This window comes from Chenopodium quinoa, unplaced genomic scaffold (genome assembly GCF_001683475.1).
Source record: "Chenopodium quinoa cultivar QQ74 unplaced genomic scaffold, ASM168347v1, whole genome shotgun sequence".
NCBI lineage: Eukaryota > Viridiplantae > Streptophyta > Magnoliopsida > Caryophyllales > Amaranthaceae > Chenopodium > Chenopodium quinoa.
In genome coordinates, this window is record NW_018743014.1 from 62,631 (window position 1) to 134,719 (window position 72,089).

At 40.0% G+C, this 72,089-nt stretch overlaps 4 protein-coding genes across 4 annotated transcripts; 2 read left to right on the plus strand and 2 right to left on the minus strand.

The window, feature by feature from the left end:
• Positions 1-7,507: 7,507 nt before the first annotated feature.
• Positions 7,508-18,764, minus strand: LOC110729826 (vacuolar-processing enzyme-like). The gene is made up of 8 exons (XM_021909599.1): positions 18,716-18,764; positions 18,479-18,640; positions 10,834-10,940; positions 10,578-10,637; positions 9,035-9,199; positions 8,795-8,951; positions 8,160-8,250; positions 7,508-7,826 (listed from the first exon to the last, which is right to left on the minus strand). Exons 2-8 carry the CDS (start codon positions 18,555-18,557, stop codon positions 7,667-7,669), a joined length of 819 nt encoding a protein of 272 aa, XP_021765291.1. The 5' UTR covers positions 18,558-18,640; positions 18,716-18,764; the 3' UTR covers positions 7,508-7,666.
• Positions 18,765-25,739: 6,975 nt separating this feature from the next.
• Positions 25,740-28,933, minus strand: LOC110729827 (probable nucleoredoxin 1). The gene is made up of 2 exons (XM_021909600.1): positions 28,696-28,933; positions 25,740-27,943 (listed from the first exon to the last, which is right to left on the minus strand). The coding sequence occupies exon 2, from the start codon at positions 27,829-27,831 to the stop codon at positions 25,843-25,845; it is 1,989 nt and encodes a 662-aa protein (XP_021765292.1). The 5' UTR covers positions 27,832-27,943; positions 28,696-28,933; the 3' UTR covers positions 25,740-25,842.
• A 23,646-nt stretch (positions 28,934-52,579) lies between these two features.
• On the plus strand, positions 52,580-53,632 carry LOC110729913. Its single transcript, XM_021909706.1, has 4 exons — positions 52,580-52,663; positions 52,853-52,945; positions 53,093-53,200; positions 53,282-53,632. The coding sequence occupies exons 1-4, from the start codon at positions 52,580-52,582 to the stop codon at positions 53,630-53,632; spliced, it is 636 nt and encodes a 211-aa protein (XP_021765398.1).
• A 4,352-nt stretch (positions 53,633-57,984) lies between these two features.
• On the plus strand, positions 57,985-59,513 carry LOC110729805 (protein trichome birefringence-like 43). Its single transcript, XM_021909580.1, has 3 exons — positions 57,985-58,709; positions 58,854-59,012; positions 59,127-59,513. The coding sequence occupies exons 2-3, from the start codon at positions 58,894-58,896 to the stop codon at positions 59,437-59,439; spliced, it is 432 nt and encodes a 143-aa protein (XP_021765272.1). The 5' UTR covers positions 57,985-58,709; positions 58,854-58,893; the 3' UTR covers positions 59,440-59,513.
• Positions 59,514-72,089: the final 12,576 nt, after the last annotated feature.

The window sequence follows — 72,089 nt, forward strand, 5'->3', positions numbered from 1 at the left end:
AGAAAATGGGCAAGCAATAGGTCATATAGGCCATAGTTGGCTCAATTTGGCTCCAAAATGCGTCCCAAACCTTAGGGACTTGTTGTTTTTTTGGAATTTCAAGGCATGTACCCCTTAGACTACCTGTAATAGAGATTTTTAGAGAAAGAAATAGTTTATTTGGTCAAAAACATAGAAAATGGGCAAGCAATAGGTCATATAGGCCATAGTTGGCTCAATTTGGCTCCAAAATGCGTCCCAAACCTTAGGGACTTGTTGTTTTTTGGCATTTCAAGGCATTTACCCCTTATAATACCTAAAATATGCATGTTTAGAGAAATAAATAGTTCATTTGGTCAAAAACATAGAAAATGGGCAAGGAATAGGTCATATAGGCCATAGTTGGCTCAATTTGGCTCCAAAATGCGTCCCAAACCTTAGGGACTTGTATTTTTTTGGCATTTAAAGGCATGTACCCCTTATAATACCTAAAATATGCATGTTTAGAGAAAGAAATAGTTCATTTGGTTAAAAACATAGAAAATGGGCAAGGAATAGGTCATATAGGCCATACTTGGCTCAATTTGGCTCCAAAATGCGTCCCAAACCTTAGGGACTTGTAATTTTTTGGCATTTCAAGGCATTTACCCCTTATAATACCTAAAATATGCATGTTTAGAGAAAGAAATAGTTCATTTGGTCAAAAACATAGAAAATGGGCAAGCAATAGGTCATATAGGCCATAGTTGGCTCAATTTGGCTCCAAAATGCGTCCCAAACCTTAGGGACTTGTTGTTTTTTGGCATTTCAAGGCATTTACCCCTTATAATACCTGTAATAGAGATGTTTAGAGAAAGAAATAGTTTATTTGGTCAAAAACATAGAAAATGGGCAAGCAATAGGTCATATAGGCCATAGTTGGCTCAATTTGGCTCCAAAATGCGTCCCAAACCTTAGGGACTTGTTTTTTTTTTGGCATTTCAAGGCATGTACCCCTTATAATACCTAAAATATGCATGTTTAGAGAAAGAAATAGTTCATTTGGTCAAAAACATAGAAAATGGGCAAGCAATAGGTCATATAGGCCATAGTTGGCTCAATTTGGCTCCAAAATGCGTCCCAAACCTTAGGGACTTGTATTTTTTTGGCATTTCAAGGCATGTACCCCTTAGAATACCTGTAATAGAGATGTTTAGAGAAAGAAATAGTTCATTTGGTCAAAAACATAGAAAATGGGCAAGCAATAGGTCATATAGGCCATAGTTGGCTCAATTTGGCTCCAAAATGCGTCCCAAACCTTAGGGACTTGTTGTTTTTTGGAATTTCAAGGAATTTACCCCTTATAATACCTAAAATATGCATTTTTAGAAAAAAGAAATAGTTCATTTGGTCAAAAACATAGAAAATGGGCAAGCAATAGGTCATATAGGCCATAGTTGGCTCAATTTGGCTCCAAAATGCGTCCCAAACCTTAGGGACTTGTATTTTTTTGGCATTTCAAGGCATGTACCCCTTAGACTACCTGTAATAGAGATGTTTAGATAAATAAATAGTTTATTTGGTCAAAAACATAGAAAATGGGCAAGCAATAGGTCATATAGGCCATAGTTGGCTCAATTTGGCTCCAAAATGCGTCCCAAACCTTAGGGACTTGTTGTTTTTTTTGGCATTTCAAGGCATGTACCCCTTATAATACCTAAAATATGCATGTTTAGAGAAAGAAATAGTTTATTTGGTCAAAAACATAGAAAATGGGCAAGCAATAGGTCATATAGGCCATAGTTGGCTCAATTTGGCTCCAAAATGCGTCCCAAACCTTAGGAACTTGTATTTTTTTGGAATTTCAAGGCATGTACCCCTTAGACTACCTTTAATAGAGATGTGTAGAGAAAGAAATAGTTTATTTGGTCAAAAACATAGAAAATGGGCAAGCAATAGGTCATATAGGCCATAGTTGGCTCAATTTGGCTCCAAAATGCGTCCCAAACCTTAGGGACTTGTTGTTTTTTGGAATTTCAAGGCATGTACCCCTTATAATACCTAAAATATTCATGTTTAGAGAAAGAAATAGTTCATTTGCTCAAAAACATAGAAAATGGGCAAGGAATAGGTCAAAAATCCCATAGTTGGCTCAATTTGGCTCCAAAATGCATCCCAAACCTTAGGGACTTGTATTTTTTTGTGATTTCAAGTCATTAACCCCTTAAAATACCTAAAATATGCATGTTTAGAGAAATAAAGGTCATATACTTCATAGTTGGCTCAATTTGGTTTAGCTTATTTGTATAACTTACTACCTCGTTTGTTCCCTTTTATATGTTTATCTTGTAGGAGGCCTACCAAAAGAGGGTTGAGGCGGCTAGCACTCAAAGGAATTAGAAGAGTCCGAATGAGCTGTACTGGGAGACAGTGGGCGGTCGGAACAAAAAAGGACGTGTGAAGGGACTAGGCGAAAGTGCTGACATGTACTATGGCAGCCAGATAGGTCGCCGACTTTCCACCTCTTCCTTGCAGTACACGCCCTCCTTTGTTTCTCAGATGCAGGATCAGATGGAATCCAGGGTCCAGGCTATTCAGGAACAAATGGAAGCCGACATGGAAGCCCGAGTTCAAGCCCAAGTTCAATCCCAAGTTCAAGCCCAAGTACAAGCTCAAGTCCAAGCCCAACTACAAGCCCAAATGGAAGAAATGGAGAAGAGGCTGGAAGAAAGGATGAGGGGTCGTTACGACCCATGTTCCAACGTGCGACCTCCATTTCGAGATCCCAGGGACGACGACCCGGGATTTGGTGGAGCTGGCCAAGGCTCTCGCGCTGTTGTGTAGCATCGATGAACTTATTGTTTGTTAGTTGTAATCAAAATATTAACTTAGTGTTTATTGTAAATATTGAAATTAGTATCTATATATATATATATATATATATATCTATGTATATATATATATATGTATATATATATATATATGTATATATATATATATATGTATATATATGTATATATACATAAATATATATATATATATATATATATACATATATATATATACATATATATATATATATATACATATACATATATATATATATGTATATACATATATATATATATATATATACATATATACATACATATATATATATATATATATATATATATATATATATATATATATATATATATATATATATATATATATATATATACATACATATATATATATATATATATATATATATATATATATATATATATATTTTTGCACAAATTATTTAATGAGTAATATAATGTACGAAGCAGGAAGTTCAGGTTTCTCCCGGAGGAAAATATATAGCCAAATACAGAAATTTATCTCATACCAAAAAAAAAAATTCCGACGGAAAACTAATCCCTCGGAAAATTTGATCTTCCGACGGAAAATAAATCCCTCGGAAAAGGTGAAGTTCTTCCGACGGATTTATTCCCTCGTAACTTTCCCCTTTTCCGACGGAACTTTCCCTCGGAAACGAGGAGCATTCCGACGGAAAATTCCGTCGGAACAGGGGAAAATTCCGAGGGAAAACAATCCGTCGGATGCTTGCGACGAACTTCCAACTCTGGTCAAACTAAGTTTCCGAGAAACTGAATTCCGTCGGAAATTCCCTCGGTAATGAGTTTTCCGACGGAAAATCCCTCGGTATTACCCAAATTTCCTATAAAGGGGTCTCCGACAGCAGCTTCCGACGGAATTCCGTCGGAAAATGGGTTTTCCGACGGAATTTTAATGTTTTCCGACGGAATATATCCCTCGTAAATGAGCTGTTTCTTGTTGTGACAGGCCCCAGGCGGTCAATGACCGGATGGGGGTATTTTGAAACCTGTTTGGAAAAATGCATAAATTGCTCAAGCACGCCCCAGGCGGTCAGTGACCGGATGGGGGAATTTGAAACCTGTTTGGAAAAATGCATAAATTACCCAAACAGGTCCCAAGCGGTAAATGACCGGATGGGGGTATATTGAATGTAACTTGAAAAAAAAACTTTGAAGATACTTCAGACGGGGGACTCCGGCTGAGGTGACGCAGATGTAAAATTTTCAAGAGATGTGAAGAATATACACACAGTCGGCATGATGCCGGCTGTGTATAGATTCTAAAAATTCTAAAGTACCACAGACGGCAAAATGTCGGCTGTAATACTTGAAATTGTAAAGAAACCCTTCTCTTAGATACCACAAGCGGCAAAATGCCGGATGTGGTCCTCAAAATATAAAGAAACAAAGCTGAAGAAAAAGGGGCAGATGGTACCTTGGTGAAATACACTCAACCGGTAGCCGGATGTCTAGTTTCGAAAAGCCGGATGCAAGAAAATCTTGAGGAAAATAGCAGCCGGTATTAGAGCTCTCTCTCAGAATTTTTTTGAAATTATGTAAAGTATGGAAGAGAAAGAGTATGCCTCTTATTTATAGGAGAGGGGCAGAAGGTGAATTAACACCTTCTGCCCTAAAAATTGAAAATTGAAAAAAAGGAGGGAAGAAGACGAACCGTCTCCTCCCATGCGTCTGACGCCTGTCACAGGTGACACGTGGATACGCCACATCACACCTGTGAGGGGCAGATGTTTAGGGTAAAAACTACCCTAGACACGTGGCCCAGTAGACGCTTGCCACATGTCAACCTATCAACGGTTAATAACAGGCCCAATCAGCCTGTGACACGTGTCAACCCCTATTGGGCAAACAGAGGCCCAATCCCTCTGTGACACGTGTCCTTTGTACCCTAATTGAGGTACAGTTCTCCCCCACTATAAATAGTGGGAGAAGACCTCATTTATGGGGATCCATCAATTTTCGAACAACCAACCAAACACAAACCAATTGCAAATGCTCTCAATTCGAGAAGCATTTATTGTTCTTTACTCCTCTTCGAAAGAATTCTAACTTAATCTTCACAGGCGGAACTCCCACCCCCCAGCCGGAGTCTCCGTTATTTGTGCAGGTACAGGCGTAGGAAGGAGCTTGCTAGGAAATTGTAACTTTCCCGCAGGGCACATAAAAAACCCCGAAACATCTTGTATATCTTTAAAGCCAATTTTCGAGCACTTTTTGTCACTGTTTGGGGTTTTGCTGTTTCACGAAAGATTGATCATCTCAAAACATCCTTGAGGTTAGGCTCAAGAATCACCCAACTCAGAGTTATATTGAATAAGTTATGGCCTCTGCAAGTTCTCTGCCTGTTCTTTCCAACGTGAATTTAATTCTCTTTAATCTAATTCCTTTATTTTCTTCATGGTTAGTTGTCTAAAACATAAATACTTATTTCAAAGTTATAATTTTACATTAAGGTATAATTTTTAAAGAGTTTTGTAGTCCCTGCACATGTAGATTAAGGTTTATGTCTAGAGATGTTGTGATAACCTTGTGGTTATATTAATTGCAAGGTGTTTTCATGATCAAACTTTGAAAGTGCAAAGTGTTGATTTGAGATTCGGAATCAAAATACGTTTAGGTGGCTAAATACTTTATTAAAGTGCATGTTTATGTGAAATTATGTTGGAATTGATCAACATGTTGAAGCTACAGTAGGACTTTCCATATTCTTAAGGGTTTTAGACTAAATTGAATATAATTTCTAAATATGTATGTATATTGTCGTATATAATAATAATAATAATAATAATAAGGAAATTTTGACTTTTGGTACCACAAAAAGACCTGTTATTCAATTTTGCTACCTCTAACAATTTTTTTTTTAATTTTACTACCACTAAAAATCACATAATTTAAATTTCACTACCACTTAACGGAATCCGTTAGGATTCCGTTAAGTTTATTCAAAAATTAAAAAAAAATTAAAAATTAAAATGTTTATAAAAAAAAAAACCCCAGCCACCCTCAACTGCCCCCTCTCCCGTCAGCCACCCTCCCCCCTCCCCCCTGCCGGCGGCCGGCGCTTGGGCGAACGCCGGCGACCCCACCCCAAACCCTTTCCCCCACCAACGGACGACGATGATGATGATTGTATGATTGTAGGGGTGGTCGATTCGAACAAGGGGAAAATCGAAAATTTTTGACCTCTAATTCGACAAGTTGTGTCGAAATTGATTGAGGGCTTTGTTTTCTTTAGATTTCAATTGCAAAATCATGTAAATAATTGTTATTTTCGTTTTGAAATCAAAGAGTTTGATTCAAAAGTTCTTATAAACCCTAACTTTTTCCCCAAATTGATTTTGAATGAAAATCATCAAATTAATCCAATAAGATTGAAAATTGATACCAAAATCTTGTTTTGGGATTGAATTCGAACATCAAACGCTAGAAACTCCTGATTTTAATTCGAAATTGTTCGAATTTTGGGAAGTTTTGTTCTCATGTTCGTCGAGGCACCGTAGGAGGCTGCGTGCAAGGGTTGCGCGCCATTCAAAGGCCGTCGGTGGTTGCGTCGGCTCGCGTTTTTCCGGGGATCGTTGAGGCCGCGCGTTGGCTGGAATCAGGCTGCAGCGTGGTGGTGGCTGGAAGCTGTTCATGGCTGCTGCCTGCTGCTGTGAACCTGACTGTTGCACTTGACTGGGGAAGGAGGAGAGAGAGAGAGGCAGGGTTGAAGTGGGCCCCACAAACGGCTAATCTAACAATTTCCGTCAACTGTTATCAGTTTTAAAAAAAACCTGATTTTTAGTGGTAGTAAAATAAAATAAAAATTGTTAGAGGTAGCAAAATTGAATAGCAGGTCTTTTTGTGGTACCAAAAGTCAAAATACCCTAAGAATTAAGAGGGTTACTTTACTTAATTTTTACTGTAAAAACATTTAATCAATTCACTAAGAAAAAAGAGAGTTACTTTAATCAATTAGAAAGAACTGACAATAAAATCTGCTTTACAACCACTAGGAAGAAAGAGAACTACTCTAATAATCAGAATACTTAATAAAACTAGTGTATTTCTATTGTTAAGGACAACTTTATCAAGTGTAATAAGCAAGCGGCATCAAAGTTGTATTCATACAAATTTATGACCCACTTTACATTAATCTAGTAACAATGAAAAAGAAATGAGATGTTAAAAAAAGGCAAGTGTAATTAGCAAGGAGAGTTAAAAAGCCTAAAACTAATAATATTAAGGGAGAACCCATATCAAAGTATAATCATTCTTCTAGTCACTAGGCGAAAAAGGCAAATAGGCACCGGTTCAAACCCCCCATTTCGCACCGGTTTTGAACCGGTCCAGATTTGGGGGTGCTAAAACCCCACAGATTTCGCACCGGTTCAAAACCGGTGGGAAAAATGACTTTTCGCACCAGTTCTATGGGTAAACCGGTACCAAAACCTAAACTTTTCGCACCGGTTTTTACTTAGAACCGGTGCCAAAAGTCCCCAAAATTATTTTAAAAAAACAATTAGCACCGGTTTTTTCCAAAACCGGTGCCAAAAATGCCCAAAAAACAAAAAAAAAAAAATTTTTTTTGCATGTTTTTCACTTAAATTGTACCAAATACTTATATATAATCATAATATACATAACACATATATTTTCTTCAATATCTTGTAATATTACACTTTAAAAAACTGAAGAAAAAAAAAACAGAATCAAGGTCTGGAGAAGCAGAGTCCTCGATTTAACAGCCAGGTCAACTTTCCTTTAGTAAGCTGCTGTTTTCTGTTGGCTGTGTTGCTTGCTTTGTGTCTAGTTGCTGGTTTCTGTTTGCATGGTGTGTTTAGCTATTGCTGGCTACTGCTTTCTGTTTCTGGCTGGCTGTTAGCTGTTGTCTGGTGGTGCTGTGTCTGCCTGGTGCTGGCTATTGCTGTTGTTTTACCTGTCAAAGCTGCTACACACACACACACTCCCTTCCATACAAGATGCATGCATGCTTTTTGGTTTCTGAAAGAAGGAAGAGGGAAGGGTTGTAAAGTAATTCTTAAACAATATTCAGTACATCACAAAAGTCACAGAACTGAAACCCCATCCAGAATAACTTGTTTATAGAAGAGATGCTAGTATAAGGTATACAATTGCTACTTATAAGTATCCACTGTTTTGGCAAAAAACACATTTCTTTTTTTTTTTGACAAGAAAAAAAAATAAAAAAGGAAAAAAGAAAACAAAAAAAAAAAAATTCATTATACATTGATTTCCTTGATAAATTTGACGATAATCGTAAACCACTTCCCGCAATGATAAAAAATTGTATGTGGTGGACAGGGGGGGGATAACCTCACCAAGCTCTTATAGGTTCCAGAAGCATGCTTTTTCTTCAATGTATATATCAACTCATCAGCATAGAGAAATGGAGTTGTAGGCATACCTGAACAAGCACAACGTGTTGAAATCCATTTTTTCACAAGAAACAATATGATAAAAATTGATTGAGCACATTGGTGAGGATCCAACAATATGGAGTAGTAATGAAATTGAACATGACAAGTAACAGTCCTAGGGGTATGTTCATCTTCAAACGGTTGCACTTGTAAAACCATAAATCTTCATAAAATTAAATAATCATTGTGTGCTCACATTGATCTAGTACTAAACAAGGCATGGCATAAGAACATCAGGAGTCAATTCCACGTGTATTTAAGAACCTGCCAATGTACTACCTACTATATGAAGAAGGATTTTGTAAGGATAAGTCAAATAGACAACATGAAAGCACCTAAAAGCCAAGAGAGACTAGCCGCACAATAATTTCCATAATATGCTGTTACTCCCGGTAAATACTCAACACTCAAAAAGCTATAGTAGTACAATATAAGATATTGTAAGAGATTTATAATATAAACATTCAAAACAAACAGATTCCATAAACAACGAAAGTATTGCAAGAGAACTATGAGGATCAAAATACTAATCGAGCACACCAGCACCACCATGGTCCGAATAATAGATAAAAATATGATCATTAAGGCCACTATCCACCACCTTTCCACTGCCACCAGTAATAGCTTCTTTGTTACCAAGTAACGCTGCCAAAAAATTATTGACAGTCACATGTTCCCCAGTATAATCCTGCCATACCACATCAAGCAGACGAGATTAAATTCTTCATAACATTCATTAAGTGACAATGGAAAGGGTGAACTAGAGAAAACCTTTGGGACTCCAGCGTAGACATCACTTCCATGGGGATTATTGATGATGACCCCGGGTCTCGGATTCTCCTCATGATAAGCGATGTCATCATACATGAAAACAATAATATTTTCATCTTTTAAACCACCTTTCTTCAAAATTTGGTAAGCATGACAAACGTCAGCCTGGACAACAGATTTAGCAACAATAAGCTGATTGTTAGGATAGGATCCACTAACTAACTCCAGAAAATTGTAAAATCAATCACAAGCACAGTGGTACATTACAATCACACAAGCAAGTTTAGGAATAAACTCACTCTTTAATAAGCATAGAGTTAGACATTGAAAAAGAACAAATTACACTTCAAGATAGATGAGAAGTCAGTTTTATTTTAATAAAATCTTTTCTTTTATGTCTATAAATGTTTGTCAAGTACTTAATCATAATTTGAAATAGTGTTTAAAATGGCCCTTATCTAAATGGCATTTAGTTCAAAGTATAAGAAAAAAAAATGATTTGTTGTTCCTTATTCTGGGAGTTGGCCAGAAGGATATTAGAAGTTGGAATTTAATAAACGTAGACCTCCATATCACCACTTCTATACTCCCTGTCTATTGTTCTAGCTAGTTTGATTAATACTCTTAATATTTTTGTCAAACTTAGAATAATAGGGTAAAAGTCAAACTACTCACGAACCAAAGTCGTCTGAAATGTTTTGTGGTTCTCGCGAATCTATTATCAATTTAAATTTCTAATCTACGAACAAGTTACAAGTTATCTTCAAAATATTATAGATCGAAATTGAATAATTAGATACGAGTTAATTTTATCAGATCTAGACGATGGAGGGCACACGACAAGGAAGGACAACATAACTTGGAAAATTTTATAAAATGAGTAGCTAGGCAAGGACCACCACTCAACAATCTTAACCTACCAAAGCATAATGATAGCTGTTACATAAGACAACAGTTCATATCAAACGGCCCAAAATGATATCTTAACCTACGAACTAAATGCCATTTACATAAGCACTAGTATGAAAAGGGCAGGATTATTTTATAAAAATATGAAAAAGAAAAAAAGCTGCTGAATTTGGATCATACAAGATATTGAACATAACCAGAATAATGTAGCTATGTCAGCATAGTCCATGTCATGAGCTAATAAAATTTGGGCTGGGAATTCTCTATTTTGAAGACAATGTCTTGATTGACACAAGGTTATTTAACAAAACAAGATAAATGTAGGTCATGTAGCTAGATCTGCATAGCCAAAATGATGAACAGCCAAGATTACAGTTATGCATCATCATCTAGCTTCACTTACTACCCAATGAGTATATAGCATTTATAATTCTACAGGAAGGTTTGGTAATTTTGGAACACCTATGATGAACAGCCAAGTCAAAACAATAAAAACTAATGAAAATCAGGAAATCAACATGGAACATGGTCATTAAGTCTTATTAAATTTACACGCAGAATAACAGCAGGAGGCCATTAGGAAGACAAATATATGTATTGAAAAGACATCAGAAAGAGCCACAGGTTCCTGTACCTTTATCTCATTAACAGCATGTTTCCTTGATGAAGGTGAGAACCTATTCACATATATAACCTGTAAACAAAAGTAAGCAGTCATGTTTATAATATAAGTGCAAAAGTCATATATAATTGAGCAAACATCAGTCACTAATTCATTGGCCTTCAGCGCAAGAGAGATTTCAGTTTACCCATAGGATGACATATAACTATACCAAGAACTTACAAGATACAAAAAATCAGGAAGAAAATTAAGTAAGTAAAGTCAATACCTGCATAGCTCTGATAATAGTCCCGACTACTCCAATGGTACCTAAAACAAGATAGCTCTGCAATCTCTCTCGCTGCAGGCCGTCCTTTGCGTCTAATCCAATGGTACCTGAAACAAGATAGAAAGATTTCAGATAAACACTCAACTTGAAATGCTGACAACATAATAAATAATTCGCTTGTAACAAAAGCAGGAAACATACACGCTGGGAATTAACATCACATAACTACTCCAATTACACAGAAAACAACAAAATTTTGCCATGAATATCCTCTAGTAAGCACACAATAGGAAAACAAAGGAAAACGCATAGGCAGGTTGTAGGCACGTGAAAAAAAAACAGGTCACTTTTTCAACTATGTATGGTCGACAAATCGACTCAACAAATAAATAGCATGAATAAAATCATAGCAAAAGTAAATACCAGTAAGCTGTCATGAGCCAACCCACACCACCACTACTCTATACTTACAGCAGAAGGAAGAAGACAAACACAGCAGCAACAAGGGCAGGGGAGCACTCCCCACCCATAACAGCAACCTGACACAGCAGCAACAGGGGCAAGGGAGCACTCTCCACCCACAACAGCAGCCAGGGGCGGACTTGGCCTTGTGCCTGGTGGGTCAAATGACTCACCAGGGCCCAAAATAATTTCTAAGTCTTTTTTTTTTTTTTTTTTTTTTTTTTTTTTTTTAAAAAAAAAAAAAAATTTATTAGTTTGTTAATTTTAGTCTTGTCAATTTTAAGCTTGTTAAATGTTAGTTAGTATTGTAATCTTGTCAATTTTCTATTTGGATGATCTTTGTAAATAATTTTTTTGGGGAATTTTGGTAAAATTTTTTTTTTTTTACATATTTGGTTATCGATTGTGAGTTTGTGACTCACCGGTCAGAAATTCCTGGGTCCGCCACTGACAGCAGCCTGCAACTCCACAGAGCTGTAACCGTTGGTGTCCTATTAGTCTCCTTTAAATTAATTCATGCTTTTGGGAAAAAGACGAATGGTAGTACATGTAGTAATTAAACCTAGTTAGTATAGTCCTATACATATGAGAAGTTTAGGAGAGAGAAAGGCATTCAGAAAATTGTAGCCTGGGACTTGGAGACTTGTGGCCTAAAGTCACTAATTTTGTATTTCCTACTATCAATCAATCCGTCCTTCTCTCTAATTATCCCTTGAACTGTGTCAATTCCTACTCAATCCACGTAGTCCGTTGCAATTGGTATCAGAGCAGCCATGGCCCCGGCAACCGGAACACACACCCAACGAATTGAGGCGTTAGAAGAGCACATTGCAGAAATAGTCTCAAAGGTGGATGGGGGCGAGAACTCCATCCAACAAATTGTTGCCAGGACAATTGCGGAAAGCATGGAGAACCTCCAACGGTCACTCACCGAACAGTTCAGCAAAAATCAGGAAGAGGAGGCGAGGAAGAATCAGGAAGCCATAGAAGATGCCAGCCAGAGAATGGAAGGAAGGCTGAGTCGCTTCAGAGAAGACCAGAATGGGAAAATCTCACTCTTAATGAGCGGCCAGGAGAAGTTCTTTGAAGAGATGAGAGGAATGATGAATAGGGTGAGGGACCTGGGGAAGAACCCTATTGGCGAGGGGGAAGAACAGTTTTCCGACGCCGGTAGAATCAGAAACGAGCGAACAGGGTTTGGTATTGGGAGGTTCAGAATGGAGGACGAGGGTGACAGCCGAGAACAGCAAGAGGGAAGGGGAAATTGGAAGTACCGTAAATTGGAAATGTCGTTGTTTCAAGGAACCGATCCTGATGGATGGATCCTAAGGGGCGAACAATACTTCCATTTTTACCGGCTGTCAGAGCACGAGAAGATACAAGCTGCGGTGGTTTCCATGGAGGGCGACGCTCTCTAGTGGTACCAATGGGAGAGTCGCCGGCGACCGGTTCGTAACTGGGAGGAGTTGAAGGAGCGTGTGTTACGCCAATTCCGTCCGGCAAACTCTGGAACCCTTCATGAGCAGTGGCTGGCCGTCACCCACACCACCACAGTCGCGGATTATCGGCGGGCCTTTATTGAGAAGGCGGCTCCATTGATGGATGTGCCGGAGAGCTTGATGAAGGGGCATTTTGTCAATGGGTTGAAGGAGGACATTCGGGCTGAAATACGAATGCTCAACCCGTTAACTTTGGAACAGGCTATGGATCTGGCTACTCGGGTTGAAGAAAGAAACCGGGTTAGTGGGCAAAAGAAAACGGGAGCCGGTTTCACTAAGCCTGGGCCCTTCTCTTATTTTAACCAAACTCCAGCATCTACCTTATTTAGTGGCGGAAGTGGGCCGACCCACTCACACTCTCAACAACCCACATCTTTTAAGGGGCCTGCTCAAAGTTCTAGTGGATCAGCGAAATTCCAGCCAACTTCTTCTTCACAAAACAGAACAAGCGTAAGCTCCACCAGATTTACAGGGGAGGTGCGACGCCTAACGGAGAAGGAGCTGCAAGATAAGAAAGCCAAGGGGCTGTGCTTCTGGTGTGATGAGAGGTGGGGAATCGGACACAAGTGTAAATCCAGGGAACTAAGCGTGCTTCTTGTAGAAGAAGAAGAGCAGGAGGGTGATGGGGAATTAGCGGCGATGGAGGCTCCGGAAGAGGAAGAGGAGTGGCCAGCGGTGATATCCATAAATTCTCTAGTGGGGATCACGAATCCGAAGACCATGAAGCTGGTGGGGAAAATCGGTGGGCTAGATGTGGTGGTCATGGTCGACCCCGGGGCCACACACAACTTTATATCACTTCACACAGTAGAAAAGCTTGGGATTACGGTGACCGAGGAGGGAACCTTTGGGGTGTCGTTGGGCAACGACGAGGCAGTGAAAGGTCGAGGTCAATGTTGTGGCGTAAGGTTGGGCCTGGGTGACGGGGTGGAAGTGACAGAAGATTTTTTACCTCTTCAATTGGGAAACGCCGATGTCATCCTTGGCATTCAGTGGTTAGAGAAGCTAGGCTCAATGTTAACCAACTGGAAAACTCAAGAGATGAGTTTTGAGCGGGACGGCGAGACCGTAACTATCAGGGGAGATCCCTCACTAGCAAGAACGGGGGTCACCTTGAAGTCCATGATTAGGACTCTCAGGAAGGAACAAAGGGGAGTGTTAGTGGAGCTATGCTAGTTAGAGGAAATTAGGAAGGACACTGAGAAGGAGGCGAATGGTACGGAAGTTCCAGAATTTCTACAGGAAGTGATGGAGGAGTATGCTGCGGTGTTTGAGACGACGGAAGGGTTGCCACCCAAGAGGGGGCACGAGCACAGTATCATCCTCAAGGAGGGTACCAATCCAGTAAGTGTCCGGCCCTATCGGTACCCCCAATTTCAAAAAGATGAGATTGAAAAACTCATAGGGAAATGTTGACGGCCGGGATTATCCGCCCATCTACTAGCCCCTTCTCGAGTCCAGTCCTTTTGGTCAAAAAGAAGGATGGCTCGTGGCGTTATTGTGTTGACTATAGAGCATTGAACAAAGATACCGTTCCCGACAAATACCCCATACCGGTGATTGATGAATTATTGGATGAGTTGTATGGAGCTCAAGTGTACTCCAAGCTAGACCTTAAAGCCGGTTATCATCAAATTCGAGTGAAGCCGGAAGATACCCACAAAACGGCGTTCCGTACTCATGAGGGTCACTACGAATTCCTTGTGGTGCCTTTTGGTCTCACAAATGCCCCGGCTACGTTCCAATCCTTGATGAACGAGGTATTTCGACCTTATTTACGCAAATTTGTACTTGTATTTTTTGATGACATTCTAGTGTATAGTGCTAGTAGGGAGGAGCATGTGAAACATTTGCAGGCTGTACTGGCCACTCTCAAGGACCACCAACTGTTTGCTAATCGAAAAAAATGTGAGTTTGGAAGGGAAAGGGTAGCTTATTTGGGCCATATTATTTCTAAAGAAGGGGTGGCTGTGGACCAGGAGAAAATCTCAGCCATGATAAATTGGCCCATACCCAGAACACTAAGGGATTTGAGGGGGTTCTGGGCCTGACAGGCTACTACAGAAAATTTATAGCCCAATACGCTCATATAGCTCATCCACTTACTGAGCAACTAAAGAAGGACAATTTTAAGTGGGGCTCAGAAGCTACCACAGCCTTTGAAGAGCTCAAGAAGGCCATGAGTAGTGCCCCCGTATTAGCCATGCCAGACTTTGCTAAAATGTTCGTGGTGGAGTCGGATGCATCGGGTTTTGGGCTAGGAGCGGTTCTGATGCAGGAGGGAAGGCCGATTGCTTTCTTTAGCAAGATGTTGGGGCCTGGTGGTCGGAGTAAATCAATCTATGAAAAAGAGTCGATGGCGGTGTGTTTATCGGTGAAAAAGTGGAAGCATTATCTGCTGGGCAGGAGGTGTGTAGTTAGGAGTGATCAGCAGAGCTTGAGGTTCATATCTCAACAGCGAGAGGTGGGGATGGAATATCAACGGTGGATACGGAAACTCATCGGTTTCGATTTCGAAATACAGTATAAACCTGGGGTAGCAAATTGAGTGGCTGACACCCTCTCACGAAGGGGCGAGGAAGGTACGGAGTTAGGGGCCATGCTCACCAAACATATGGTGGATTGGGGGGAGTTGGAGAAGGAGATTGAAGAAGATAAGTTGCTACTAAAGGTGAGGCAAGACCTGGACGGGGGAAGGGAAGTTTCTGGGTTCACCATCGATCATCAGAAACTCTTCTATAAGGGACGACTGGTGATTCCAAAAATTTCAAAGTTTAAGCCAGCACCATTTCGGGTTTACCATGACTCACCAGAAGCAGGGCACGTAGGGGAAATGAAGACATATCTAAGAATGGCTGCCGAGTGGTTTTGGCAGGGGATGAGGCGTGACGTGGCTAAGTATGTGAGGGAGTGTACGACGTGCCAGCGGAACAAACACTCTCAACAAAGTCCGGCGGGGCTATTGCAACCCCCTCCTGTTCCCAGAGCAGTATGGGAAGATATCACCCTGGACTTTATCGAAGGACTTCTAAAGTCAAGAGGAGTGGACGTGGTCTTGGTAGTGGTGGACCGCCTCACCAAGTACCCCATTTTATTGGGCTCAAACACCCATTTACAGCGGCAGTGGTGGCTGACCACTTCATCAGGGAGGTGGTGAGACTGCACGGGTTTCCGGGAAGTATTGTCTCAGATCGAGACCGGGTCTTCTTAAGTGTGTTTTGGCGCGAACTCTTCAAGTTGCAGGAGACAAAATTGAAAAGAAGCACCTCTTTTCACCCTCAAACCGACGGTTAGACAGAAGTGGTCAATAAAATTCTTGAGACCTACCTCCGTTGCTTTGCGGGGGAGCAACCAAGGGCATGGGCAAGGTGGCTCCCTTGGGCTGAATATTCATATAACACGGCAGTCCACTCATCTACTCAAATGACCCCTTTTTGGGCTATGTATGGCAGGGACCCACCACGGTTGTTGAGGGTGAGTGCTGGTCAGACACCAGTTGATAGCCTAGAGGAGATGCTCCGAGAGAGGGACATGATCTTAGACGAGTTACGCCTTAATCTATTAAAGGTACAGCAAGTGATGAAGCAGGGGGCTGACTCGAAGAGAAGAGAAGAGAATTTCAATGTGGGTGACTTTGTGTTCCTCAAACTCCAACCATATCGCCAAAGGTCACTCGCCAAACGTCCTTCCGAGAAGCTAGCAGCCAGATACTACGGGCCGTTTGAAGTAATTCAGAGAGTGGGGAAGGTGGCCTACAAGCTACAATTTCCTAGTCAATGCCGTATTCACCCTGTCTTCCATGTGTCACAATTGAAGCGAGCTATAGGGAGCCTGCCAAGTTCACCTTCCATTCCAGATCAGGTGACCCCGGAGTTAGAATTAAGGGTGGAACCCGAATCTGTGATAGCCATTCGACAGGCAAAGGAGGGAGGTGGGGCCTGAGAAGTCCTTATCAAATGGAAAGACCTGCCAGAAGTGGAGGCTACTTGGGAGGAGGAGGAGACGATTAAGTTACGGTTCCCTGACTTCCACCTTGAGGACAAGGTGTGTCTTTTGGGGGTGGGTAATGTCATGAGCCAACCCACACCACCACTACTCTACACTTACAGCAGAAGGAAGAAGACAAACAGAGCAGCAACAAGGGCAGGGGAGCACTCTCCACCCATAACAGCTACAACCTGACACAGCAGCAACAGGGGCAAGGGAGCACTCTCCACCCACAACAGCAGCCTGCAACTCCACAGAGCTGTAACCGTTGGTGTCTTATTAGTCTCCTTTAAATTAATGCTTGCTTTTGGGAAAAAGACGAATGGTAGTACATGTAGTAATTAAAGCTAGTTAGTATAGTCCTATATATACGAGAAGTTTAGGAGAGAGAAAGGCATTCAGAAAATTGTAGCCTGGGACTTGGAGACTTATGGCCTAAAGTCACTAATTTTGTATTTCCTACTATCAATCAATCCGTCCTTCTCTCTAATTATCCCTTGAACTGTGTCAATTCCTACTCAATCCACGTAGTCCGTTGCATAAGCCCAAGTTTGCAATGCGATTTTGTAGTGCTGATAACTTTCCGAAACATCTGAGCAGGAACGACATGCACCCATGAAACATCATATTAAATAAGGGGAAGTTAGACATGTTTCCCTTAAACTTCAAGGTCATTATCACCCAAAAATGCCCAAGGTCCTTCAACACAAGTAGTTACCTCATCTATGAGAAGTAATCCCCATCTCTATTTCTTATTTCTTCAATAATCTTCTCAGATTCTTCAGAACGTTTACCATCAAAAGCAATCATGTTGTATGTTGTCACAACTACTCCAACATCCCATGGAACCCCTCTTTACTAGCAATTCTCAACAGAGCATCAGATAATTGTGGTCAGTCAAGTCCAAATCTTCCCAATACTGAGCACAAGGTAATTATAGGCTGACCATTCCTACTAATTATACCCAAACAGAAGGTTACTCTGTGCTACACTTTTGAGATTTTGCTTCCAAGTTGAAAGAATTGCTCACTGTGTTATCACATTGAATAGAAAAGGCTTTGTCTTACTACCTTGAATGCTAATTTTCACCTTCCTCTCTAATCATTTGAATTGCATATAAGACCACTCGTTGCAAAGCTCTTAAGCTGAAGAAAGGAAATATCTTGTTCATAGGTGAAACTTGCACAACAACCTACCCTCTACAACTTTATGTGTATTCTACGAATCCCATAATGATTCTACGTATCATATGAAACAATGTAAATATGAACAACTTCATCAAGTTCAACAAAAAGCCAATCAACCAAAAAGACCAGTAAACAAACTAAGAATCCAGGAAAATAAACACCTCAAGAAATATAAAAAAAAAGTAGGATTACCCTTATCACAAGCATTCTCAAAATTCACAAAGACATCAAGCTTAATCAAACTTATGCTAAAGTTGATGATATTCATGAAATTACAAATTTCCTTCCGAAATTTGCCGGATTTCTTAACACTATAAGATGAAATCAAAGCAATACATTATAAACCAAAAATTTAAGGTCCAAAAATCATATTAATCAAACCATAATCAGATTAAGGAGAAAAAACAGGAAAACAGAAGATACCCATAAAAAAAAACATCAAAACAAAACAACCCACAAGATAATTTCATAAAAAAAAACACAAACAAAGCCAAAAATTTCATTACAAACCCGCAAAAAAGGAAGAGTATTCGCAATTGCGCAATAGCCGAACCCACCAAATCCACCAAAGACGCAATTGCGCCACCATGAAGAGTATTCGACAAAAGAAGATGAAGCCAACGATTTTAGGTCGCAATAAGGCCACCACAGCCACCACCGCCAAACAAAACCCTAAAAAACACCTCAAGTTAACAACAAACAAAACCCTAAGATCGAATGCAACTGAAAAAGAAGAAAGAGGAAAACCTTGATTGATGGAGCACAACTGAAGAGCTCCACAATGAAACCGGGGAAGGGTGCATAGGTCGTAATAAGGCGATCAAAAGAGAGAAGAAAGGAAAGGAGAGAGAGGCAGATGAGTACGCTTCAATGGAGGAGAGAGAATGAGAGAGGAGGAAAGATCGAGGGGTTTCAAGAGAAAGAAAGAAGGTTAAATTATAACCGGGTTTTTTTTTTTAAAAAAAAACAATAGTTTTCGCACCGGTTCGAACTGAACCGGTGCGATTTACTCACTTTTCGCACCGGTTTTGTAAGAACCAGTGCGAAAGCTGCGGTGCCTTATTCATTTTTTCTACTAGTGAGTGTTTTAAGAGCCACCATCAAATAAACAATACAAATCAAGATAAAGCATATTTGCAGAAACTGCTTGCCTCAAACCCTTCTCATATGAATTACGTATTCAGACCCAGACTTCTAAGCCTCTTTTAAAGCCCTCAATGCAACTATTAGTCACACACACACAGACAATGATACACATCTCAAAGATTGAATAACAGTAATTTCTAATAATTTATGTTAAATCTAAAGGCTTTGGGTGACTTCTTTAACTAAATAGTAAATAGGAGAGCACATTGGAGTAAAAATGCCTAACCCATCAATGTCTAATCCATATACCTACAACCTAATCGGCCAAGTTTCATATACTTAAATAGCAAATGCATGAGTGCGGACAAATATGTTCAACAATCCACCTTATGCAAGCTTTAAATAAAACAAAACTGTCTGATAAGACTACACCACACATGAAAACACAAATACATTCTTCTCAATTACAGGATTCCACACAGTCCATAAGGCATGCATCACCTAAGCTACTCATGGAGATCAATGTAAACATAAACAATAAACAAAACAACCTGTACAACCAGTTCCCACTCAAGAGCACTCTTCCCATACCGTTGCATTAGCTCTCATTTTTGTTAAAATAGCTAGGCTATTGCCACGGTTCTTTAGAGCTGTGGCAATAGCTCTACCTATAAGAACATTAGTTTTAAATCCGTGGCAATAGTCTACTATATTGCAACGGCAATTAAAATACCGTTGTATTAGCCTTTATTAAGCCGTTGCATTTGGTCAAAAATGTAGTAGTGAATTTAACATGCATACAAGTACATGAACTGACGAATGAAATATTACTAACTAATCCCATATGTCAACGCTCCGATGTTTGTCCTGTAGTGTTAGGACAGAAAGGTCAACAAGCACGGATGTCCTATCTTGTCTGTCCATGATATCTGTTCATTAACAACGTTATATACTAATTATCAACACAATTACTGGATTAGAAATTAAACACGAACAAAATTTCAAATTAAAAGCAACGACAAACGGTAAATTTCAAATGTCAAACTTCAAAGTAGAAATGTTCCAAATGTTACAAACGTTACAAATTCAGAAACAAAATCAAGCTAGTATTCTATTACAGGATTCTACAAATACAAACTTAGGTCCTGGTTGATCTAGATGGACACGTTCTCTAGTTGTGGCCCTGCTGGTGACAGCGGCCGCATTTGCTTGGGGAGCAGTTAGTCTCATCCATTTCATTGCGTATGCGCTTTAACTTTGGCCGACATTGTCCTCGTACCATGCTGCCGTCCGAAATGAGTTTAGGGCCGCTAAACTCTGTCCAGGTCGTCCCACAGGGGATAGGCAAGAACTGTGGTGCATAGGTGTTCGTATAGGCCTCCGATTGCAGCACACGGTCCACCCATGGCCGCTCTGATAGTGTATACTTCTCACAAACTGCAAGAACGTGAAAACATGGGAGGTGGAATATCCATGCTTTGTTGCATGTACACGTTCTCAACTGAAAGTTAACAGTTTGTTTATAACCTCCTTTTCTACCAAGTCGCTCTCCCCTTTCTGTTGTAACTTGATATATATGCTGTCGGCGGTTATACGTATCCACTCTGTGATATCTTGCTTTTGCGGTGTTCTTCTCCAGAATGGCAGTGACCTTGGGGGGTATGCAAGTCCCTGTTCAGACCTAGCCTCAGAAGATTCCCTTCTTAAAGTGAAATACCTGTTAACTTTGTGGAAAGTTAACTCGACAAGGGACATAATCAGTAGAAACCGAGCTCCCTTCTAACACATTGTTAAATGTTTTAGAGAAGTTTGTGGTATATATCCCATATCTGCGACCAGCGTCGTGAAACAAAGACCACATAGGAAACGACACTTGAACAATATAATCTATGGCCTTGGTGCATGCCTAACCGATCGAACACAGATCAACTTGCAGTTTTCTTTCTTGCCTTTGATACACAGCAGCCTTGAACATATCTCTCATGTGGTTCCTTCGCACGTTAGTCTTCAAGTTAGAAGCCATGTGGCGAACACAAAACATGTGATAGGCTCGCGGCTCGTTGAATCCAACGTTAGGATCATTAATTGCTGCAATGATCCCAGCACGTTAATCAGAACACAGAGGCCATCTCGCTGCGTCACATGAACCCGAATGCAGCCTAGAAACCAAGACCAGCTGGAAGTGTTTTCCCCTTCAACCAACACAAATGCTAGTGGAATTACTTGGAAGCTTGCATCCACACTTGTAGCAACCAACAGTGTTCCTTTATACTTTCGGTACAAGTGCGTCCCATCGATACAGATAACAGGCATACAATGTTTAAAACCATCGATACAAGGACTGAAGGCCCAAAACACTCGTTCAAACACTTCCATGTTGCTGTAGTACGGACCATCCACTAGAGCTTTGTGTTTCCATACAACAACGGTTCCCGGGTTTGACTGTTGGAGTGCTTGCATGAACTGTAGAAGTCTGCCGTAAGAACTCTCCCAATCCCCAAATATTTCAGCTATAGCTTTCTCCTTGGCATACCATGCTCTTCGATACGGAACATCAAAATGAAATTGCTTGGAGATGAGATCCTGAATGAATTCAACTTTCAGGGACGGATCTTTCTGCACAAAGGACTTCACATACTCACATATTATGGACGAACCCAAGTGAGGGTGATCAGTAGATAGTACTTCAGTGACACAGTTATCCCGGTTTATCAAATCATTGAAAGTCATGTCCGGTTCAAGTGTTAGTGGTTCCATATTTCCTCCATTATACACGACATTTGGTCCAACAAACATAATTTCACCTCCCCACCGGCATAACAAAACTACATTTTGCGCAGCCATATTTTACATAACAACCAAAATACATTTTAAGATAATTGAAATCTAGAGCGAGGTAAAAAAAACCTAATTGAACCATACATAGCTTCAATAGTGGATAGTGATATCACAATTCAAGAAGGACCTACATGTCTAGCCAATATGACAACAATGAAACAAGGCCATCTTTACTGCCAAATTTCACATAAATGTACCATATTACCATCAACAATTTCATCAACAATGTACCACATTACCATCAATAATTATCAACAATTTACCACATTTTCATTAATAATTAGCAACAATTTCATACAATTTACAACAATTTACAACAATTAACCACAATTAAGATCAATTATCAACATTACACTAATATGAATTTAGGGTTTACCACAAAATTGAGTGAGTGAGTGAGAGAGTGTGGGTGTGACGGAAGGTAGCAGCAACAGCGACCGGCGGCAGCAGCGGAGGCGGCAGCGGCAGCGTGAATGCAGCGGCTGAGAGTGAAAGTGTATGGGGTCTCCGTTAGTGAGAGAGACATTGAGAGTGTGAGAATTTGAGTGAAGTGAGCTATCAAATTCGATTCTGGGAAGATAATACCCAAGAAACGCTGAATGAGAACGGCATTTTTTTTTTTTTTAAATCAGAAATTACAAAAATTAAAAAAAAAAAAACAAATACGTTCAAACGCTACTGTATTTGAATTATTTTTTTTATTGTTTTATTTTTTAAAAACAGAAATTACGAAACGTTTAAAAAAAAAGTAAAACATGTAAAACGTTGACTGAGGCAGCATTTTATACTTTGTTTTTTTAAAAAAATCAGGGATAAAAAAACACTGACTCGATCAGCGTTTTACCCTAGAAGCTTAGTTTGGTAAATAGTTTGGTCATGCGTCTTCTTTGGTAATTAGTTTGTGAAATTGCCTTACTTTGGAAAATTGTCCTCAATAAATATACTTCCTCCGTTTTTTTTACACCACACTTTTTTTACGGTTCCCCATGCAATTTAGTGGGTGAGTGATTAAGTAGGTTGAGGGGTATATCTTAAGATATAATTAGTAAACTAATTAGTCTACTCCAACCACCACTACACCACCACCGACACCACCACAGCACCACCACCACCATCGAATCAACCAACACTTTATGATTTCAGGCGGCCTAAGCTAGTTACTCTATTGCTTCGTATTTAATATTTCCGTGGGAGCAATAATTCTTTCCCTCCAAAGCCATCAGTAAATCGCTGCCATGCTTGCTGCATATAAGCATGCTTTCTTATTCTGAGACCCTCAGTTTTGTTATACCACCAAATGACCAAGAACTAGTACTCCTACATCTTAGTTACGAGTACAACACATTCGAGCATTGTTAATTCCCAAGCATACACCACAACAGACCAAACAACCCCAATACTAAAACAAAACCTTAGAATCCAAAATCTCAATAATCATCTATATTCATAGAAATATAGCAAATTTAACTCAAATTAGAAAACACACACACACAAAAGGAGATTCCCTGCTATCAAAGACTTATACTCGAATATTCTTCTCATCATAATCCTTTTATTCTAATCAGCAAATTTTGCTCTAATCATTATCTTTTCTTGTCAAATGATTTGTATTTAGCACCCTCTAATCGCAAGAAAACATTACATTCCACAATGTCCACATAAATTCATAAATCAGTTTGTCAATAATATACTGATTTCACATGGTGGATGTGCAAATCGTGACTGAAAACTTATTTGATGAAATTACATGATCCCTCACAAATTCCATCAATTGCTACATAATATGAGCCTAATAGTAGCAGCCACCTTTTATTCTAGAATTTTGGTATTAAACTAAGTAGATTCAAGCACAAAGTTACTGTCACCAACCCTCTTTACTGTCACAAAAGTTATCTGCAAGCACAAAGTTGCTTGCACATACAGAAAAGCACAAGAAACAACAAAATCAAAGTACATTACTACAATATAAGCTAATCATATTAAATTGAATTCAATTACGAATCAAATAAATCAAACACCCATCTAACTACTGAGTATTCCCTTTACATAATCACCAACTAAGCAGTGTAAGCACCACAAAAATAGGATAAAAAGAAGAATAAAATAATAAGTGAAAAAAGAAAGAGAGAGAGAGTAAAACTTGAGCAATAAAGTGTGCAAACACCATCTGCCACCCAGAAATTCTAACAAATGAAACACCACACTAACAATCAAACTAAAATGGTAGAATTGGATATGTCTAATATATGAAGAGAGAAAGGGGAGAGCAGATATAAAGTGTACCGCATTGTCTGTATCCAGCTCTGAATTGGCTTCGTAAAAAACCTATCATACATCATTCAGTTAGAAACTTAGAACAATCTAGATCAAAAAGGTTTTGAGACTGATGAACTGTCAGACAAAATTTTATTGATGCAATTTAAGTCTTATACTTCGTACAACTAAGCATACAAACTAATTTTGACAGCTTCCAAGATCAAGGTTTCTCAATATAGCTGCTATCACTTAAGTCCATAAACCAAGCATGAAGTATGAAGCAGTATGAGTAGCTTAGTTCCCTTCCTCACCCCCATTGCAGAGCAAAATTGACAGTGATAAGAAATCATAAACCAAGCACAAGGAACCCATCTATATATACAGGGGAAACACAATCTCGACACTACCAGCGATGATCCTCTGAGTACGGAAGGTGGTATGAATACCAACATTTTGCCCACAGATCACAATACCTTTGTAGATAGATAGTCTACGGCCATTTTCTGGAACTCCCTACAAAGTTGAAACCACCAAAGAAATCAGCATAGCACAAGTAAGCACTGGAGAACAAAGGGAAGAAAAAAAAAAAAGCAAAAAAACAGATGGTATAGAAATAAAGAAAAAAAATTACAACCAAACTAAACAATTTAATTGCCACAGTGTCTCCGATCCTGATGTCTGGCACTGGACGTCGCTCATCTGAAGCCTCAACTGCTCTGTTTTTCAATACCTAGACATGCAATGCTGCACATAGTAAAGTCCTAATTCAGTTGTCATCTCATTCATTGCTAACGACCAAGTCATTTATCAATTGAACTAATAAGATTGGAAATGAACTATTTATTATCAATTGGTATGTCAACCGTGAGGACGATCTTACCAACATTGCTTACTTTAAAGCTTCGAGATATAACCTGATCATCACTTAAAGTCATCTTGGTTTTTATTTGTATAATTACAGTGTATCTTCTATGCTGGGCACAAACTCAGCACTATAAGTCACATCCCACCCAACCACTCGAACTTCCCAGACGATGATTCATTTCTACAACGTACAATACCAATATTGTGAAACGTAAGCAATAGGTTAATAAATAAAAAGCAATACGACTAAATGACACAGCCTCTGAGCATATGATTTCCACAAACTGTTTCCTTGTAGGATTCAGGTTTAGTACAATACCTCTGGATTGCAATCACAATAATCAACTCTCAACCCGCCATACTGAGATTGAAAATAAGCCTTTAATATTTCAAACATAATGTAGTGCTGAAAATTTTCCAAATCAGTCATACAGAACAATAGCTTTAAGTTGTTGCATTAAGTTAATGAACTCGTCCAATGTTTCACAAACTCATATTAGCAAATCAAGGGAAATTCATATTATTGAATGTTATCGAGTGTTTGACAAACATATTTTCTCTACTTTACTCCTACAGTGACAAAATTGCTATTAAAGTAATCAATAAGGCTAGAAAGTACTACAAAGAGAATAGGAAAACCAAAACGAAAGATAATACAACACTGCCCACTATAAAATAGTGTTTTATTCAATAGAAAAAAAGAATTAAAGGTAAATACTGAGGGAACTTAAGAAGCTAAGAGAGATACTTGATAGATAGAAAATATTAATTGGAAAGAAAAATAATTTAATTAGGGAAAAGGTCGTGACATTCATGACAAGATGCATTTATTATGAGTAAAGGCTGTTCTCTAACCTAAGGCTGCCAAATAGATCGCCTTTCACAGGGCCATTATCTAACAAATCATCCATTTCTAGGAGATATTGATCCCCTATAAGGAGAACCACCTCATTGTGCAAGCCATTGTATGATGGGAATCCCTCAGGCCCAAACGAGTCTAGAAGATCTTTAGCAAATAATGTAATGAGATGGCCATCTTTATCAAATGCTGCAAGAATACCTTTATATGTACAGCCCATCAGTATCTTTTCTTTCACAAAAACTGTGTGTTGGGGGTCAAAGGGGCACACCAACCATGGCATTGGCTTTGGACTACCAAAAGATGTACTAGCTTCGCCATCAAAGTGAACGAATACCACTTCAAAATCAGCGACCCTTGCTGTTTTATTTTGATTGTACCACTCAAGCAATGTATAATAGGTGTCTGATGGCGTTTCCACTAGGTCAATGTAGAGAAGGACATGTTTTCCCCGCAGTTCGCCTATAGGCACTTCATCAATGCCATTGCTGATATCATTATGATTAGTCAAATTCATGCGAAGAACATAATCCCGTGACCCATAAACCAGCAAAGACTCTAAGGTGACTGCCCTTATCGCTTCCAATTCTCTCTGCACAAGGGAGTGCCTGGTGAAGGGATATCCATTGATACCCAACCGGTTAATAACATATTTTCCCAAGTGATCCGCAATATTCATCTTGGGGTCCAAAATGACCAGTTCATCCTCTTCGTCATGGTGATAATAGCTTAAACCAATTTCCCAGAGCCTGCGGCTTACAAAGTCGTTGAACGGTGAAACCCACCAATGAGGATTAGCAGATATCTTGAGCTTATGTAAGACATGATTGATAGCCTCCTGGAACAATAGTGGATCCGAGCTGTCTCTGTAAGGTAAGTAGACGAGGACGATGTGGAATTCCTGGTCCCGAGCCTTACATTCTTGAGAAAGCAAGTTGAGCGTCCGAATCAAGGTGCCATCATAGCACAAATACAACCCCACAAGCTTATCTTTGAGTTCAAAAACCGAGACTTTATTCTCAAGATCTATACCCACAGTTACAAAATCATTAGCCCCAGCAGCATTATTATTTATATTGAAAACAAATTCAGAGTCTAAATTTGAATGTAGGTGGGTGTGAATTTTCCACCAAGAATAATCAAATTCAGGATCAAAAAAGGGGGGAAAGGAAAGTCCATTATACCACAAAGAAGGTTTATGCTCAACAACCTTTTGATGGTGGTCTACTAGAAGACCCACTGAGTCCGAAAAAAGGCCAAGGGAGTTGCATATTTTGTCACGACTCAACGTGTCAGAGAAAGGGACTGCAAGCCAGGAGGAAGGAAAAGCTGAAAAGAAGTGGTTGAAAGCATCCTCATCATTAGCCCAGTTTCGTCTCATTTTAGCCACCATAACCATCTCATAATCGGATTTGGGTAGATTAGAATATGCAGTAATTATCCTGCGAATAGCATAGCAACGGTCTGAATCTAGCCAGAACTGAGGCACGAAAAAGCAACAAAACAAGATGTTCTTTCCCCTAAGAGTGTCAATCTCAACTCTAAGGCCATCATTTCGGACCAAGTAACCCCTCTTTCTGTCGTATCCATTAGTGGTGGGGGACAACAAGGACATAAGATCGAAGGGCAAGGGATCGCCTTTGGTAAAGGGAATTTGGTGTTCATTGTCATCTATTTTCTCATGTAAACAATCATGTACTTGATCATAATGGTGCATACACCACGTAAACCCATCCTTAACAGTATGATCACGTACCCAAAGGGGCTGCATCTGGTCTGGCAGTGGCTTTCCCAGGGTTCGATGATCAAAACCCCCCATCTTCAATATTTGGTCTTTAGGGCGGTGATCTTGAAAGTGCAGTATGGAATCCACAGTCCTAGAAACCCAACTCGATGGAACATCTGGGAAGCAAAACTTCTTCCCAATCTTAAACAACCTACTACTAGACCCTGTTCTCATCCTTTGTTTCAATTCGTTTCGATGCTAAGAAATTATGCAAACGATGATAGTATTAAGTGCAAAGCAAATCCAATCCAATCAAGTAATCAAGCCATAGAGCGGAGGTTAGATACTGCAAGGAAATTAACAATCCAAGATAATTAAACTGAGTAATTGTATTTATTTGTCACAGCTAGTAAAATTGAACAAGAGCATACCCAATTACAAGACTACTATTTGTCTAAAAAAAATTACTTTGTACAAGACTACTAGTTGCATAATATTGCTTTGTAATCTCCAAATTAACAGAAATCATGGTCACAAAATTTCACCTAATTTGGGTCAAAAGTTAACAAATTCCTACAAAATTTGATACTCCGTATATCCAGATGAAATTTCTTGCTCTAATTGACAAAAATACAACATTGGGATGAATGGGTAGATCTAAATTGCAAGAAATCACGACCAAACCTGACTAACAAAATTAGAATCACTCTCACAAGACTTGGTTAATCAAAGAACATCCCTTAGTACCCTTACAATACTATCCATAGCAGTAGGGGTATAGATACCTTTCTTCAAAATTTGGAACAAAGATAAATCACCAGTTTCCACAACAAAACTTCAGAAACCAGCTTCCATAGACAATTGCAATGCCCAATATATATCAATTTCTAACTAAAAAACAGAAATGCCAAATTATAGAATTCCCATGAATTTGAAACCCTAATTATACAGGATATATAACAAATCATCAATTTCAAGCAACTCCAACACTAAATTGATAAATTAAATAACAAAAACAACTTAGTCACAAAATCAACCCAATAACTCACGAAGAATAAGAAATTAAAACATTTTAAATTCAATAAGAAATTGAGTTACCTGAATATGTAATGATATTGAAAGATGCGGCTGCCGGTTGGTACGAAACTCGGACTATATAAATTACAATAGCTAAAATTAAGGAGAGAATAATAATCAAATAAACAGAAAATATAATCCCATGATTGTAGGCTTGATTAAGGGAAGATATTGATGGGGAATTATATCTTTGACTGATTATCCTTTGACACGCTGCACGCCCCCTCAAAATACAATTTTGGAAACAAGAGAATGAATGTGTGACGTGGAAGTGGCTTAGTAACAGCATCAACTAGTTGATGGTTGGTAGACATGTGTGACGTGGAAGTGGCTTAGTAAGAGCATCAACTAGTTGATCGTTGGTAGACATGTGTGACGTGGAAGTGACTTATTAATTATTATTATTATTCTTATAATTTTTGTTATTAATTATTATTATTGTTATAATTATTGTTAGTAATTATTATTATTGTTATTATTATTGTTATAATTGTTACTAGAAATTATTATTATTGTTATAATTATTGTTAAAATTGTTGCTATTAATTATTATTATTATTGTTATTGTTAATTATGGCATCACCAAACACAAACAACCCATCATCCTCTAGGAAAGTCCAATTTGTCTGTGGTAATAGGTCTAGAGATCACCTAATCCAATTAGCCCCTCAATTCCAAGTCCGACCAATGACCCCAGTAACGTCCCCCAAGACTTTGATCAATTTAGGCACGATGGTTCTTCCGATTTTCATCCATCGCTAAACATCGCCCGAAAATTACCATATAAAGCCCACAAATATGACTTGGTGTGACCATTATGCCCATTTTCTAAAATTGAACAAATCTCGGTTTAAAAAATGTGGAGCCGTACTGGCTCGCCGGGGGAGACCGGAGGGGAGGCCGGAGATGCGGGGGACGCCGGAGGTACGTCGTCGTCGACGGAAAACGAGGTAAGTCACCGTTAAAATTCACGGTTTACCGTCGAAGTGGCTCCGGCGCCTTGGATGGACGCCCAAACCGTAGCCTGGACGTCCAAGCCATACGCCAGAACCACCACAGTGGCGTCCAGCCCAGACGCCCGGACCACCGGACTGGCGTCCAGCCTAGACGCCCAGACCACCGGACTGGCGTCCTGGCCAGGCGCCACTTTACTGGCTGAGGCGGCCCTGCCAGGCGCCAGTCCAGTGGTTGTGGCTGCCCTGGCAGACGCCACTAGGGATGTCAGTGGGGCGGGTCAAGTAGGAGACCCGCCCCATCCCCGCCCCAATGGGGCGGGGATGGGTCTCGGTTTGGCGGGTGGTGGGGCGGGGATGGGGATAAAAATCATACCCGCCATGGGTGATGGGGCGGGGGTGGATTTTAAGTTGTACCCGCCCCATCCCCGCCCCGCCCCACCCGCCCCACTTCGTACCCGCCCCACCCGCCCCATACCCACATCTATATATCTTTTAAAGTAAAATTACATACTTTTATTCTATTTATAAAATAATTACATGAAATACAATATTAATTATAATACTTTGTACGACATTTATATTATAACACAAAAATGTGTATATAATGTTTTATTTTATAATTCGTATTAATTATGTAAGATTGTGTATTTGATATACGGATATTAGGTGGATCTTGGGTGGGGATTAGGCGGGTTTTTGGTGGGGATTAGGTGGGGATGGATATCCAAGTGGGGGATGGGGCGGGGATGGTTTTGGAGTTGTACCCGGTGGGGCGGGGATGGGGATGAAAATTGGACCCGCCGCGGGGATGGGGATGGGGATGAAAATATTAGGTGGGGATGGGGATGGGAAGGCCAACATCCGCCCCACCCCGCCCCATTGACATCCCTAGACGCCACCTTGGTTTTTATTTTTTTATTTTTTTTTTTTCATTTTTTGATTTTGTTGTTGTTTTTTCTTTTTTTTTTTTTTAAAAAAAAAAATAGAAAATGATTTTTTTTTAAAAATTCGAAATGGGTTTTTTTAAAATAAATTTTGAAAATTCGAAATATGTTTTTTTAAAATTAAGTTTGAAAATTCGAAATGGTATATTTTTAAATTTAGTTTGAAAATTCGAATTGGGTTTTTATAAAAATTAAGTTTGATTGTTGAGAAAGGTTTTTTTCTAAAATTAAGTTTGACAATTCGAAATTGTGTTAAGAAAAAATTGGAAATTGTTTATGTGACTTTTATAAGTGATTGTGTTTAAAATTTGTATGTGTATGTGTATGAATAATATTATACATAATTATGCTTTTTTTTTGTTAATTCTGTGTAAATATAGAAATTAAATGTATTATCCGTTAAATGTTTTTATTATAATATGTAATTGATGCAGGATTATGGTGGAGACGGAAATGATTACAGTGGGATATTTGGACATGATGGTCCATTCGAAGAAGCTCAACAGGCGGTTGATTGGGCAAAACAGGTTGCAATTGCAGCTGGATTTTGCTTGGTAGTAGTAACTCATAAATCTCAACGGGATGGTAGAATGGATCGCATTTTGAGATGTGACCTTTACCGCAAAAGAGAAGAAAGAGATTTTCGTACAGCCACTCGGTTTGATACAAAGCGGAAAGGTTGTGGGTGTGAGTTCAGAGTAAAGGTTCGACAACTACGGAGTCGTGACGGTTGGGAAGTGATTGGTTACTCTAAATGGGGGTATCACAACCATGAGATGATAGTATATGAAGAGGGTCATCGACAGCTGAGCGGCTTAAGTCCTGCTGCGAAACTAGTTGTGAAAGAAATGAGTGATGCTCAAGTCAAGCCTGCTAAAATATTAGCATCTGTGTTAGAGAAATTTCCAGAAGACCATCCAAACCGAAGACACATCTACAACGTCAGACAGCAACTCAGGTTTGAACGGTCAGAGGGAAGGAACCCTATACAGCAGCTGCTACACCAGGCACAATCACGTGGTTACCTGTTCTGGTTTGATTCTGATGAAGATACAGCGGAGGTGACTCATCTTTTCCTTGTGCATCCTGATTGTGCTGATATGATCAAGTCTTGGCCATTTGTGATTTTGATCGACTCAACGTACAAGACAAACAAGTACAAGTTCCCACTGGTTGAGATCATGGGGATGACTCCAACGAACCAGAACTTTCTGATTGGTCATGCAATCATCAAGGATGAGACGGCTCCAAGTTATTATTGGGTGTTGGAGAAGCTGAGAAACTACATCGGGCCTAATGTTCATCCAGCAGCCATCGTCAGCGACTGTGAGGGAGGTCTCTTTGCCCCCATAGTAGAGCTGTTTCCAGAATCGAACCACTTATTGTGCACATGGCACATCAACAACTGCGTGAAAGTGAAAGCGTACAACCTTTTCAACAAGAATTTGGAAATGGCAGAGAGATTGGTAAATGGTAAGTGGCGGAAGATCCTACAGGCTACCACAGAGGAAGCGTATGAGCGAGCATTGGCTAACTTCAGGGATTCGTACCAGTGGTGTCCGGCACTGGTGGACTATGTGATGCAGCAATGGGTCCCTCACAGGGAAAAGTTTGTCAAATATTGGACAAACCAGGTACTTCATTTCGGGAACACTACAACATGTAGAGTTGAGAGCGCTCATAGAGCTACGAAGGACTGGATTGATTCATCGACCGCTGCTTTGGATACACTGTTCGATAGACTTAACAAGTCAATTGAAACTCAGAAGAACGGCATCAGGAACTCTCTAGAGGACTCCAGACGACGACATGGTACGATGTATAGCCATTTTATATTTAAGATTCTCCATGGTCGTGTGTCGCACTACTGCTTGGGGTTGATTCTCACTGAGCTGAACAGGATGAGGGACTTGGCTGACGAAGTGTATGCTCGATGTGGGTGTGCTATTTCAGTAACTCATGGATTACCTTGTGCATGCACCATTCACCGCGTTATTACAGAAGAAAGGGCGTCGTTACATGTTGATCAGGTCCATTCATTCTGGCGGACGCTCGTTATTGGTGAGCATGCAGATACTCAAACGGCCGACCGTGAACAGGAGGAGTTGGAGCAGTTTCGTTCGATGTACGACCGAGTGTCCTCCAGCCATCCTTCTATTATTCGTGACGCTACTCATGTACTTCATGACATGTTCCACACGTCCACCTTAGATTATGAGGAACCCGAAGGAGTTGACCGTCCTCGAGGTCGGCAACGGCGGAATAGGAGTGCGTTTGAGTATATCCGTGGTCTTGGTCGTGGTCGTGCTCGTGGTCGCTCATCGTCATCTAGCCGTAGTCAATCTTCATCGTCTGTGAATATGCCCCTGAGAACTGGTACGTTTTGGTTGTTTACATTGCACATAGACTTAAAGTTTTACTCCTGTCTTTTTAACTGTGTTTAATTATATGGTGAATAGGAAGAAACGATGTTGATCAGTTTCCGTACAAGGACAGGATACCTGCGATCATCATGCTGTACTTGGAAGGGTGGAATGATGTAGTCGGAGATGGTAATTGCGGATTCCGGGTCGTGGCTGATGTTTTTCAAATGGGCGAAGACAACTACAGTTTGGTGCGTCAGTTGATGTACAGCGAAATTGCCTCTAACCGAAATGTTTATCGTCATGTGTACCAGGATGACTTGGATGGCGCTCTGCGGCGTATCCGGTGGGGAGGTGGACCTTGCGGCCAAAATCATTATTTTGATGCGCCCCTAGATCTGTTTGCCGTTGCAAACATTTACAAATGCGCAGTCATGCATTTCGGCCTGGGATTGCATACTCAAGCTTATTATCCTTGTACCACGGTTCTCCCTTGGCGTTCGTGCGAGACTGTCACGGCACCGGTCAGAGAGGTAGCTATTGCGTTTCTTGGGTCGTCATACAGACATTTCATCCGACTGGACATGTCATCCGATTTTCCAGTGCCACCGATTATACCTCGGTGGTACACCATTCGCACAGCGAGCGTAGACGGTTGGGATGCGCTATATCATGACCGGATCCACGAATGGAACACCTTAGCTGCATTTTAGTTTTTCATGTTTACATTCTTCCTGTGTAATCTTATTTGCAGGTTTCTCTTTTAATTAGAACATTAATCTTTAATATTGTATTGCTTAATGCATTCTATATGTTGCATGGGAAAGTTGTGCGGATCCACGAACGGTTATGTCAAAATTTAAAAACAGCATTGATAATATGTCTAAGTTGGAAGCTAAAAGAACAATCTAATATGTTACAAACTTACAACATAATGTCCAATTTAATAAATTAAAATGATAATGTTTAAAGTGCTCTATAAATGAAATGACAAAACCATCAGAAATCCCTCCTCGACGCCGACTCCCAGTGCGCAAGGGTGCGTTCCAGACTATCAACAGCAGCTCTCACTGTTCCACTCATGCTGTCCTTCTCCAGAGAGAGTTTCTGTACGTCCTGCATTATCTTTCCCATCCACTGCATACAACAAAAAATAAAAGATAAAATACAATAACAACATATAAAACTAAATTAAAAGACAACGATAAGTATAATATGAGACATACCGCTTCCATGGCACTAGGCGGTGGCACATAATCATCATCGCTGTGGTCGAGATCTGCGATCAACCTCGGGTGCGAATACCGGTTGAACCATTCCATGTAGTAGTGGTCACACATGGGAGGAACCCCAGAGGGCGGCCGCTGCAACTCAGCAGTCCATAAGCGGGCCACCATCGGAAACTGGTCCCACGTCCCGGTCATGATATCCGGCCATTGCACGACGTAGTCCCTCGACGATGCAGGTCGGACCGCCTTCATCGGGCATGCCGGGGGAGGAGGGACAACTTGGACAAATCCAAGCTGGCGAAGACAACGCTGGGGCATGTACGCCTCGACGATCTCACGATACAGAATGAGTCCCGTGTACAGGGTCCTGGGTACCCTAACACTAGGGTTCGGGCCGAAAGGCATCCAGTTCACCTGCACATAGTTTTAAAATTTAATAACATGAATATAATATGTGCAAATAATAAAATGTAGAAACAATTTATAAACGTTACCTCTAAGGGGGACAGCCTGTCCAGCAATAGCCGAATCGATCGGAGGCGGTCAACAGACTTCTTCTCCGAGCGCGGACTCCACGCACAAGCACGCGGCATCCTCTCATCAATAGAAACCGGGTCACGATGTGGTCGCAATGCAGGAAAGTACTCGTATATCCAAGTCTGCAATAGAGTCAGACACCCAGTGATACCTGCCGCGTCAGCCCGACTCGCAAATCCTAGTTGGCGATACAAATACGCCAACGTAGCCGATCCCCAGGAAAACTGGCCTACACTGTCGGGGTCACACGCCTCTACTATGTCGCGTGGCCTGAGCTTGTTTCCGCCGCTCTTATCCGGAAACAAGGTACATCCGAGGAGTAGGAAAACATAAGCAGCCAGCTGCGCGTCGTGCGTCCTACGTGCACTGGGGTACAAACACCGTTGCAACACGGATGCGATCTTCACACCTCCGTGTTCCCAAACACCTAGCGCCTCGGTGTACAGTGCAGCCCTGTCCACCGCCAACAACTCCGCCAGCAAATCTGCCTGATCCGCATCAGCCACAGCACAAAGTCGTTTACCCTCAACACGAATCCCCAGAATGGCCTCGACGTCATGTAACATGATCGTCATCTCACCGAACGGAAGGTGGAAAGAGTTTGTATCCGGCTGCCATCGCTCAATGAAAGCCGTGATCAGCGTACTGTCAATCTTATCGTGCATGGTGGTAGGAACGTGATTCACCCCAGTGCCCTCCAGTCGCTCGAACATCTCGCTCTCCGCCGGCCAAGCCTCAGCCCATGTACGCAAAAAGCTACAAGTCTTTTCCCGGGTATGACATTTCAACAACCCCGTAACTGAAGGCCTCTCCTGGTCCTCCCAAATACGGGCAGCTATGTGTCCTAGAAAGCTAGGAATCACACTCCCGTCAACAGGCCCACCGGGCACCTCACTCCTAACAACCCAAGAATCATTACCGGCCCTCGACCGTTTCCTGCTTGCCCCAGATACAGTGGACGCAGATGATGTGCCAGATCTACTAACAAACCTACCACCCCTACCCTTACGCACCTCCACCATATGTGTCTCGTACATGTCATCAACCCTCTGACTGAATGGACCGTAATCATCATACGGTCCACTGCCATCGTCCACATCCTCATCCTCATCTGCGCCCTCCTCCTGCTCCTCCTCCTGGTCACCCTCCTCAGCATCATCATCGTCATCGTCATCCTCATCCTCATCCCGACGGTGGATCCGTTCTCTACGAGCTGAGGCCGAAATACCACGAGATCTAACATGTCTATGCCCCGACCTCTCCACCGAATAGCTTCTACTAAGAAGCTCTACATTCTTCCCCGCACCATGACGACCCAGTGAATTCTACACAAAATTTTAAAATATATAAACATACAAAAAATTATACGAAAAATAGCTACCACTACCCAAATCAAATAAACTAAAAACATACTAACAAATTAACATAATAAAGAAATTAACAAAACACTTAAATAAAAATAATAGAATAAAAAATACACTTAGAAAGGAAATAAAACCAACACAGAAGAATATATATAAACATAAATAATTCATTCCCAATTAAAATAAATTAACTAACCAAAAACAATATCAATAATAAAATTTAAAATAATTTAACTAACCAAAAACAATATCAAAGTCACAAAAAAAATAAAAAAACAAATCGAAATAGAGAATAAAAATAAAAATGTACAAAAAAAACAAACAAATAATTGTAAACAAAATATAAACATAGAAAAAATACAATAAAATTGAAAAAATTTATAAAAATAAACAACAAAATATAAAAACAATTGAAAAAGATATTACACAAAAAAAAAATTAAAACAATATTTTAATAGAAATATAAAAAAAAAGGGGGGGGGGCGCCCTGGCTGGACGCCCAGCCAGCGGTGGTGGCGCCAGCTGCAGACGTCGCCACCAGTGGGCTGGTGCCTGGGCTGGACGCCACAGCCACGGCAGCGGCGCCCTGTATAAACGCCACAGCCGTGGCTATGGCGTCCAGCCCAGGCGCCAGCCTACTGGTGGCGGCGTCTGCAGCTGGCGCCACCACCGCTGGCTGGGCGTCCAGCCAGGGCGCCCCACCTCCGTCACGGCAGTTTTCCCCTTTTTTTTTTTTTTTTTTTTTACAAATTGTACCTTGCCTCCTTGGGACCTCCTTCCCTCCGCCGCCGCCGCCAATTCCTTGCCTTGCCGCCTCGACATTGCCGTTGTTTGAAATTTTTTTTTTTAGAGAGGTTGAAAGAAGATGAGCGATGAGAGTGTGAGTGATGAAAGTGTGAGTGTTTTTTTTTAGGTCAAGGGCAATATTGTCAAGTCAAGTGAATTTTGTGGGCTTTATGTAGTAATTTGTGGGCGATGTTTAACAAATCACTTTGACCCACAAAGTTTTTATTCTAGCCAAGGTAGCCCACAAGATACCCCTAATGCTTCCGGTTCTACTGCTAACCAACAAACTCACAAAACTACAAATACCCAACCCCAAAACACACAAGACAAATGGTTAACCGAAAGTAAAATGGTTCATATTAAAAGCCGTAAAAGTGATGTTTGGAATTATTTTTTGCGAAATAAAGAACAAAAAAAAAAGAAAAATGTAACACATGTGGTAATATATACTTGACACAATCCAAGTCCGGGACGGGACATTTAAGTAGACACATGAAAAGTTGTGCAAAACCAGCTAGTGCTCTAACCCAGCCAAGAATTTTCCAATTCCATCCACACGGCTTTACCTACAACTATGAAAGGGATAGGGAAAAACTAGGGAAAATGATAGTACACGCCGAATAACCTTTTCTTTTCTCCGAAAGTGACCCATTTAACACTTACATTAACAAAACATTACAACCCCAACATAAAAAAATCTCTAGGAAAATCGTTCGTTCCGCCGCCATGAAAAATTTCCAAGAGTACAAAATTAGGTTACAAGACGAATTGAGTAACCTTAATTGTAGAGTGTCTTTAACCGCCGATTCTTGGGATAGTATTTATGTTTGACTTTCCATTGGGTAAATGATCAATGGTTGTTGCAAAAACGAATTATTCATTTTAAAATGCTTGAATACCCCCACACCGGTATTAACATTGCTCACCACTTAATGGGAGCAATAAATGAATATAACCTTGGAGAAAAAATCATGTCAATGACATTTGACAACGCAACCTCAATGACATATTATGCTAATTATGTTAAACAAAATTTTACCAATGTAATTTAGACGGTGACGCACTCCATATTAGATGTGTTTGCCATGTTTTTAACTTATGTGTACAGGATGGAATCAGAGCAATTGATCCATACTTCAACAAAATTAGATATTTGGACCTGAATAGACCTGTTTTATTAGTTTTTTTCGTTTTTTTTAATAAATAACCTGTTGGACCTGTATATGGACCTGTATATGGACCAGTTTTGTGATTTTTAGACCTGTTGGTTGTTGCATAATTTAATAATTACATACAATCCCAAAATATCAATCAATTTTTTTTATTTTTATTTTTAGACCTGTTGCATAGACCTGTATATGGACCTGAATAGACCTATTTTGATTTTTGAATTTTTTTCTGTATTTAAAAAAAAAAATTTACCGGGTTTCAGGTCCGGACCTGAAAACCCCGGTTTTGGACCTGAACCGGAAACCTTGAATTTCAAGGACCGGGAACGGACCTGATTCTACAGGTCCGGTCCCAACAGGTCCGGTTCAGGTCGGTTTTCAGGTCCGGTCCTGTTTATGCACACCCCTAGACACGCCCCCTCAAAATAGGCGACCACGAGGAAAGACCAATTTTGGAAACCAGAGAAGTGAATGTGTGACGTGGAAGTGGCTTAGTAAGAGCATCAGCTAGTTGATCGTTGGTAGAAATGTAGGAGACCCGTAAATTACCACCTTGAACATTTTCCCGAACAAAGTGATAATCCAATGCTAAATGCTTCATTTTGGAGTGAAAAACCGGGTTTGCACTTACATAAGTTGCGCCTGCGTTATCACAATACACTACTGGCTGGAGAGGTAGGATGACTTGAAGCTCTTTGAACAAATTTTGTACCCATAGCAATTCAGTCGTAGCACTTGTCACAGCCCTGTATTTCGCTTCAATGGAGGAACGGGCTCGTGTGCGCTGCTTTCTTGAACACCATGATATCGGGTTTTTGCCAAGGTAAACAATATATGCTGTGGTGGAGATGTAATCATCCTTGTCTCTAGCCCAGTCCGCGTCCCAATAGGCATGAAGGGATAAAGGTGAGTTTTTATGAAGTAATATTCCCATGTTGGCAATACCATGCAAATATCTAAGCAAACGTTGAAGAGCTTGCATGTGTGTGGTGGTTGGATAAGAAATTAAAACATTTAAAATTCAATAAGAAATTGAGTTACCTGAATATTGAAAGATGCGGCTGCCGGTTGGTACGAAACTCGGACCTAGAGTGCGGAGGCTGGAGGGGCGGTGGGTCGGAATGGAAGACAAGCGGCGGCAGAACTTGGTTATTCGAAGAGAGAGAAAAATGGGAGCATGTTTTCTTACTGAGCAACTGAGCGTGTTATTAATTTGCTATTTTTTTTGTGCTGGGCTTACCGTGCACAAGGGTGGCTCCGCCACAGGCCCTAGTAACTTGCAAGTATAATGAATGAAAAATAATAATAATAATAATAATAATTTAAGAGCAGAAAAATCAACAGCAGTAGTATATAATAATAAGGAAATTTTGACTTTTGATACCACAAAAACACATCGTTTTCAATTTTGCTACCCCTCAAATTTTATTTTTTATTTTACTACCACCTAAAATCACATTATTTAAATTTCACTACTACTTAACGGAATCCGTTAGGGTTCCGTTAAGTTTATTCAAAAAAAAAAAAAAATTAAAATGTTTTTTTTTAAAAAAAAAAAAAAAAAAAAAAAAAAAAAAAAAAAAAAAAAAAAAACAGCCACCCTCAACTGCCCCTTCTCCCGTCAGCCACCCTCCCCCCTGTCGGCGGCCCATTCGCCCCACCGGAATCGGCCCCCCTCCCCATTCCCCCACCGAAATTGGACCCCCCTCCCTTTCCCTTACCCTTTTCGGCCACCCTAAACCTTTTCGATCTCCGGTGACCCCTTCGAAACCCCAACAACCCAGCCACTGCTCCTCCTTCCCCACTTCAACCCTGCCTCTCTCTCCTCCTTCCCCAGCCATCAATCATTGCTCCCCCTCCCCGTCAGCCACCCCTCCCCTATGCCCGCGCCGGCTACCGGCGACCCCACAATTGAGAACAAAATTCCTAATTTCATCCCCGATTCTCTGCCATTTCAACCCCCAAAACCTTCAAATTCCGGCGAATTTCCGGCCAAAAAGGGCCGGCATCAATTCAATTAACTACTCTAAAACCCAAAGAATTCCTAATTTCACTTTCTCAAAACCTTGATTTGGCTTGTAATTTGGTGGATGGTTCGATTTGTGGTTCGGTTTTGAGGGGTTCGCATTCATCGAGCTCGATTGCGCAATTCATGATTATGGTTGGGAGTTGTCTGATTGTTTTAATGATTCTGATTTGTTAGGGGCTGTTAGGTCGAATTTGGTTGTATTGTTCTCTCCTACTCCTGCTCCAATTACTGGAAACAATGGCTCTCAAATCAGGTTGCAAGTTTTCCTGCATTTTCACTTAAGATTGAGCAAGTTCCGGTGCCGAGAGTGGGAAAAGGGAGAGAGGTGGGCAGCGAGGGTGGGGGAAAGGGGAGAGAGGTGGGCAGCGTGGGTCGCCGGCGCCGGGGGATGGTTTGGCTCCGTCAGCCGGCACAGAGATGGGGGAGGGGTGGCTGACGAGGAGGTGGAGCAATGATTGGTGGCTGGGAGAGAGAGGTAGGGTTGAAGTGGGGCCCACAAACGGCAATAGTAACAAATTCCGTTAACTGGTAGCAAATTTTAACAAATGTGCTTTTAGGTGGTAGCAAAATAAAATAAAATTTTAAAGGGGTAGCAAAAGTGAAACACATGTGTTTTAGTGGTAGCAAAATTGAAAATAGCCAAAAAAAATGTCTATCATTTTCTACAACTACATAATACTCTGTAGATGCATAGAGGCCTTGTATGATCAACCATAAAATAAATAGAGGCTTTGTAGAGGCTTTGATGCATAGAGGTTACACTAAAAATGAGTAGACGATGTGATTAGGCTTCATGATTAATCATTCAGATTAAATCTCAAATCAAACAATGGAGCAAAACTACAGAGCATTACGTATACTTATATATGTTAATATGCCTTTGATAAATGATGGAGAGATTTCTTTTGATGAATCTTTTAAATTGTGATATTATAATCTCACACTATCCTTCATTCCTTAACCACCCCCCTCTCTCTCCTCAACATTTCAGCAACCATATCACCACCCTCTCTCTCTCCTCATCAACTCCTCATCCTCTCACTTCTTATCCACCACAACCACCACACTTTCCCTCTTCCAGCAAAGACCGCCGCCACCATACTCCCTCTTCCAGCAAAAACCGCCGCCACACTCCCCAAGTTTTCGCCTATTCACGACTCCCCTCTCTTACCACCATTGACTTTTCTGTGATTGTGGTTGTGGTTATGGTTGTGGTTGGGTTTGGGTTTGTGGTTGTGCTTGAATTTTTGGTTTGTGGTTGTGGTAGTGGTTATTTTGGATTAAGGGTGTTTCCTATGTTTTTCTTGGTGGTGGGGTGGTGTCAGTAGATCCAATGGTGGTGGCGATGGTGCTATGGTGGTGTTGGTGGATTCGATGCTGGTGGTGGTGCTGTGGTGGTGTTGGTTGATTCGATGGTGGTGGTGGTGCTGTGGTGGTGTCGGTGGTGGTGTAGTGGTGGTTGGAGTAGACTAATTAGTTTACTAATTATATCTTAAGATATACCCCTCAACCTACTTAATCACTCACCCACTAAATTGTATGGGGAACCGTAAAAAAAGTGTGGTGTAAAAAAACGGAGGAAGTATATTTATTGAGGACAATTTTCCAAAGTAAGTCAATTTCACAAACTAATTACCAAAGAAGACGCATGGCCAACTATTTACCAAACTAAGCTTCTGGGGTAAAACGCTGATCGAGTCAGTGTTTTATCCCTGATTTTTTTAAAAAAAAACAAAGTATAAAACGCTGCCTCAGTCAACGTTTTACATGTTTTACTTTTTTTTTAAACATTTCGTAATTTCTGTTTTTAAAAAATAAAATAATAAAAAAAAAATAATTCAAATACAGTAGCGTTTTAACGTATTTGTTTTTTTTTTTTTTAATTTTTGTAATTTCTGATTTAAAAAACAAAAAAAAGTGTCGTTCTCATTCAGCGTTTCTTGGGTATTATCTTCCCAGAATCGAATTCGCAGGCTCACTTCACTCAAATTCTCACACTTTCACTATCTCTCTCACTAACGGAGATCCCATACACTTTCACTCTCAACAGCTGCATTCATGCTGCCGCTGCCGTCTCCGCTGCTGCCGCCGGTCGCTGTTACTGCTGCCGCAAGTCGCTGTTGCTGCTGCCTTCCGTCACACCCACTCTCTCACACTCACTCACTCAATTTTGTGGTAAACCCTAAATTCATATTAGTATAATGTTGATAATTGATCTTAATTGTGGTTAATTGTTGTAAATTGTAGCAAATTGTTGTAAATTGTATGAAATTGTTGCTAATTATTAATGAAAATGTGGTAAATTGTTGATAATTATTGATGGTAATGTGGTAAATTGTTGATGAAATTGTTGATGGTAATGTGGTACATTTATGTGAAATTTGGCAGTAAAGATGGCCTTGTTTTATTGTTGTCATATTGGCTAGACATGTAGGTCCTTCTTGAATTGTAATATCACTATCCACTATTGAAGCTATGTATGGTTCAATTAGGTTTTTTTTTTACCTCGCTCTAGATTTCAATTATCTTAAAATGTATTTTGGTTGTTATGTAGAATATGGCTGCACAAAATGTAGTTTTGTTATGCCGGTGGGGAGGTGAAATTCTGTTTGTTGGACCAAATGTCGTGTATAATGGAGGAAATATGGAACCACTAACACTTGAACCGGACATGACTTTCAATGATTTGATAAACGAGGTTCATAGTAGTATTGGTTCAAACCCAATGAATGTTCAACTAAACATTAAAATGAGGTTTGAGACTGTCAATGAGGTTCAAGTGTTACCTGTTTCTACGGATAAACATTTGATAGCTTTGAGGAGCGTCGTTGCAATGAAGGGTGTTCCCACTAAGATATATGTAGAAATGGTGCCTATATATACCCAACAAAGTACTCGGCCAGAACAACAAGCTACATATATTTCCGGTTACAAAACAGAGTCCTTGCAAATTCCGTCATACGACATTCCATCAAATGAATATGGGATGGGATCTTTCGGTAGAATGTTGCATGACGATCAATTTCACATGCCGTTTAGTTCTCATATAGCTTCACCTGTACATGGGGGGGCATCTGTGGCAATGTCCGGCAAACCTGGTCCTTTGACATCAAATACCGTCCTACCTTCACAGATGCAATTGCATAGTTATTCACCTATGTAAGATGATGTTCAAGCATCACCGTCTCAACCTATGCTACATCATCTTGAAAATATTGTGAATAACGAATTGTTTGTGTATGATGTGTATGCAGAAACAAATGATGAGGCCGAGAGTTGAGAGGAGGAAGATGGACTTAACAACATGGATGTTGAACCTGCACACATGGAAGTTGGTGAGGCCATAGTTAGAACTCTCATACCTTGGTTCAGTCAGATAAACGAGAACTATAAAGTTGATCAGTGTTGGGCCGAATCGGGTAGCCATACATCGTTTGTTCCCGGGGGAGAATTTGAGAAGGGCATGTTTTTTGAAAGTAAGAAAATGCTTTAAGAAATGGTGAAGATTTATTCTATACAGAGGAATCAATTCTACACCACAGTGACCTTGAATGAGAATGTCCTTCATCTGTGCTGCAAAAAGAAATGTGGTTGGTCGCTACGGGGTACTAAAACAAGTGAGCACTCGCGTGGCTTTACCCTAGTCACATACAAAGGCCCGCACCGGGAGAACTGTGTCACTGAAGTACTATCTACTGATCACCCAATTAACCCATTCTCACTTCACCCATTTTCTCCATTTCCCCCAATTCTCCATTTTCCCCATCTTCTCACATTCACATATTTGCTTCAACTCCAGAATTACTTCGAAATTCTAAGGTGAAAATCACGAAAAAAAAATCACTCAAAAATTCTAAGAGGAAAATAAGCAAATAAATCTAAGGAAGTAGACGAAGGCGGCAGTCAGGAGGTGGTGGCTGATAGCGGCAGTCAGGCGGTGGTGGCTGATAGCGGCACAGGCGGTCTCAATTTCATTCTTGCATGTCCCTTCCTTGAGCTGATTGCTCGAAATTCTGTTCAAGGTATACAACGAATTTTTGTTTTTGAGAATTAAATTTGAAGTTTTTGCTTTTGTGTTTGGGAATTTGTATTTGATGCCATGGAAGATGAAGTTTCTGCTCTGGTAACTCTTGGAATTAAACGGCTAATGGGTTTTGTTTAGCAATATTGATTTGTTTTATTTTATTATTTTTTAAACCTAGCAGTACTGAATATTGTATATGAGTAGTCTAATGGGGTTTTTTGGGGGGAATTTCATATAAATGGACAAGAAGATATATTGATTTGGGGTGGCTGATTTGGTTCATCCATGGGGTAAGACTTTAGAGATCCAAGTTTATTACTCTTTGTGTCAGCTATGATGATTATGCTGTTTTGTTTATTACCTTTTTCTAATTGCTATATCCATTTTTGTGAGCTGTGAATTATTTGTGTGAACTTTTTTCCCTGTTTCTCTCTTATGTATGTATATGTATGTAAATTTCGGTTTTTGACTATTTATTTTTGATAATTGGAGGCCGAAATTTCTTTTTTCATAATTGCATGTGTTTATGTGCGTTGTTGTATATGGCTCATTAGCTAGCTGCTTTGGGATTGGTTTAAATGTGTTTATGCTTTCAGAATTTGTAGCTCTGAATCCTGATGGGATATGATGACTAGCACTGCATATACTGGACTTGATCAAACTGGAACTGTTTTATTACAATCAAATACAGAACACACATATATGTCCATCTACATGTAGTCATTTACCTTTTATGGCTGTATTTTGTGTATATGCTTTATTTCACATGAGTATATTTATTTATGAATCCTAGACAATACCCATTCCTTGTACCAGCAACTAAGCAATCTCAAGAAACTTTCTTTTGTTATTTCCTTTGTATTTAGTGCCATGTTTTTATTATCCAGCTTTCTTTCCACTCAACTGGTGAAAAATTAAATAAAGACTTGTGATAATTTCTTTGTTGGTTATCCATGACTTTTTACGCAGTAAAATACCATATCTTTTTGAAGAACATAAGGTGTTTAATAACTATGTTTGCTTATACATAAGGCAAGCTCAAACATATTTATGAGCTTTATCAAAAGCTTAATTTTGCTAAGTTAATTGAGCTTGCAATGTTAAACTTCAACAAGTTAGTACTTACTCAAATTAAATTCGCACAACCCTTTCTTAAAATCAAGTTTTTTCACCTTCATGCAGCTCAGTATGCACTATGCAGTAGGAAATTTAAAATTCGGTTTGCACTTTTAGCTTTAATTTCTCCCTAATGCTCCCTGCTTCTTGAATGGACTCACTAGCAAACTGGACACTAATTACAACTTTAAATTATATGCTGCCCCCTTTTTCCTACTCCTTATTTTTGCTGCCCTCCTTTTGCTACTCTCGTGCTGTCATCACTACCCTCCTGCTCCCTCCCTTCTGTTGCACCCCTTTTGCTGCTGCCCCCTTATGGGAAGAGTGCTCTTGAGTGGGAACTGGTTGTACAGGTTGTTCTGTTTATTGTTTATGTTTACATTGATCTCCATGAGTAGCTTAGGTGATGTATGCCTTATGGACTGTGTGGAATCCTGTAATTGAGAAGAATGTATTTGTGTTTTATGTGTGGTGTAGTCTTATTAGACAGTTTTGTTTTATTTAAAGCTTGCATAAGGTGGATTGTTTAACATATTTGTCCGCACTCATGCATTTTCTATTTAAGTACATGAAACTTGGCCGATTAGGTTGTAGGTATATGGATTAGACATTGATGGGTTAGGCATTTTTACTCCAATGTGCTCTCCTATTTACTATTTAGTTAAAGAAGTCACCCAAAGCCTTTAGATTTAACATAAATTATTAGAAATTGCTATTATTCAATCTTTGAGATGTGTATCATTGTTTGTGTGTGTGTGACTAATAGCTGCATTGAGGGCTTTAAAAGAGGCTTAGAAGTCTGGGTCTGAATACATAATTCATATGAGAAGGGTTTGAGGCAAGCAGTTTCAGCAAATATGCTTTATCTTGATTTGTATTGGATATTTGATGGTGGCTCTTAAAACACTAGAAGCATGATTATACTTTGATATGGGTTCTCCCTTAATATTATTAGTTTTAGGCTTTTTAACTCTCCTTGCTAATTACACTTGCCTTTTTTTAACATCTCATTTATTTTTCATTGTTACTAGATTAATATAAAGTGGGTCATAAATTTGTATAAATACAACTTTGATGCCGCTTGCTTATTACACTTGATAAAGTTGTCCTTAACAATAGAAATACACTAGTTTTAAGTATTCTGATTATTAGAGTAGTTCTCTTTCTTCCTAGTGGTTGTAAAGCAGATTTTATTGTCAGTTCTTTCTAATTGATTAAAGTAACTCTCTTTTTTCTTAGTGAATTGATTAAATGTTTTTACAGTAAAAATTAATTAAAGTAACCCTCTTAATTCTTATCCTAAGGTATGGATAGTGGAACTAAAGAGTGGTGGATGTTTGCCAAATGGAGTGATGAATATGAGCGGGGAGTAGATGAATATGTACAAAAGGCTTTTGCTTCTAAGTCTCAAGGAAATCAAATTTGTTGTCCTTGTGAAAGTTGTCATTATCGTTTTTGGCGTCATGAAAGTGTTGTGAGAGATCACCTTATTTGTAATGGTTTTGTTCCTCGAACGGATAAGTTATCAGAGTTAGGGATCAGCATTGAAAGGGAACAAACTATTTTGGATAATGATGAAGGGTCAAACCCAAATGATTTTAATGATGACATAGTAGGGTTGTTGCATGATGCACGTGATGCTTTTAGAAATGGGCCAAATGGCGAGGCAAAAAAGTTTTTTAAGTTAGTTGAAAAGGGCCAGGAAGATTTGTATGTCGGTTGTAAAAATCATTCAAAACTTTACTTCATGATCCGACTTTTATTTTGAAGTGTGATCATAAGCTAAGTAATGCTGCTTTTGGAGATATATTAGAGCTTATAAGGGAGGTCTTACCTGATGTAAAACTGCCAGCTTCTTTTAATGAAGCAAAAAGTGTTTTGAAAGTGTTGGGGTTGGATTACACTAAGAAAGATGCATGCCCAAATGATTGCATGATATACTAGGAAGAGCATGAAAATGCAACAAGTTGCCATGTTTTTGAGACGCCAAGATGGAAATCAAATGACACAGAGAATGACATACAAAATGAAAATGGATAGACCTATAGGATTCCCCAAAAGATTCTTAGGTACTTTCCAATAAAGAAAAGGCTTCAACGGCTATTTATGTGTCAAGAGACGGCGAGATACATGACTTGGCATGCTGATGGGTGTGAAAATGATTATCTTTTACATCATCCAGTTGATGGTCAAGCTTGGAAGGAATTTGATTCTTTATATCCAAAGTTTGCTGATGACCCACGCAATGTGAGGCTTGGGTTAGCCACAGATGGATTTAGCCCGTTCAACTCAATGAGCATTGCCCATAGTACATGGCCAGTTATGTTGATTAATTATAACTTGCCTCCTTGGAAGATTATGAAGCCCGAGTATTTGATGCTAGCCTTACTAATTCCCGGTCCGTATTCCCCTGGCAATGACATTGACATATATTTGTAGCCACTTATCAAGGACTTGAAGGATTTGTGGGAGTTTGGGTTGGAAACTTATGATGCTTCGACTAATCAAAGGTTTGACATGCATGTAGCATTGATGACTACCGTGAGTGATTTTTCGGGTTATGCAATGTTGTCTGGGTGGAGCACAAAAGGATACTTGGCATGCCCTGAATGTCATTACGAAACAGATTCCAAGTGGTTGCCTTGTAGTGGTAAGAATGTGTATAGGTCAAATCGTAAATTTTTGGATCCATCTCACCCTTGGCGTCATGATAAGAGGAATTTTGACGGAGAACTTGAGGAAAGATGTCAACCTATTCCATTGAATGGAATTGATATTGAGAATATGTTGCGTGATTTTCCAAATGCATTTGGAAAGAAGCAAAAGAAACCAAGGCGTGATGTGGATGATCCGACTCCTTGGAGAAAGAAACCCATATTTTTTGAGTTGCCATATTGGAAGCATTGCTCTAATGGCCATAATCTTGATGTAATGCATATTGAGAAAAATGTCTTTGATAATGTCATTGCGACGTTATTAGACATTTCTCAGAAGACCAAGGATAATGTGAGTGCTTGTCGAGATTTGGTAGAACTTAATCTGATGCCAGAGCTCCAACCAACAGAATTGGAAGAGGGTAGTGAAGAATTTCCAAGATCTCGCTTTTGGATGTCATTGGAGCAAAACCGTAAGTTCTTCCAGGTTATAAAAAATGCTAAGCTTCCTCAAGGTTATGCTTCCAACCTTAGTCGTTGTGTGCAAGTTGGAGAAAGGAAAATAGCAGGCTACAAAAGCCATGATGCTCATTTTATGATGAATTATCTTCTTCCAATTGCTGTGAAGACAAAATTACCCAAAGATGTTCTAGTCCTTTGATAAGACTTTGTGCTTTTTTCAAAGGTATATGGAGTAAAACTATTGATCCTTGAGGTCTTGGAAAATTGCAATCCGAGATAGTTGAAACTCTATGCCTACTTGAGAGGATTTTTCCACCTGCTTTTTTTGATATAATGGAACATTTACCCATACACTTAGTAGACCAAATTAGGTTGGGTGGACCTGTGAGTTCAAGGTGTATGTATAGAATTGAGAGGAATCTTCATGAAATGAAACAAGATGTTCGAAACAAGGCTCGGCCGAAGGCTCAATGGCAGAAGGATACCAAGCTAAAGAATGTGTTGCTTTCATAGCTAGATTTTTGAAACGATCAAGCAAAGCCACACCCGAAGTTAATGAGTGTGGTACCTCAAAATCATTTTTCCCTAAGGTAGGACTTCCTATTAAAGGGAAAGGAAGGACCTCAAAGGAAAAAAAATCGTGGACACATACTTGATCGCATTACATCGGCATAAGCGCATCATTATGTCTTGTTCAATTGTGATTGTGAGGAAGTTGAGAAATATATAAGGTAAGATTTGTAACCATAATATAGGTTTATTATTATTAATATTATTTTTTAAATGTCTTCATTCTAACTCTGGCGCCTTAGTAAGATAAATATTTTATTTTTACAGTGAGCGCAAGATTTGTGTAAGTGCTAAAAGGAAAAGAAAATGGAATAGTGCTCAAGACCATAGTAAGGATTTCATGGATTGGTTTAGGGATAAAGTTGATTTGATTCTTAAAATGGCCATGATAATATCCAGGACCATATTTTGTGGTTATCAAAAGGTCCCTCTCACGTTGCCAAAAAGCACACAGGGTACTCAGTTAACGATTATAGGTTTCATACCATGAAGCGAGATGCAAACTGCATAACTCAAAACAATGGTGTCACTCTTACAGCCACTACACATAGCTTTGCAAGCTCCAAAGATCAAAATCCTGTTGTGGAAAATGTTAATTATTATGGTTCAATAACTGAAATCATTGAGATATCCTATCATGGTCATTTCAGTGTTGTCTTTAGATGTCAATGGTTTCACTCAGAAAAGGATGATGATGAGCTCATTACGGTTAATATGAATAAGACCGTTTCTAAAGAGGAACCTTTTATCTTAGCAAATCAAGCACATCAAGTGTTTTATGTAGAAGATTTGAATAGAGAAGGGTGGCATTATGCTATTCAAATCCCTCCTAGAGAGGTTTCAGATGGTATTGACATACATTTTTTTAATACTTCACTATATGTTATAAATGAGCTTATTTTACATTGCAATTCGTTTCAGTTTATTGTATTTACATACAAAATTAACATACTTCCATTTTTTTTTCCAGATGAAAAGGAGTAGACCCAAAGTTTCTGCTTCCAAAAATCAGCTTACAGAATATGAGCGGCAACGGCTTCAAAAACTAAAATTCAATGCAGAAAGAATGGAAGCCCTAGGATCGGCATCTGTTGCTAATAAGATACTTGAAGAAAAAACAAATGTCTTATTTTGTCCAAGTGCAATGCAGAATTGTACACCAGAAAATGAGGATGATGACTCTACGTCAGAATATGATGGGAAAAATGAGGTTGAAACTGATAACATTATGGCTGACAATCTCACTTCTGGAAAAAGAAAAGCCAGTAAATAGCTGTTCACTTCTATTTTGTCATTTATACAAACTGTTTTTATTGTTTATCATGGTTTACATGTAATTAGTAATGCTTTATCTTCCTTTTGATTTATAGGTTTCAAAGCAAGTAAATAAATCATCACTTTGCCCCAAAACTATGGCTGATGTTGTGGAAGTGAATAGCCGTAAGAAGCATGCAGTTGATGAAGTTCAGATAATTCACTCACTTAAGGTTGCTAGAGTTCAAGATCAATGCATCCAAAAGAAGCAGCAAGTTATCTCAGAAAAGAAGGGATCAAAACGAGCGTTCTGTTCTCCTGGTTCCATGTCAGCGTACCTCGAGTTCCGAAAAAAGCAAAAAGAAAATAATGAAGCATTTATAGCAAGTAATTAGTCTTTGAATGATTCTCTTACAAGAAACGCAAGGATTTGTGGCGCTGCATTTAATGAGAATGACAATGATGAAGCGGATGCACTAAGTAAGAATGATGAAGCGGATGCACTAAATGAGAATGATGATGATGTTGGTAATGAATATGAGGGTGATCAAGAATTAGAAGATGAAGTTCTATCTCAGTATGGAAGGGAAGGAATGCAAGGTATTGTTTTTCTCTTATTTCCTCCCCAGCTACCTCTCCTTCTTGTTCAGTCCCTTAGCTGTTTTTCCTTTCTTTTTTCCTCCTGTTTTATGTGTTTTTCATCTACATGGGGATTTTTTTTTGAATTTTCCGCTAAAGGTTTGGTTATTTGGCTGCCCCTGAATTGAATTTGTGTTATCTGAATTTTGGTTAATTGACTAATGAGATGATTTCAAGTTTGTTCGAATTATCAAAATGGATTTAATTAATAATTGATCATATTATTCATTAGTAGTGTTGGAAGATCATTCGATATTGTGCATTAAAAAGGAATTTACGTGTGGAGATGGCCGAGAGGATTGCAATTTATGGGATATCAGGAAACTTGATTAGCTATTTAACGAGGAAGTTGGGGCAGTCAACAGCAATGGCGGCTTGATGCTTGGGGGTGGAATAGTTGCGTTACTTCCAATTTTAAGGGCTATTATTGCTGATTTTTTTGTTGGAAAATATTATATGCTATTATTGTTGCCTCTTTCATTTACATCTTGGTTAGTTCTCTCACTTTATTTCTCTGTCATACATTTGGAGGTTTTATAAAACTTCAATATAAGCTTTTAGTTTCCTCTATGTGCTTTAAATCTTGATGGGTATTTATGAAACAGAACAAAAATTGTAGGAATCTAAATAGGAACATAAGGGAATTGAATTTATATTTATGAGGAATAAGACTGTAAAATGATTGATAAATTTACAACTCTCTATATATATTTTTTTAATTATTTCCTTTAGTTTACTATATAGTAGTATTTATCTCATGAATGGCTTATCAGGGGCTGGGTTTGATGACTTTATCAGCAATGCTACCATCTTTTAATTGTCATGACCCAGAAACAGATAGCAAGGGCACTCCTGGATGTACCCAACACTCACAGATAATACTATTTTTTGTTACCCTTTATTTGGTGGTTGTTGGGCAAGCTGGGCACAAGCCTTGTGTTCCGGTTTTTTTATTTCTATTTCCTTGTGCATTTATGTGTCCAAGAACCTCCTCATTCAGTTTGCATTTTCGTTATTATAGTACTTAGTTGATGTATTTGCAACCTCTATCTTATAACATGTTTCTTACAAATGTATACACAGAAACAGAACCTGAAAAAGCTCCTAACAGAAAAAGGCATCGAGGTCCAACAATGCAACCCAAGGTTCATGCACGAACAAGAGACGAGTGTTAAGTTATTGTTTTAAACTCACTGGGCCAACCAGTTGGACCTACACGGGAAATTGTTCAGGAGTTCAAGCAATTCTTGGGTACTGTGGCTAGGGATTCTGAACTTGCACCACTAAATTATATTAACTTTCCAAGTCTACCCACACTTGGCAAAATGTGGGAGTATGTCCAAGTACGTAGTAATATAATTCATTTTGTTGGATTTCATTTTCTACATAATTAATTCCTCGTTAATACTTGGACCTCCATATGCTACATGTTACATACTAATGTTTTATTTTCATGATTTGTTTAGGAAAAGTATATGGTTCCTGAAGCTGGAAGAGAATGGGTGATGCAGGCTATCAATGGAAGCTGGAAAGCTCATAAATGCTTTACTAAGAATAACTACTTCTCTGCATATCCCATTGATGCTTTAAGATGGTTTCATAAGCCAGACACAATTTTAGAACCTCAATTTAGAGAGCTTTTGCAATATTGGCATTCTAAAGTGGCTGAGGTATTATGTATATGGTTTTGAACTGTTTTTGTGCAATATTAACATAGTTTCATGACCAAAAAAGTCACTTTTACTATTTTTATAATCGCCTTTGTTATCATGATCGCCTTTGTTTTCAGGAGCTGTTTTTAATATAATCATGTTAATTTCTTTGATTAAGAACGTGAAGTTACTCTATGACGCATGTATTCCATACTGGACCACCTCAGCTTTCATTGAATTGGTATTTGAAGAGACACTTTGATTGTTTCCTTGCATGCATGAGAGGATATCTTCTCAACAATGTTTTTTAGAGTTTCTTTTACATGATTTTTGCTATCATCTTTCCTATTGTATTGATATTAGAAAGTAGATACTTATTCGATATTTTACGTGGTTCAAAACTATAAATCTTGATTGTGTTTTCACATAGGAATTCAGTAAGATCAACAAAGACAATCGCCTAATGTTAGATGATATGCACACTATGGGCCGTAACTCTTACGCAATTTTACGCCATAAGTTGGTAAATAATTCATCTCATTTCTAGGCAATTTTATTATTTTTATAATCTTTATTTTACAATCACTACATGAGGCTTTCACCCTTGTCCTTTAATTATTTGTAATAATCACTTCAATTTTATGTGTTTATGTTTCCACAGCAACAAGAGGATCCTGATAAGCAAGAACCTTCTCAAGCAAGGGTCTATAAGGAGTCAAGAAAGAGAACGGTGGGAAGGAAATACCTTACCAACCATGAAAAAATAGAAGAGAATATTGTGAGTTAACATTTTAGCTGTATGATATATTTGTTTAATTTTGATAAATAATAAGTAGGTGGCTTTATTTTCCTTAAATAGGCTAAAATGGATGCTTTGGAGTCTTCCCAACATGAAGATGGTAGTAACTCTAAGGACCCTTACTCCGAAGTGATTCCAGATCCTAAGCGCAAAAGCCGTGTACGCCTACAAGGAAAAGGTGTAAAAAAGTCAGATTTGAAGAAAAAAGATAAAAAGTCAGATTTCGTATTCCCGACAGGATTTTTAGAAAGTATGCAATCTCAATTAGTACAACAACTTGCACCAAGCATAACAACTGCAATTTTGACTCAACTTCGGGATGCTAACCCTCGGATCAATTTTGTCTTTCCTGATTTTGCAATTCCATCGGCTCCAAAGGATGCATCTAGTGCGCCACATCTTCTTGTTTGACCAAAATGGGCAATCTTCTAAATCTGGTGCCACAATTAATCAGGTCACATAAAAATTTTCTATTCCTTCTATCTAGCTTTTGTTGTTTGCTATTGACCTGTACCTACTGTTGAAATGTTGCTGCTGTTGATGTCTTTTTCTGATGCCCACTGTTGCTTTATTGCTTTTTTTTTCTTTATATGGTTGATGCTTTAGTTGTTTGTTGCTGCTTTTTATTGTTGTATGTTGTTGTTGTTGAGTTCATGCTTTTAATAGCCTGCTGTATCTCTAAATTATCAATCAGTAAGGACATGATTCTTGAGTTAGATCTTGGAACTGCTGTATAGGTGACACAGAATTCAGTTTATCTTGGAAAAACTATAGGGGAAGATACCCCTGAATAGAAGATTACTACTGGTGAAATTTGTGTGTTGTCGAAATAGTAAAATTGATATGTTCCTTACTACTTGTGTAGTTGTGTGTAGGCTGATACACAATCGGGTGGATTAAATCAGAATTAGATGGGCCATGTTAATCAGTTTTTGCTTCATTGATTAGTTACTACTCGTACTTTGCTAACTCCTTGTGTTATTGAAAATATACGGAGTACGAACTTGACCATATTTATAATATACTCTTTTAAATCCCTGTGTCCAAAAGAGATAAAGGGTTGTATTTTTAGGGACAGAGGGGAAGGAGAACCCATTGAAGCTCTGAGGCAGCTTAACATTACTCCAGTCATGGGTGGGAACATAGGGGAATTGCTGGGAGCCGTGACAGTCAGCACCCCACAACTTAAATGAAACTTTTGGTCCCCTAGAATACTTTTCTAGTTCAGAGCCTGACTTCAATTCTTGTTAAATTAGTTTTACTTGTTAAATCTTGCAGTAATTTAGTTTATGAAGGCAATATAGACAATGTGAATGTGATAGCTCTCTTTAGAGAGGATGTTGGGATGTTACTCTTTTTTTTGTTAACATGTGTTTCGTTACAGCTGGTACCCTTTTCCATCCCCATATTTCTAATTTTTGGTTGCATTTTACTGAAATTTATGATTATAGTTGATCTATTTGGAGATTTATTTGATTGTGTTAGAGTTGGTTCAATGAGTTTTTATTTCTTGCTCTAATATTGTCGAAGTTTATTGTATAGCTGAATTTATATATTAGGGGGATGGTTTGTTACTTATGGGATGTTGTGATTTGCTATCAATATAGAAGATATTTTTTTTTTTTTTTTTTTTTGACAAGAGCAAATGTATTCATAAAATCAGAGTTTACAATCTACAAAACAAGGACTTAAACTTAAAATATGGCTTTTAACACTAAAGCCTTTACAACAACTTTTTAGACTAGAGACGAAAGTAAACTTGAATTGGCCGGATAAGTCGCAGATTAGGGACTTCTTACAAACCAAGGAGCAAAAACATCCTACACTCCAAGAAGAGAGCAACGGAGGGAATCGAAACTGTTTGACCATGGCTAGCACTTCCTTACCAGGCGGAATCAACTCATCACCAAGTAAGGTCATCAAACGGGTCACTTGAACTAGTGACCTCCCAATCAATAGCTTTCCTTGTTGGCAAGAAAGCTTTGACAACGTTGAGGCTCGAGAAACCCCAAAACAAAGTTTGGGCGCTTGCTTCAGATAATAAAGATCAGGAATAATGACCAAAAAAATCATTACATCCGAGGGAAGAGAAACCAAACCCATACCACTCCAACAACTTACACATTTCACCTTAGCCATAGCCAACTTCTTGTTCAAACCCCAACAACTGCACCTGTAACCTCTCTTACCACTGTAAACACCCCACTGTCCTTAACAAAGGGGCTTAACTCCCACTGCACACAACCATCCAAAATACTATAGCCAAAACAACTAAATAGCCGGAAAACAACCAAAGGGGGCTAAAACATACCATAACAAAAACTAAGGCAAGTAAACTCTGATAATTACTAAGAACAAACATACTAAGAAAGGGAACAAACTCAAGGAATGCACCGTCTAACCCGACAACCCGAAACCACTTACACTAGGAACCTCAAAACCATAGCCCTAACTTCACCGTTTTCGTCACTTACTACTCTTGACGGCGGCGTTAGACCTAGCCCTTCAGTGCAAGGACCCACGAAACCCTAACCCTAACTTTACCATTTCCGTCATGGTCAAAAATACCGATGACCTTTATGACAGCGGCGTTAGGCCTAGTCTTTAGACCTTGTTTCACCGACGGGGAGACCCTTTGAATAAACACAAACCTTCCACACAAAGGTGGGCAATGGCGACAGAGGAGGACGATCTACACACTCCCCTCATAACCTTCAAAATTTAGACAAGGTTCTCACCAGCACCTCCAACAGATTGAAATCCCCAAGATGAAAGAGGACCCCGATCCCCAAAACAACTACGAAGTCACCGCCACCCTCACCGCGAAACCTTAAATTCGACGAAAATTGGCCGGCCGCACCCCTTGACCACCAAAACTCGTCAGCCAGCCTTTTAAAAGGCCAACTAACCTAGCCCTGACTCCCGTAACCGCCTACCCAGCCACCCCGATCCCAAAAACCACCAACAAGTCCGACGAGCGCGCACGGTGACTTTAGGTGGTTTTGGGGGTCAAGGTTGGCTGGGTTGGTGGTTTTGGAGGTCGGGGATGGGTTAAAGGTGGTGTACAGATCCAGCCGTTCGGTTTCGATGGGTAAGAGGGGTGGTTGGTCGGTTTCCGGTGAGGCTAGGGGTGAGGTTAGGGTTTGACGGTGGGGATAGGTGGCGGGAATTTTTTTTTTTTTTAAATTTATTATTTTAAAATATAATTTAAATAATTTTTAATAAAAAAAAAATCAAATTAGCCATAAACCTAAAAAAGGTCACTATGGTTAATTTTTCTAAACCTTGGTGCCACTTAAAAGAGTTGGATAAGAGTTCGTCTTCCACGTAGAAAAGTTGAATTCATGAGACCGCCATGTAGAATTTCCCTAATAATTTAAGTACTAGATTTGACTTGTGACCGATCATACAAGTCATTAATTGACTTATACTACAATTAACTCTCAATTAAATAAGAATTGACTTAATTAAAAATAAAATATATCTTAATATTAATTTTAAATATAAAAAATTATTTTTATTTTTAACTATGATAAATTTTAAAAAGATTGGGGTGTCGGGGTTGGTGTAGAGGGTTGGGTGGTCATAGGTTAGTGCCGACTAGGGTGGGTGGGAGTTGTGTGGGTTCGATCGATCGGCTAGGTTAGGGATAGGTGAGAGTTCGCCACATAATTGGGGTTTGAGAGTAAGAGTTGGGGTTTGGGTGGGAGTTCGTCAAATAAGTGGGGTTCGAGAGTTAGAATTAGGGTTTGGGTGGGTGTTTGATGGACTGGTTGGGACACTAGGGTGTAAAGTCAAAATGTATCTAATAAAAGGAACAGATGAAGTATTAGAGTAACTTCAATGGTAAGCTAATTAGCAAATTAGTTTTTTTGGCCACATAAGATTTTAAAGCTAATTTTTTTTGTAGCTAATTTGTGCCTTGGCTACTAGCTTGTGGTGTTTGCCACAGAGTAGAATAATGGATTTTGGAGTAAGTGCAATTATTTTATGGTTTTGTCTCACTCTCTTTGTAGTATGGGTGACTGGTGGGAACATTGTTTGGGTAATTTTGGAGAGGATATGATGACTTTAATTACCATGTGTTGGGCTATGTGGGGCGCAAGGAACAAATGGATGATTGAGGGTGAAAATCCGAATGTTGAGCAAATTGTTGCCTATGATTTGAAGATTAAAGGTGGGAAAGTTGAATAACATGGGGAATGGAGGGGTGGAAAGAGTGTCTCTGTGGGCAGGTCTCCTCCGGCATCTGCTGTGGTTAAAATTATTATTGATGCTGGTGTTTTGGGGGAGGTGGGGATGGGGTTGGGTGCAGTCTGCAGGAATAGTGAGGGGGTGGTGCTTTGGGGAGCTACGGTGTAGTGGAGTGAAAAATGAGAGACTAAGATTGCAGAGGTGAAAGCGGTATTTTAGGGCATGAAGATTGCGAGACATACACAAGGGTATGAGCTGCATTAGGATCGAGAGTGATAATCTGGTGGTGATTGAGGCAATGAGGAAGCGTTTGTATGACTCCAGTTCCTTTCATCTGATTATAAAGGATATTCTAGATTAATTTTTTGTCTAATTTTACTAGTGATTTATGGTCTTTTGTAAGGCAATGGGGTAATAATGTAGCACATAAAGACTTACTTTCAACCATGTGAGTTTGGCCAATGGGTGTGGAGTGATGTAATCCCTCCTTGCATTTTGGAAATTTCTTCAGTTGATCTAGATGGGTTTAAGTAAAGTTGTCACTTCTAAAGTTATTAACTAATAATTTTCTGTTTTACACAGATCAATTTCCAACTCATATAATTAACTAACTCATACAATTTTACACTTGCTAATCTGCAACTGTATTTATAATAAAATGTAAGTGACCGTCAGCTAATGCTAAAACCGCACAGGTAACACTACCTATACAATTGCATAGTTCACACTTCACACGACACAATTAATTTGTCATAATGGCCACGACAAAAGAGTCATCCTAACCACATTTTTTTTAGGAAAACTCATCCTAACCACATTTAAGACATGATAACATGTAATTCACTTATGTTACCATACTTTCCTTTTGTTTGTTGTAAACTCAGTTTAATTAATGTAATTTCAGCCGTTTTCAAAATTAAAAAAACAAAAAAAACTTACAAACAAATTATACAAGCTTTGGTGTGTGAAGATAGTATTTGAGAAATGAAAGCGTTAAGATAAACTAATACTCCGTACTTTTTAAAACAGATTTACTCTAAATCCTTAAAAATTCTGCCCATCCCCTTAATTGGACCATCGTATAAAGACTCAGCCATTTATTTATTAGACGGATCTAACCCATTAATAATTGTGGCGGGTCATGGGTCATGGCTTTTAATAGGGATCCAAGGCGTCCAACACTCCAACCCATTGAATTGCTCTGTTGAAGCGCATTCAACGTTCTCCATTGAAGCGCAGTTGCCGTTCTCCGTTGAATCTAGTTCTTGTATCTCCCATTGAAGCAGCTTCTGAGGTAAGTTGTTTGTATTTGTTATCATCATATCAAATATCCCTAAAATTATGAGATAATTGAATCAAATTTGGTTGCTAATGTATTGCACAACACTTTAATGTTAGCATTCAACTAAGTAATTTGTATGTTTGGATAAAAAAACAGGTGGGATTTCATTGAAGATGGGAATAAGTTGTATAAAGACATGGACCGACTCGTTGCATACGAAAAGGGATTGAAGACATGGACTAGATGGGTAGACTTACATTTGAGCTCTTCAGATATCAGGGTGTTTTTTCAAGGAGTCTCCCCTGATCATATGAAGTAAGACAATTTCTCTTGCAAACTCAGCTTTTATTAGACTTTCTATCTAACTATTGAATTACGCAACATATACCTTTATACATGTTGATCATAGTTGTATTGTATGTGTTGCAGTGCCCTTAACTGGACAGCTCCAAATGCAAGAACATGTATAGGAGTAAAGCGACCGTTACTCGGAGCAACAAACAATGGAGTAGTTGAAGAACACCCAGCAGACAGGATAGTAGAAAAGGTGATTAAGAAAATGGAAAAGCCAGTAGAATTGTTAAGAGTAACACCACTTTCTCAATTAAGAAGAGATGGACATCCTGGAGTTTACGGAATTCGTAGACATAGACTTCCTGATTGTAGTCATTGGTGTCTTCCTGGTGTGCCTGATACTTGGAATCATCTCCTTTATGCTTCCCTTTATTTTTCCACTTCTTGATTTACGTTGTTGCTGCCGGGATCAAACCCGGCTTTATTATTCATTGTATTTCTTAAATTAACAAAACTGTTCAAGGAGTTAATTAGATTGTTTTTATTATTTGTAAACTCAACAATGAGATAGATTAAAAATAATTACGCCGTTGCCAGGGATCGAGACCAGGTCACCCGCGTGACAAGCGGGAATACTTACCACTATACTACAACGACATTGTTGTAAGGAAGCAGTAGGTTTTGCTTATATAACCAATATAACATAATTACAATTAAATTGGAACCTTGTTATAATCAATACAATCTTCTGTTAAAATAATAAATACTCTGTAAAAAAGAATATTAATACAATCTTATAATAATGTGATCTCTGTACTTTAAGTTGTTAACATACGTTTTTTTTTTCCTTTTTAAAATGTGCATTATGAGCTTACCGAGTTACTGTAGATGATATTTGGTTTCACAGACTTGCTAAAGCCTAAGAACCAAGATCTCATATATTTATTCAAAAAAAAAAGTGCCCATATTATTTAGATTATTAGTTCTCACAGCCATGTTGCTCGATCAAACTTGTCGCGCTAATGCTTAGCAAAAGCTTCAAAGCCATGGACAAGACAAACAGCCAAGCAACATGCTCAGGAAAATATAGAACAGTGGCTTAGTGCACACGTATTTAGAAGAGAAGAGATTATGCTTGGATACACATCTTGTGGTTCAATCTGCTAGATAGAAAGATGTATACTTTGAATTTTATGAACTGTTACCTTACAGTACATAATTTTACATAAAAATTAGTGATTAATTAATAATTGTATTTCAGGCGTTCTGGCTCAGAATCAGGCTCTGTATTGTTCACCTTATTTCCACTTATTTCAGGCTTAATAAGTTAAGATAAAATAAGTTCAGGAAAAATAAGTTCAGATAAATTGTGATAAGGGTTAATCAGGACTACCAAGTTTAATTGATAACTAAAATAAGTTCAAATAGATTCAGATAAGTAAAAAACAGGTGAATAGAATGCACCCTCAATGCAAATAAACATCCTATATTACAATATATCAATTATTCAATTCATACAATTTTACATTTCACAAAAAATATTTATCTAATTTCAATTGGTGCCTGATTATTAGCAAAAGGTCAATATGGACTATTGTTTTCCTTTTGATCTTCGGCCAAAAAAAAGTCTCAAAGGTACAAGTGCAGGTACTTCCAGTATACTTACTGTGACTCAATGAGAAATCTCAATAGTTTCTAACAATAAATTGTATACATAAAATGAACATGGACTGCATCAGGAAACAGAGTTATGAGACAGAGTTTAATATTACCACTGATTTGTACTTTTGTTGTTCGTATCAAGTAATACTTTGAAAACAGAAAATAAGACAATAACAATGGTAGGACAGAAGCAACAGATGAATTACCAATAACTACAAGAGTGTATGTTAATCTAATCGTTATTTGGTAACTTTACATGAAATGAAAAGAATGTTCCCTTCCTCCCTTCCACTCGACACAGTCATTACAGGTGGCTAATAATTAGTTGTCTAGTGCTTTTCGAACTACAATGGTAGGGATATGTTTAATATTGGGCTAGTCCTCTCCTATTGGGTTACTTTGGCATCTTCTCCCCAGGCTAGCTGAGCACCCTGAAATCCGGTTGCTTGAGAGAGGTGATTACAATTGATTACAATTGTTTGCACGTTGAAATTTCAAGGGTATGGAGGGCAGTTAAGTACTGCATGGAATTAGGCAGCTTTATGAGCTGCGGTGTGTCCACAAGTGCAAGTAACAAAGGCTCTGATGAAGGGATGGCCACGGTGTGCCAGTACTATTCTGTGTAACTTCTTCTGATAGCCTCAGGTTATGACTTGTAGATATCCGTAGCTTCTCCAGTGCAGTGAGATGCTCCAACCCTCCATACAAAGTCTTTAGTTTGTGGCAATCATGAATGATCAAGGATCGCAAGGAAGATGAGCAGCTATGGAGAATCACCCCAAATTCAGCCAAACTCTCCACCTCTTTATCATATTTAATGCGCAACTCAAATAGGCACTGAAAAGCCTCAACTAGCAGTGAGTTTAGCCAGGGCACATTGTCTGATTCCACTGCCCTTAATATCAGAACGTTACTACTATAACTATTACTTGAACTTCCAGGGTCAATTGACTGTGATGAAGAGGAATGTCAATGTTCAAACAGGAAGGAAATGAGGGATCGGAGGACTATCTGAAACTTCATGGCTTCTCATCAGCATCAGTCTTTCATTGAATGAATATACAGTCAGATCCTCTAGGATAGGACTCAGCGGAATCCATGTCAGTTCTGGGCATATGTCTATAACCAATGACTTCAATTGAGAAAGACGAACATCACCCACCTCCATCCCTGATTTCATCCATCCTTTCGACTTTGGCAAGTTTTTTAGCCAAAGTTGCTCTAGGGAGGGAAAATATAGTGGTTCTTCTGCAGTTAACAATCCAGACACAGAAGCCTGGGGATTATCTTCTTCTATATACTCCAATTTTTCTAATGATAAAAGCGAGAGCACCTTCAGATTTTGCAATTTGCCTATGCGTGGCACTTGCTCCAAGTCCTTGCAATCTTCAAGATGAAGCTTTACAAGATATGGGAGAGATTTTACCATGTTATTATCAATTGCCCAATCAGGCAGTTTCACACCACGGTATCCCAACATTTTTAACCCCTTGAGCTTCGAATGTGGCTGCAGCTCTTCCATCAATCGCAATCTTGCTTCCTCGTTAATTACTACTCTTCCATTAGCCTCCTCATGTATAAAATTAATCTAATGTGCTTGATGTGTTTCTTATTCCTAATACATTTACTACACTAATACACTTCTACCAGAACCTTCTTGCTTGACAGCATTAGTACCTTTTAGGGGCCACTTGATATGAATTTCAAGATCATTTTTCAGATTCAAGAGCCTTAGGTCATCCATCCCATCACACCATTGCTCCCAGCTTGAACCACTTCCTGCACCACCCACTATAAACTTACTTAGCGTGTGAAGGTAAGTCAGCTTACCCACGCCCCGAGGCATGAAAGTCAGGTTGTAGCAACCCCATGTATCTAAGATCCTAAGGTTAACTAATCTACTCAAGTGTTTTGGAAACACTTTTGAGTAAAAACATTCCCTTAGTTTTAGGATTTGTAGGGTGTACAGTTTTGTAATTGACCTAGGGAGTACGTCCAGTTCTCCATTAAATGAGAGGTCCAGATACCTTAAGTGCAACAAATTACCCATCGAGCTTGGCAAGCTTTTGATATTTAACTCAGACAGGTCCAATGCCCTTAAGCACTTGCAACTTGCTACTAAAGCCTTCACTGGTAGCAACTGCTCCATGTTGACAAATTGAAAATTGTCGTTAACATTAAGAAAGGAGCGAATATGGGTGTTATTGAAAGAGTAATTTGCAAATGAACTTCTATCAAAAGATAAATGGCGAACTTTTTTATCCAAATCATCAATGCTAACTGTTTTTGCAGAAATCTCCCCCTGTGTGACTTTTTGAGTAATCTCATGCATCAGATCATGTATCTTACATGAGTTGATCTCACCATCTTCATTCTTCTTAACGTCTTGGAAAAAAATCTCCGCAACAAAATTGAAAAATATTCCTCACCGGCATCCTCGATACTTTGGCCTTTATCTAATGGCACAATATAGCCCTGTGCCATCCAAAGGCTTATCAACATCTCTTTCCCTATCTCAAAATCTTTGGGAAACAATGCACAATAACTAAAGCAGCACTTTATTGGAGACTCAAGATGATGGTAACTCAACAACTGTATAGGTGTAATGTCATCATGAATCTCTCTGAAGTTGGCTAATCCAATATCTAGAAATGATTGCCACTTGCTCTCGTCTTGGCCAAACAGAAAACTTCCTACCACTCTTATAGCGAGAGGGTTTCGAGCACATCTCTCAGCAATCTCTTGTCCAATCTTGACCGAGTCCTCTGAGTGATTTAATTTTTCTGATCCAAAGCTGCATTTTGAAAAAACTTCCATGAATTTACCTTTGACAACCCTTACAATTCATACATTGGACCATCTCCTATAATTCTTGCTCTCTTTCGAACGTGTAGTCACCACAATCCTACTTCCACTTTGTCCTCCAATCAGATATCGCACTAGAGTATGTCATTGATCACAGTGCTCAGTCCAAACATCATCTAACACAAGCAAATATTTATTGCTTGCTAGTAGTTCTCGGAGCTGGTTCCGTACTGATTCTGGGGTGGAGCCTTCATTCTTCAGGCCAGTAGCTGAAACTAGAATCTTACCAAGAATCCCCTCTATATCCAATTGTTTATGATCTTGATCAGCAACACAAGTCCACAACCGTGATTTAAATGCTTTTCTGACTCTTTCATCATTATACACAAGTTGAGCCAGAGCAGTTTTTCCCAATCCTCCGATCTACAATAGTAATAAAAGAAAGTTCTTGTTGGACATTGGAATCCAGCAACATCTTTACAATGTTCTCCAAATCGTCCTCTCTTCCTATTATATCAACTGCATACACATAAGAGCAAGTCTCAGGCCTTCTCTTCCTAAGGCTCATGATCAATCTGAAATCTAAACTGATTGTTGTAAACTGCAGCATCCAACTTCTGCTTGATCTTCTTAACCCCTCTAGACATCTTATGAGCAACACCAACCTTCTTGAAAAAAGTGAAGAGACGTACCTTCTTGTCATTGTCTGATCTTCTTCTGCTCGATAAGAGTGATGAATTCATCAAGCAGATCATCTGCTTCATAAACTACATCCTCGAGTTCCTCAACATAGTGTTGCTCTTCATCAAGGAGCTCCTGCTTGGCCTCTGCCTTGTTGAGCACAGTTTAAATAGTGTGGACGGTGTTTTGGAGGTCATTAAGTAGTGATTTGTAGCCAAAAATTGAGCATATGTCTTTCAATTCTGAGCAATCCAGCGCTGCAAAGAGTGTTTGAGCAGCAGACAAAATTGTGCCGATGTCCATTTTTGTGTCAGAAGAACTTGGTTAAGATGCCAATTGCTTAACAATCTGGTTGACTGAACGTAATACCAATGCTGCTGCAATATGACTTCCTCAACAATACTTCAACAATACGAGTATGACTCCGATAATTGAAAATTAATGTCCTTCTTCCACGAAGTTTCTCGTCTCTGTCCATTTGAATTGTTAGTGAAGAATAAAGAATATTTCCAAGAAAGACTCGAATAATTATAATAGAGTTTCCATGGTTCCACAAAGTAAAGACACATCTGTGTGGTGAAGACCATTTCAAAGCAAGTTAGAATATAATAGTATTTCCACGGTTCCACGAACATGTTTGTGTGTTTCGCTATGGAACGACTCTTGGCATGTTCTTTAGTTGCACATGTTCATATATCCATGTTACACAAAAATTGACAGTAATGTAACATACAAAGTATTATACAAGCCATATAATTCTTGGTCAGATAAAACTACGATACTAATCATAACATTGAAAGCTTAAAAACCATCACCTTATGCAGGAAACATAAATTAAAATGGCACTGCATTTGGAAACAGGTTCAAGTTAAACATCATATACAAAATAATTTGTTGATGTATGAAACAGTTTTCACTCTGATTTCAAAAATTCTTCCCATTTTCAGCATCAGCATCCAAATCATGTTACTGCAGACTGAAAAGATGTCTCTTAATCAGTGTACGTACAAGAACAGTCCAGCAATGGGGAGCTGAACAACTATTTCATAATACAAAGAACGTGCCACAGAAACGTTTTAGAAGAGGAGCATAAAATTTTGGGGTTCTAACAGGGTCTATGAGATAGAATTTTCAGTTTTAACTCCGATTACAGAATTTTTTTTTTTGTTGTGTATTTACATTTCAAGTACTACAATGCATAGAAGATAGGCTACCATTTCACAAACTCAGGGCACGATAAAATTTAGGGAGAGGAATGGATAGGAATGTTGATGTAGAGAACTCCATGAAGTAGTTCTACATGGACTTTGGCTAGATTGTAAAATATTGGGTTCAGCTCAATGGAAGAGTAGTAAGCCCGAATTCCCTCATCGCATGGAATCTCCACTGCTTCAGCTTCAAAAGACAATGTATTCCCTACAACCTCCAGCTTTACTTTCTCTTTTGGGACTCCTGGAACATCAAACCGTAATCGAAGCGATCCATCTTCTTCCCACGACTCCATGGATTTCTGTTGACTCACCGTAGAAGCTACAGAGTCCACGTTTGCTGAAGTGTTGAGAAGATTTCACGGTGCACACAATCTTGCTGGCAACAGAATTGAATATCTTCATTTTCTGGAGGGCCATTGAAGAAAGTGGAAGGAAAAGAAGCTGCATTGGAATACTCCTATCAGATTTACTATTAAACTCTACTGATATACGAAAGACAAAAAGAATTTAAGATTCAACAAAATAAAGAAATTTAGAAAACGAAATTAATCATTTAGATAGAAAATTTAGGCATTGTAGATGCCTCAAAAGGAAGGAATATGCAAAAGAAAGCTTCTGCCACCAAAAACTAAGGATCAAACAAAAAGCAATGGAATAGAGTGATAGCTTACATTACACAAGCCAAACAACTCTTGTGCGTTGTTTTCGTTTTTCAAGAAATTATACTCAAATGAGAGAATTAATCATATCAAAGTGCAACAAATGATGATGCTTCCTTTCGGGCTATAATAGATTTAACCTCAAACTTGATTTGTCAAACCATTTTTATACAAAACCAAGAACGCACCAAGCATAAAATATCATACAGCACATAGAACGGTACATATTTACACAACCCCAACTCTAAGTATATAGCCACAAAAGCATGCAATGACACATAATATTTGGGCCTTATTGCACAAAACAAATCTTATACCTTCAACCAGAAAACAGCTAAACTTCTTCAAAGTATACCATGTATGAGTATCATAAACTACTAAATTATTGTAATTCTGCAATCTTTAATCTGAAAATATTATGGCATTACAATGATCACTTACCTATTTTTTAAAAAAAATTTTATTTAAACCACCAAAGAATCAGAGTTCATCTATTTATGTTGTCCAAACTTTTTAGGTTTGTGTTTTTAAAAATTTATGCAGTATTCTATTTTTCTTTGGAGGTTAGGAAAAAAAGCAAGTTGATTGTTGCCAATACTCGCATTAGTGCACCTAATAACGGAAAACTAGTACATCAAGCCAAGCAAGAAATTAGTGCATAAAATCTCAAAACATGTCTGCCAGATGAAACTGGATGATACACTTCATAATAATTTCTGAAGAAAAAACATCAGTACCTTCAGCACAGAGCATTAAAGGCAATAGATACAACCTGAACAACACAGTTTACAAGGCCCCATTTAATATCATAATGAATATTCTGATTCATTAGTTAAGAAAATCCAATCTGCAATCTTAATAATACACTCTCATATGATCAGCAATCAAGACTTCCACTCAATAAGACTACTATGGACAAAGGCTAAAGACCAACAAACTAGCTGCAATTAAAAGCAAAAATCACAAGAAGCCAAGCAACAAAAGTTGAAATAAACAAATAGACCAATAGACAACATTCAATTCACTCAAAAGACTTAGACAGACAAATAAACAAACAACTACTTGTATTGTATTCGAGAATACACCACTTCAATAATCCAAAGCAATATTAATCACGATTTAACTACTAACAAAAGTAAATCAACCCTCGCTATACAGGGAAAAGAAAAATCAAGTTAGTTTAAGGACTTAGCACACAAAATGATGACAAGTTTTCCCAAAACTTTGCTAATAACCCAGCAAACCTAATCTTTATTACTGCATCAACAAAACCCAAAAGGCTGAAACATACAACCCACCCAATTTCAAAATCACCAGCATACACAAGAACACAACCCAAAACATCGCCCCTTTCTTTTTTAACTCGGTGTAGGACTCAAGTGCATTTCCTCCATCACATTGATATACCCTCAGCAATCAGCACCTGCTCTCATACAAACATCCCAAACTCTCAGCAGTCAGTCAGCACTTCCTCTCATACATAAATTTCAAACCCTAACAATTATTAAAACCTTAAAAGAAGTGCAATTGACCAACAAATTCCTTAATTTAATCACATTTTGAATCCCTAAAACACAAGCGTGCAAAAGACAATGAATATTGTGAGCTACTCACAATGCATAAAGCCATAAAGTATGTTTGGGTCCAATTTAGTCCAATTGGGCCTGGTCACTGAATGATCCAATTAAAAGCCCAAGGTTAAGGTTCAACTCTCCAAATGTGCTAAAGTCAAAAATCAACATCCTCAAAGCCATGTCAAGGTCAGTCAACGGCCCAATCAGCTTGGCCCAGCCCAACTGACTTCCGGGCCCAATCCGCCTCCTTCATTAGCCAAGGTATAAAAGCCAACAATTTGGTCAATTCTTGGTAAGACAATAAAGCCTCAAGCAACTAAACTCTTGCACAGCTTTCTCTCTCTAATATACTGACTTAAGCATCGGAGGGGCCTTCCTCGGCGTCCCCCCCCGAGGCTAGTTTACGTGTATTTGTTGTGCAGGAAACCCTCGGCTCCTGCGTCGTTCGGACCGAGACCAAGTTCCCTCAAGATAAAAGGATCTTCCGAGATTCGATTGTTTTCATCCGAAACAATTTGGCGCCGTCTGTGGGGAACGCTACTAAATTTCGCGTCAGTCATCAAACACTCCGGCAGTCGCCATGACTAAGAGTGGAAAGAGTTCCAAGAAGGCTAAGAAGGGAGGAGGCCGGATTACGGTGAGGGAACGCCAGCCGGTTTATCCCTCCCCGGAGCAAGCCTCTTCCGAATCGGAGGCCCCCATTTCTCCGGAAAGGGAAGCCTCAAGAGGTCCTAGCCTCCAGGAGGAGAACACCTCGCACCACACTCGGCAGCCGGGGCCATCCCCGAGACCGAGTGGCTCAGGTGCGAGGAACTCCCCGCCGCGCCATAGCGTGCAATCCAGGTCACATCCGAGGGAGACTCCTCCCTCCGGACCCTCCACCGAGGAAGTGGCCAGAGCAGTGGCCATCTGCATGGAGTTCCTTAAAGCTCAAGGGGCTCCAATCCAGATGCCTGATGATCACCAGCCGAGAAACCTGAAAAGGAGGATCGGTCAGGATGATGGTGGACAAGTTCCACCACATAGAGAGCTCGGCCAGAGGTGGCGAGGGGACACCCGAAACTCCAGTAAGGAGAGGAGGAGGAACCCTCAACCCTCTGACCACTCTGAAGCTCAGAATTCCATGGGGCCCTCCAAGGACCCGGAATTCGCCCGCCAAAGCGTTCACGAACGCTTGGGTTCGAGGGAGGTGAGTGTGCATAGCCGCCTCACCTTCCCAGAGGATACCGGACCCCACCCAACCTTGTCTCAGCCGGGGACGAAAACCACTTCCACCTCTGAGAGAGGAGGGAGCGAGGTCCCTGAGGCCGGGTACAAGGGGAAGGCGGTCATGGTTCCATCGAACTCGCCCTTCCAGAAGTGGATTCTGGAAGAGCATGTGCCAACGGTCAAAATCCCGGCACATATTACTTACGATGGTACCTCAGATCCTAAGGATCACATTGCCTCTTACGAGGGGCACATGTATCTGAACCCGAGGTCTGAGGCTACCTGGTGTAAATACTTTCCTACGACCCTCAAAGGTGTTGCCCAATCCTGGATCACCAAAGGGCTCAAGGAAGGCTCCATAACCGGTTGGAACGACCTCTCCAACAAGTTCAAGAGCAAATTCTCTACGGCCAACCGCCGAGAGAAGACCACTGCAGAGCTAATGAGTCTGCAGCAGGCGGAGGACGAGAGCCTCCGCGACTATCTGACTCACTTCAGCAACGAGTCATCCGGAATCACAAGCCTGGATCAAGGCCTGGCCGTGTTCGCGCTACGGAACGGCCTCCAAGCTGGAAAGTTCCTGGACTTCATGGTCATGCATCCCCCGCAGACCCTGGAGGAAGCCTTGGAAGCATCGGATAGGTTCATCCGAGCCGAGGAGTGGAACAGATCCAGGTCTCAGTCTCGTCCGAGAATTGAGAAGCCGAAAGGGCAGCAGCCCGAAGTCTCGGCGCAGAGGAAAGGGAAGGCTAAGGCCTCAGAACCGTCCTCTGCTGCCGAGCCGAAGAAGGAAAGACACTTTCCCTACACGGGAAGGTACGATTCATACACTCCACTCTCCCTTCCCCGTGCTAAGATTTTCAGCACGACGAAGGACGAGGGGAGATTCAAAAAACCTCGTCCGTTGCCTCCCTGGCATCAGACGAGGGGAAAGGACCAGTGGTGCGAGTTCCATGACTCACCCGGACATCGCACCGAGGACTGCGTCCAGCTGAAGGACCAGATTGAGGATCTGGTCCGCAAGGGGTACCTGAGCCAATACCTCGCGGACAGGCGCGAGGAGAAAAAAGCTGAAAAAGATTCTCGGCAGGACCTCAACTTCGCTCGGAAGAAGGATAAGGGACCTCAGGGCAAGGAGTCCCTCGACATCCTAGTTATTTCCGGGGGAATCTCGCGAGGCACAGCCAAACGCCAACTGAGGGGTCTAACCCATCAGATTCATCAGGCTGAGCTTCGGCAGTCCCAGTCACCGGCGCCGAACATCCTGTTCACAGCCGAAGACTGTGAGGGGGTGGTATACCCCCACGATGACCCACTAGTAATCATTCTGGGCATCGCCAACCGCAACGTCTGGCGGACCCTCGTCGACGGCGGTAGCGGGGCGAACATCCTCTTCCGAGGAGCGTTCGACCAGCTGAGGATGGGAGCCGAGCACCTGGCCCCCGCACCCTACCCGGTGTCTGGATTCAACGGCTCTTCATCGTATCCTGACGGGAAGATTACACTTCCTGTCACCATCGGCGAAGGCCGAGCAGCTAGGAATATCATGGCCGAATTTTTGGTCGTAGATGCTCCATCTGCATACAACGTGATCATGGGGAGACCCCTCATTCACGGCATTCAAGGAGTCGTCTCCACGTATCATCAAATCATGATATACGTTTCAGACGAGGGACGCTCCGAGAAAATAAAGGGCAGTCAAAAAGAAGCCCGCCGATGCAATCACCTCAAGCCATCCACGTCTCGCCGAGGCGACCGTGGCGATGGGGAGGAAAAGCACCGGGACCGAAACGCCAAAAAGCCGAGAGGCTCAGACGTTTCGGCTAATGAAGCCCCAGACAACGAGAAATCTGATGGGGGCCAAAAGGCTGACTCCGCCTCAGAGCCGAACGACTCTGATGGCCAGCCGCGGCCAGGAAAGTCTGCTAATATTGATAGCAGGCCGGAATTCGAGGAATCCAACTCTAAGAGCATGGAGACGGATGACCTGACCGAGTCAATAGAACTGACCGTAGGAGATCCGAACAGATGTGTTAGCATCGGGTCGTCACTGGAGCCAAACACCCGTGCGGCACTCGTCCAACTCCTACGGGCCAGTGGAGACGTGTTCGCCTTCTCAGCCGCAGAAATGCCCGGGATTGATCCGGACTTCGTCTCCCATAGGCTTAATGTCGACCCCTCCAGTCGACCCATTAAGCAGAAAAAGCGGAACTACTCCGCCGAAAAGAACCAGAACATCGCAGCTGAGGTCGATAAGCTCCTAGATGCTGGGTTCATTGAACCCTGTCAGTATCCGGAGTGGCTGGCCAATGTTGTAATGGTTCAGAAGGCAAATGGTAACTGGAGGATGTGCGTTGACTTCACGGACCTGAATAGGGCATGTCCCAAGGACTCCTATCCGCTGCCGAGGATCGACCAACTGGTCGACTCGACAAGCGGGCATGCTCTGCTCAGTTTCATGGACGCATTCTCGGGATACCATCAGATCTTCATGCACCCCGAGGACCGAGCTAAAACAGCGTTCATAACAAGTTCCGGGTTGTACAATTACAGAATGATGCCCTTCGGATTGAAAAATGCGGGGGCAACATATCAGAGGTTGGTTGATCAGGTTTTCGCCGAGCAAAAGGGCCGAAACATGGAGGTTTATGTTGACGACTCAATCGTCAAAAGCATAAAAGAAAAAGATCATGTCACGGACCTAGCCGAAACCTTCGCCACCCTCAGAAAATACAAAATGAAGCTGAATCCGAAGAAATGTGTCTTCGGCGTGAAGTCAGGCAAGTTCCTCGGCTTCATGGTCAGCAAGAGGGGGATTGATGCAAACCCCGCCAAAGTACAAGCTGCTTTAGACCTCCCCGAGCCGAAGACAAAAACAGATATTCAGCGTCTAGCCGGGAGAATGGCTGCCTTGTCCAGGTTCATCTCACGAGCCTCAGACAAAGGGCTCCCTTTCTTCAAGGCGCTGAAGCTCCAAAATTCAAAAGGCATTGAATGGGGAGACGAACAAAAGTCAGCCTTTCAGCAGCTCCGTGAACACCTGGCTCAACTCCCAACACTGGCAAGGCCAGTCGTAGGAGACATCCTATACTTATACGTGGCGGTCAGTCCAGCCACGGTAAGCGCGGTGCTGCTAAGGGAAGAAGAAAAAGTTCAACAGCCGATCTATTTCGTCAGCCACACCCTGACGGATGCCGAGACGCGCTACCCATTGTTAGAAAAAGTGGCTTATGCAGTGGTGGTGGCTGCTCGGAAGTTGCGACCCTATTTTGATTCTCATCAAATAGCGGTTCTAAC

What these genes read in the sequence shown, in the direction of transcription:
- LOC110729827 (XM_021909600.1), bottom strand. Translation starts at nt 27,831, where the DNA reads ATGAGAACAGGGTCTAGTAGTAGGTTGTTTAAGATTGGGAAGAAGTTT.
- LOC110729913 (XM_021909706.1), top strand. Translation starts at nt 52,580, where the DNA reads ATGTTAATTTCTTTGATTAAGAACGTGAAGTTACTCTATGACGCATGT. An exon ending in CCTCAGCTTTCATTGAATTG is followed by an intron (nt 52,664 to 52,852) that starts GTATTTGAAGAG and finishes GTTTTCACATAG; the next exon opens with GAATTCAGTAAGATCAACAA. An exon ending in CAATTTTACGCCATAAGTTG is followed by an intron (nt 52,946 to 53,092) that starts GTAAATAATTCA and finishes CAGCAACAAGAG; the next exon opens with GATCCTGATAAGCAAGAACC.
- LOC110729805 (XM_021909580.1), top strand. Translation starts at nt 58,894, where the DNA reads ATGGACCGACTCGTTGCATACGAAAAGGGATTGAAGACATGGACTAGA. An exon ending in GTCTCCCCTGATCATATGAA is followed by an intron (nt 59,013 to 59,126) that starts GTAAGACAATTT and finishes TATGTGTTGCAG; the next exon opens with TGCCCTTAACTGGACAGCTC.
- LOC110729826 (XM_021909599.1), bottom strand. Translation starts at nt 18,557, where the DNA reads ATGGTGGCGCAATTGCGTCTTTGGTGGATTTGGTGGGTTCGGCTATTG. An exon ending in CTATTATCAGAGCTATGCAG is followed by an intron (nt 10,638 to 10,833) that starts GTATTGACTTTA and finishes TTTTGTTTACAG; the next exon opens with GTTATATATGTGAATAGGTT. An exon ending in TCTACGCTGGAGTCCCAAAG is followed by an intron (nt 8,952 to 9,034) that starts GTTTTCTCTAGT and finishes GTGGTATGGCAG; the next exon opens with GATTATACTGGGGAACATGT.